The 72089-nt window shown below is 36.6% G+C and overlaps 2 protein-coding genes and 1 pseudogene across 2 annotated transcripts; all 3 read left to right on the plus strand.

The window, feature by feature from the left end:
- The first annotated feature begins 19647 nt into the window (after positions 1–19647).
- Positions 19648–27265, plus strand: LOC126851871 (uncharacterized; annotated as a pseudogene).
- A 7743-nt stretch (positions 27266–35008) lies between these two features.
- LOC126851872 (piggyBac transposable element-derived protein 4-like) lies at positions 35009–36586 on the plus strand. The gene is made up of 2 exons (XM_050596210.1): positions 35009–36083; positions 36480–36586. Exons 1-2 carry the CDS (start codon positions 35009–35011, stop codon positions 36584–36586), a joined length of 1182 nt encoding a protein of 393 aa, XP_050452167.1.
- Positions 36587–62039: 25453 nt separating this feature from the next.
- Positions 62040–66343, plus strand: LOC126852039 (protein FAM136A-like). The gene is made up of 3 exons (XM_050596515.1): positions 62040–62225; positions 63080–63220; positions 63655–66343. The coding sequence occupies exons 1-3, from the start codon at positions 62142–62144 to the stop codon at positions 63853–63855; spliced, it is 426 nt and encodes a 141-aa protein (XP_050452472.1). The 5' UTR covers positions 62040–62141; the 3' UTR covers positions 63856–66343.
- Positions 66344–72089: the final 5746 nt, after the last annotated feature.

Consider the following 72089-nt stretch of genomic DNA (forward strand, 5'->3'; position numbering starts at 1 on the left):
AGTTACGTTTCGTGGATTTTTTTAAATTTCTAAGCGCGAGTCTCGAAAAATTGGTATCTTATCTCGATAAGAGCGAGTTAAAGATCGCGCGGTCGGAATTTCCCGATCTCGACGACGCCGATTTTGAGGTCCTTACGCGAAAAGATGTAATTCCGAATACGTCGACGATATCGATATCGATAAGCGCGAGACTCGTCTGCCGCCGCGCGAGGTGTTCTACAGTATGCTGACCGGCGATACCATATCCGGTAGCGATTAAATCGCCATAAAAGTCTGGGAATAATTTCGCGGCCAGACTCTGGGCGAATATAGCGATCTGTATTTAAAAACCGACTTTCTTCTATTAGTTGATATCTTCGAAAATTTTCGCGACGCGTGTATGAGGAGTTACGGTTTGAATTATTACCCGCGCATTATTACACATTACCCGGATATACGTAGGATGTTAGTTAAAGTATACGGGCGTTCGATTCGAGCTGTTAACCGACATCGATATAGTGATATTCGTGGAACGTGGAATACGCGGTGGACAAAGTTCCAATAGATACGTGCGTGTTAATAACAAGTATGTACAGTCGGTATAATCCCTCGGAACCGTCGTCGTATCTTATATACTTCGACGTAAATAATTTATATGGATGGGCGAAGTGTCAATCGTTGCCTTACGAGGATTTTTGATGAGTCGAGAATGTTTCGAGTATCGATTTAATGTCCGTGATGCCGAATTCGCTTATCGGTTATATTCTAGAAGTCGACCTTGCATATTTGTCCGCCTTCACGACTCTCATGCTGACTTGCCGTTTTGCCCAACGCCCAGTAAACGACAGGACAAACTCCTCACTACGCTGTACGATAAGTGCCGTTATATATCGCACGTAACTTGCAACAATGCGTTAGACACGGATTACGCGTTACGAGGATACATAGAATACTACGATTCGCGCAATCCCCGTGGTTGCGTGGATACGTCGAACTGAACACGCGATTGCGAATTAGCGCAAAAAATGAGTTCGAGAAAAAGCTGTACAAATTAATGATCAACGCTGTGTTCGATAAAACTATAGAAAACGTGCGTAATCTCACACGTTCGGCTAGTGACTCGATGGGACGAGCGATACGACGTGGAAACAATGAGCTAGCCCAACTTTCATAGTAGAAGCGTCTTCGCAGAGGATCTAGTAGCCGTAGAATTGCACAAACTCGAAATTAAATTTCACAAACCGATCTCTAGGCATGTGTATCTTCGATGTATCAAAGATCTGTTTATACGAATTTCACTATGAGTATTATCGTTGTATCGAGACAAGTGCGGAATAATGTACACCGACACCGACAGTCTTATCTATCGCGTTGAGTGCGAGGATATGAAGCGCGATATCGATTCGACACGAGAGATTACGCAACGGACAATACGTATGCCTCTCGTTAACAAGAGAGTATCGAGTATAATGAAGGACGAGAATAATGGCGCGATTATGACGGAATTTATCGGACTTAGAGTAAAAATGTACGTGTTGCGAGTAGGCGCGAGACAAAAAAGATTAAAGGCATGAAGAGCGCCGTTGTCGCAAGAACGATAACCTTCGATTAAGCGCGCTAATTTGCGACGAGAGATCGAGACGTGCGAGCAGTCATGCTTAAGATCTAAGTTACACGAGGTGTACAGGTATCAGAGTCGAAGTGCTTAGTTCATACGTCAAGCGGTACGTCATATCCGGAACAACGGATACTCTACCGTGGGGGCACATATAAAATACCGCTATAATAACTTTATTTTTTAGTCGATAGAATTAAAATTTTATTAAGTTATGTAATAAATATATAACATATAAATACTATTTATTTTATTAATTATGTATTTAAAATAAATACATTTTTATCGTAATACAGCTGTTTTATTTATCTAGGAATTGTGCGTCTCGTCCATTCCTAACGTAAACCTCATCGTCTCTTCGGCGTAGCACTTTCTCCATGAGACACATCGGGATCAGAAACGCGCAGCAACTCGTGTTTGTAGAATCTTCCGACGATCGGCTCGTTTCTCGAATCCTTTAATAGATTTGTCACGGGATTGATTCATTACACCTTGGTTATTCGAAATACCTTCAATTAGGCGTGAAACCTCTCTCGAAGATCGTCTTAAATCTACTTGCTGACGCGTACCGGATCGTCCAGCTTCAATTTCGCGAGAGTGGCTATCTTTGCTAACGTTGCTGTACCGTGTTTAAAAGTTTATCGGCGATCGCGAGGGTCACGTCGATCATGGGCCTCATACTGATAGTGCGATGCTTTCACGCGTTGTACTTGTACATTCCGTTTAGCGTGAAGTATTTCCACATGGAGTTCTTGATCGTGCGATTGAATCTCTCGACGATCGACGCCTTCATTACCGAGTACGTCGAATAATGATTCACCCCGTGCTTCTCCGCGAACTTTCGCACTTCGGTATTGTAGAATTCTTTTCCTTTGTCAGTCTGCAGATTTTTCAGACACTGCTTAGAGTTTCGCGTTATCTTAGATAACGCTCGGGTAACCTCGCTGACGCTTTTGCTTTTGAGCGGTCCACGCGTACTTGCTTAACGCGTCGATAATGGTGAGTATGTAGTTGTGCCTTTGTTGAGTCTCGCGTAAGGACGCATCTCGACCACATCCACAGATCGTTGTACCCGCGCACCGCGACGCGGCGACGCAAGAAGTTTCTTCTCGCGGGCGCGTGCAACTCCTCCACCAGTCTTCGTTTTTCGGCGCTCATCTTTTTTTTATCGAAATAACGTTTTTTTACGATCGCTTTCCTTTCTCATTCGATTTTGATATCGAAAGAGCCGCTATCGAAGCTGACGAGTTCGTCGAGCTCGCTTTATTAGAAGATTGGATCGCGGCTTTTTCTAAACCTTTTATACATTTATTCAACTAGTTAGATTTTTTTGTTAATCGCAATGTTAACTCTTCCAATTTCTTTATCTTCGTTACGGAATTTGCCGCGATCTGTGATTTCTCAGTTAGTCTCTGTATCGTTTTATGAAGTTTTATGCTTTTCGTAAAGATATTTGTCATAAATTGCGATACGAAATTTCTCGCAGCGACGATTTGTTTGCTCAGATTTTCGTTTCGTTTATTCAGATCGTCGGCGCTTGTCTCGATTTTCGAAACGACGCTCTCCGCGGCGTTTACTCAGAGCGCTTTCGAGCTGCGCTAGTCTCACGAACAACAGGACGACGCCTTGCCCCGCTTCGTCCGCGTCCTTTCTCAATTGCGATCTTCTCAGTGTTCTCGCGGTACTCGATCTTATCCTTCTTCACGGTGCCTAACGTGAGATCGACATAGCTCTTGCTTGTCGCGTCGGCGTCCTGCTTCAGCGAGACTAAGCGTCATATCTTGCACTCTCTCGCATCGTTCTTGTCGGCGGAACTCGCGCACAACGCGTTATTGCGCACGTAATTAATCGCAGGGATTCGATAACCGGACGTAGTCTTCCGGCATCATTGCCATGTTTCTTCAGAGATATACCAAATTTGTTCACGGACATCGTGCGTGTCTCGCGCGCGATTGCGACGGTCGCCGACGCGACCAATCGATTTATAGAATCGCGCCCGCTCCGCGAAGCTCTTTGACTATCAATAGAATCTTGTTATCGTAAGCGTTGTTTCCAGGTCGACGCGAAGCGTCTAGTAATCGCAGACGATCCACTAATTCGTTCGGATCGTCCCAATGAACATAATCGACATTTTCCATGACTCGCATAGTCGACGATACGCGATCCGCGTCCATCTTCGCGCTGGCGTATTGTAAAAGCGATAACGTGCTTATACTTGTCCCTTAATTCCTAAAATGGGGTTACTAGCTTTTTTATCGCGCTTGTGAGCGTTCGTCGTTAATAGTATATTCCTATTATTTTACTATTCTCAGTGTATGCGAGATTGTTGGGCATTCTCTTGAAGATCATTCATCAATTTGTACAAACCTGGAGTATCGTATCTGATCCCGTTTAATAGTATAGAATTGTCAACGTCTACGTTGAATCGCTTATCTTCGAACATCGCGCCATCCTCGTCGATATATATACTCCGTAAACGCGATCGATCTCGCTCGATTTTTCTTATTCGAGAAGAGCCCCTACGTACTTTCATCCCAACGGTCCTAGCTGAACGTGCAACATTTTACGACCCTGAGAAATTCGAAGAGTTCATTTAACGGATGTTTCGAGCATTAAGAGCGATTCGAGATCCTCAAACATCTCTTCTTTGCCTAGCGCTAGTGGATCTCTCTTGGGGGCGTCTAACGGAGTAGAACTTGCAAGCGCCGTCTTGGTTGTACCCGTTTCGCTTCAGACTTTTCCCGCGTAGGAGTTAGCAATTTCTTTCTCTTCCATTTTCTCTCGACGTTCGTTGCGGATTCGGCGTCGACTGTCTCGTTTGATCGCATCTCGCTCGTTTCGTTCGGCGTGTACGGCGATGTGGCGTAGCGGCTCGACGATCGGCTTGAAACGGGTCTCCATAGCGACCGCGCTCTCCATCTTGTCGATCTTCAACGTTCTGTGTTTCCTACGAATCGAAGCGCGCGTTTTAGCTATTTCCTTCGTCGTCTTCTCTCGTTCGTCGATATTCTTCGTAGCCATCGCAAATGGATCCTCTCTCACTCGCGCACGTTCGACGTATCCGCGACTACTGATCGCTTTACGGTACGGCGAACCATATCGTCTTAAATTCTCGTCTATATCTGCCGATGCGAAGCGTCGCCATAGATGCGAAACCGAAGAACGGCCCTAGATGCGAAGAGGAGGAAGGGAAAAAGAAGATTAACTGATGCAACTTTTCTGCGCTTTTTGGGTTTCGTCGTTCCGAAAACGGCTTCTCCGTGAGAGCGAAATGAGCATCTTGAGCATCGCCGGAGAACCGGTCTTCAGCGATCGCATCGTCAAGATCAAGACTCACACGTATAACTCTTACGCCAATATCACATTTGGAAATAGCGACGAGATACTAATTCCTATACAACAACAGGATCTGTACACATTAGAGAGTTTCCTCTATGTCGAGGGCAGACTTGAGTCAAAGAAACTATCGGGCGCGGATGGGGAAAGCTCGTCGAGATTGGTAACAATTTCATCTCGTTTATGTTCGAAGAGATTCATTACGAGCTCTATGGGGTGGAGATTGATCGAAGCAGAAATATCCGAATAATGAGCACGATCAAGAATTACGCGTCGCTGACGGTCGAGAGAAGCAATATATTACAAAATGCCGGATGGGACTTTGCGGCGAAGAATCATTCGGTCGATGATTTTAACTTTTGCGTACCTCTCAGCGTGTTGCTAGGTTTTTGCGAGGGTTACAAGCGCGTCGTGATCAACGCGCGACATGAACTCATCTTGATACGAGCGCGCAATTCACAATTGTCACGTATCGCACCTAAAATCATTCTATTGAAGATACAATGGCGAATGCCTCACGTAGTGTTAAACGATGTTAATAAATTAGCGTTATTGCGTACATTGGATAGCGGAAAATATCTGAGCGCTTTTTGTTTGTGGGATCTCTATGAGTTTCCGCTTCTGCAGAGCACGACAAACACTCGTGGGTGATCAAAGCGGCGACGCAACTCGAGAAACCGCGATACGTTATCTTCGCGCTGCAATTCGGAAGGAAAAACGTTCTGCTTCAGGATACTTCCCTGTTCGACGATTGTAAATTGACCAATGTCAAACTGTATCTTAATTCGGATTTTTATCCCTATGACGATATGAATCTGAATTTTGGAAAAAATAAAATCGCTGTATTGTACGCCATGTACTCGAAATTTCGAAAAACGTACTACGGATGCGATAAAGACGAAGCACTCTTTAATCTAGTCAAATTTAAAACGTTCGGTCATTGACTGTTATCGACAGAACGAATCCATCAAGAGCGCCACCGTGGACGTTCATATAGAGTTCGACTGCAAGGAGAACGTTCCCTCTAACACTACAATCTACTGTCCCATTATTTGCGATCGGTGGTAGAGTATAATCTGCTCACCAACGTCGTGCGCAGAATTGTGTAGGATAATCTAGTATAGCGATAAATAAAAAAATATGGAGGGAGAATAAAATGCTTAAAAAGAGGAAATCTAGAGAAGCATTCTAACTTCGACTTGCAACGACAATGGACACATCGATCTTCGCCAACCTCCAGAGTTTTATCGTTAACGAAAAATTTATCGCGAAAGAGATAACCGTATTGAAAAACAGTAGAGAATTAACACATCATATCTTCAGCGCGTCAATGTAGTGGGATTTGTTAACGAAGGTGGAGAAAACGCAAGTTTGTTGGTTAACCACCAATCATCATCAATTGAAGTGGAACGATGGGTACGCCAATTACAAGTCAATAAGAGATTCGTTCGAGATGCCGTTTGTCGTGGAATTAATCCTGATTTCGTGGTGCGTATATACGTCAAAGGCTACGAAAAGAAGAAGTGGCTTACCGAGATTCTAGGAAACGTCAACGAGGATCGCGATCACCGTCGAGACCATCGACGCCGATTTCGAAGACATCGGTCGACTAGAAATCCTGAACGCTTCGTGGGCCCTTCACTGCGGATACCACGCGAAGAATTGTGCGTTGGAGAACGTTTGTAAATGGCGCGACTGGTGGTTGGAGCGATGCGACGGTTTGAATGATATTTGATTTTAATGTATTATATAATCATAAACTGAGCTTCCGTTTCCGTGTCGGAGTGTGTGTGAACGCGTTTCTGTGGCGGTGTGGAAGCGTGTATGAGTAGGTGAGATAGAGCTGAAGCGAGAGAAAAGTGTGGAAAAGAGAAGAGAGTGAGGCAAGGATGTGATAGTGGAGGAGAGTTGGATTAGAGAAGATCTTGGCAGGTGGAAAAGAGCAGAGGTTGTATTGAGGTTAGTTTCTACCTAATGGTAGAAAGGGAGCTCAGATAAGAAAAGAGAGAGGGAGATCGAAGTAAGAGAGATAAACGGTAGGAAGTAGTGTGAAGTTGGGAAAGAAATAGAGAGGGCACTAATGATAGGAGCCAGAGTAAAGCACGGAATAGATAGTGAGAAGATGGAGGACAAATCAGAAAAGTATGTGAAGGAAAAGAAAGAAAGTATGGGAGACATAGAAGAGTTATTAAGAAAGAAAAAGAGGCTGATAGAAGAGGGGAAAAAGAGAGGTTTTCAAAAGAAGACAAGACTTCAAAAGAGAACAGCTAGATCGCCGGTATCGAAATTAAGGGCAGAAAAGGAAGGGACGAACAGGGGGGAGAGGGGAAGCGAGTTGGTGAAGTGGTTATTGGAAATTAGAAATTTAAGAGAAAAGGGCGGGATAGCAAGGGATGAGAAAGGAAATGAGGGAGATCACGGAGGAGCACAAGGAGGTAATGTTAATGGAGATAGAGAAATTGAAAGAGGAGCTGAAGATAAGGGGAAATGGGAAGAAGAGAAACAGGGAATTAAATAAATTAAATGAAATCGAGAAAGAAATAGGAGTTCTAAAGTTAGAAGAAAGGAATGGTCAAGAGAGAGTAGAGAGGGAGGAGAGGGGAGTGGGAATTATGAGTAGAGTAGAGGAGAAAGTAGAGAGGATGAAGAGGAAGTGGGAAATGAGAGATAGCAAAGAAAAGAGAAGAAATGTAATGGTTAACACGTTGAGCGCCACGTCAGCCATCGGTGGCTGACACTGAACTTTCCGTTTAGGCCGCGTCAGCCACTGGTGGCTGACAGCGTATAACATGATATAGAACTATAAAATTTACACTGTTTTAAGGAATTACAGAAAATTTATTTAAAATTTACATGGCGCTCAACGTGTTAAAGGAGTAAAAGAAGGAAAGGAGAGAATAGAAGTAGAAATAAAGGATATATTAAAGGGGATAGGAGCGGAGGAGAGTATAAAAGGGGTATGAATTATAAAGGAAAAAAAGAAAAGAAAGGTATGGCGGTTGCAGAGTTGGCAAGTGAGGAGGAAAAAAGGAGAGTGATGGAAAGCAAGAGAAGGTTGAGAGGGAACATCGAAGAATGGCAAAATAAACATAGAGGGGAAATCTCTTTAGTTACTAAAACATATTGGAGAGAAAGAATGGATTATTCTAAACGGGTAGGGGGGGGGAAGGAGATGAGAGAAGGGACGTATTGGGGAAGGGGAGAGTGATTGACAGTAAGAGAGGAAAGAGGTGGTAAGGATGGAGGTGGGGGAGAATATAGAGTCAGATCACCATCCGTTAGTAATATGGTTGAAAGGAGCAAGTATAAAAAGAGAGTTAAAGAGAAAGGAAATAATTAAGAGAATCAGAGGTAATTGGAAAAAAGAAGGAGAAAGAAGGTTCGAAGAGAGAATAGGAAAGATTAATATAAGGGATAAATAATGAAATAAAGGAATTAGGGAAGAAAATCAGGAGACGGAGGAGCGGAGAAGAAATTTAAGAGAGTAGAGGGAAAAGGGAGAGAGTGGGAGAATACAGGGAGGCAAAAAGAGCGGTAAAGATGGAGCTAAGAGCATGGAAAAGGGGAGAGAATAAGGCGAAGACATACAGACAAAAGAAAAGGGAGTATAACAATTATGTGAGGAGAAGAGGAAGGAGGAGAATGAGATGGAAATAGAGAGATGGAAGGAATGGAGATGGAATAGAGGAAAGGAAGAAGGAGAAGGAATATGGAATGATGGAGGAATGGAAGGATGGCAATGGAGGAAAGGAAGGAGATGAGGAGCCAGACCTGGAAAGAGAGGAAATCAGGAGGGTGATAATGAAGGCAAAGAACGGAAAGGCGATGGGGATTGATGATATCCCAGCGAGGTATGGAAATATGGAGGAGGTGAGATAAGATTGGGTTTGGAGATTTTGCAGCAAAGTGTGGAGGGGAGAAGGATGCCAGAGGATTGGAAAAGGGAGTAATAGTGACGGTGAGGAAAAAAGGGGGAGGAGAGGTAGTAAATGTGTAAAGAGGAATAACGTTGATGTCGACGCTATACAAGATATACGCAGCGGTTTTGACAGAAAGATTGAAAGAGGAGGCTGAAAGTATGGGGTTGCTGTCACCAAGCCAAGGTTTTAGAAGGGAAAGGAGACGGTAGATAGCATATATTTACTGAATTTTTTAGTAAATAAGCAATTGGAGAAAAAAAGGGAAATTGGTGACAGTATTTATAGACCTAAAGACTGTTTTCGATTCAATGAATAGAGAGGTGGTGCTGGAAGAGATGAGAGCAAGAAGAATGAGGGAGAGTTTAGTGAGAGAGATTTTGAGGGAATCGAAATGCAAAGTGATAGTCGGAGAGGAAGTGGGGAGAGGTTTTTGGACAGCAAGAGGAGTGAGGCAAGGGTGTTCCTTAAGCCGTCTGCTGTTTAATTTAGTGTTAGCGGATCTCGTGGAGGAAATGGGAAAAGATGGGGAGGGATGAAACTAGGAGAGGAGAGGATATATATGTTGTCATACGTGAATGATATTTGGAACGATACCAACGCGAGCGTTGATGGCGGAGGATAAGGGCAGATGAAGTAGAATATGTTAGAAGAAGAATATGTTAGAAAGGCAAATTGATAGGAAGGGACTGGAGGTAAATATGGAGAAGACCAAAATAATGAGATTTAGGAAGGGAGGCGATAGATGAAAGAAGGTGAGCTAGAGATGGAAAGGGAAATCGCTAAAGGAGGTGAAAGCTTTTAAATATTTGGGATACACGTTTCAAGCAAATGAGAATCAGGAGGGGCATATTAAAGAGAGGGTAAAGAGAGCAGCGATGGGGCAGGTATGGAGCCTAGGGAAGAGAAAGTTTGAGAAGGATTGGTGTAGAAGGTTATGGTTGTTTGATAGATTGGTGTGGATGATAATATGGGGATATGGGGATATGGGGTAAAGATATGCGGATGAAAAGAGAGACAAGGGGTGCTGAAGGCAGAGAGAAGCTGGAGAAAAGTTATTTAAGATGGGCGCTGGGGATGGATAGTAGGACACCGGGACATATGATAAGGGAAGAGATGCAGAGAGATAAATTGAGATGTAGAGCAGGAAGATTGGCGTAGGGCGGTTTCGAAAGGAGATTAGAGGAAGGGAGAGGAGCGGACCCTGGAATGCTTAGGTGAACTGAAGAGTCGAGCAGAGAACGAAAGGGAGTTATCGGATTGGGAAAGAGAAAGGAAAGAATTTTTTCGAGTGAGAGGGGCAGAAATTAGAGAGTTAGAAGGTAAAGAAGAGGATAAACATGGGAAAAAGTAGAAAGAAAGAAAAGAAGGTATGGAAAGTGAAAAAAAGATAAGGGACTCCATATAATAAATGGTACGTGAGGGTGAAAGCAGAGGAAATACCAAAGTGTTAAAGAAAGGATGGGGGGAGAACAGATGGAGAAGAGAAGATGGATAATGGGAATGAGAGAGGAAAGATGGAGCAGATAAGAAGTGGAGAGAATGTGAGAGAGGAAGAAAGAGGGAGAGATGAGGAAGCTGGAAGAGGAGAGGGAGAAAATGGGTGAGGGGGAGGGGATGGCTTGAGAGTGTGTGAGCGGAATGAGAATGTATGAGAGATAGAGAAGCGAGTGGAGTATGAGTATTCATATCTTGTAAATGGAAGCGGAAGACATTAGGCGGTTAAGACAGAGGAAAGAGAGATAGTATAGGATGGACAGCGATGTATGTTTGGGCGGCGATAAGTTTAAGTTAATTTAACCGTAGGCTAAATATAGGATAAGCAAGCAGCTTGTAAATTTGTGTAAATTAAGTTAAGTGTGTAATAATGGATCTCCCTATTGGGGGCAATAAAGTTCTATATTTATTCATTCATAAACTATATTTTATATTATAAATCACATTCTATATATTATCATGATGTATATCGTATTATAAATCATATTATAATATATCATTATATTAATATATCATATTATAAACCATATAATATATCATTATATTAATATTATATATTATATAATTTGTAATATTTAATAATATATCTTATTTTTAAAAATGTATTTATCATATTTAAATATATATATTAATGACATAACAACGATAATTGCTCGCCACATCTCTCTCTATAACATTTAATATTTTAAATACTTTATATTTTAAATATTTCACATATTTTATATTTTTACGCTTAATAAAAATATACTTTTTAAGAAATAAAAATTTATTTGTACTATTATATGAATCAATCTTCTTTATTTATCGCGACCGTGATAAGAGCGAAGCGAGAGCAGGACAAAGCGAGACGAGCAGCCGCCGCTTTATTTTAAATATTTTATATCTTTTACGCATCGCGTAAAAAATTTTTAAGTAATAAAAATATATTTTTATTACTTAAAAATATATATTTTTATTACTTAAAAATATATATTTTTAAGAAATAAAATTTATTCGTACTATTATACGAATGAATCTTCCTTATTTATCGTAACCGCATATTTTTCCGCGATAAGAACGAAGCGTAGCGCAAGACAACGACGAAGCGAGATAGGATGTTTCGCAAGAAGAATTAGAGAAGGATAGACTATGCGTGGGAAAGGAAGACACGAAGAGAAAATCGAGTTAAATTACATTGTATTAAATTATAAGCGATTTTGTTTTATATCATATTATTTATACAATGTATGTAATTTATAATAATGAATGTATATGCACTGAGAAAAAAAATTTGTTGAAAAACGCAAAATGTGTTTCATCCAACTAAAATATTTAGTCCGATACGTTCAACTAAACATTACTACGATGACACAAAAAATTTTGTTATTATTGTAAATAAAACGCTATTTGAACCAACAAAATTGAGAATTCAGTGAAAACATATACTGTAATGCAATATTTTTTTGATATGCGAACTTATTCATGTTGAGTGTAGATAAATTTTTTTGTTTTTGATAAATCTTAATTTTATTTAACAAAACGACATTTTATTAAAACGAAAAATTACTTGAAATATCAACATATATAGAATACATATATAGTTCGATATATAGAAATTCAGTTCCATTTACTAAAATGCAGTTAAAATTCATATTCACGAAAATATGAAGCAATTAAAATTTTGTTTCTGGAACTAAATACATGAAATCTTTATCAAACGATGAAGTGCAGATAACACAATATGTATTTGACATAAATAAAAGCTTTGTTGAATGACTTCAATACACTGTTCGTATATTTTTATTAATGTAATTTAACTAACAATTTAGCTGATGGTGTATTCGTACGTTTTGTTGTTTGATAGAAAACTTTTGTAGAGCAAATCGAAATTTATTTCGTCGATAAAAATAATTTGTTAAAAAAATCCTACATTGAGTTGAAACAACTGAATTTTCATTAGAGGAACCGAACACATGCAGCGTCCACTAAAACATAAAATAAAAGCAACTAAAGAGTTGTTTATTATAAATAATTATTTTATTAAACAAATAAAATATGCAATCAGCATGTTTATTTATTGGGATTAACAAACAAAATTATAGACTGATTTGAATAAAGTTGTCATTTAATTAACAAAGATTAAATTTATCAAAATGAAGAATTTGTTAAAAGAATGCAATAATTAGATTGAACAATACAATTTTTATTCGAAGAACTAAATAATATATTAAGCAGGTAAGATAATTTTGTTCTTTTCAACAATTCATTTAGCTAATTCAACTGACATTTTACATTCATCATATATGAATCCTTCATATATGGAGGAACCTGCAATTTAGGATAATAAATTAATTTTATTGCAACAATATTAACTATATGCTGGAAGAACTAAAAAGTATAAAGATGTAAACAATATATATAAAAATATTTTTATTCATTAATCTTATTCATTAATTATATAAACTATTGAACAGTTTTAAAGACAAAATATTTGAACACAAATTCGCATAAATTAAAGTGCGTTTTTCTAGATACATCTAGTTATATCTATTCGCAAGAAATATATAAATTACCATCGCTCATCATGTGAACATTTTGCGGAATATAAGAAAATAAATCTTCTAGCCTAATGAATCTCCAAATATGTTTCTTAATTACTTCAAATGCGCAGTAATGTCTGTTAATAGCTTTAGTATGAAATTCTGTACATAAATTTCTGTATATAAATGATATTTGATGAATATTATTAATAGTTACATAATGTATTTCGTTACATAATGTATTTAAAGATAATAGTATTGTCATTCATAGCTATAGCCGCATAGTTATAGCCATATCTTTATGATAAGTAACGCCGTTCATTTTTACACAAGTGTCGAGTACATATTCGCATTGAAAGTTCCATGGGAGTGTGTTTTTGAAATAAAAATAATCAGACAGATCAGTTAATTCTTGACGTAGTGTAGGCCCCAAACTTAATCGATCAAAAAACCCTTTTTCACTAAGAAATCTATGTGACAGAATAAGTTGATGTTTTAATGCCAAAGTGTACGGGCAGTTTCTAGGAGATCTTATAATCTTTGCATTCTCTTTGAATTGCTTGTGCTTTGTTTCGAAACGAAAACAAGATAAATGTTTGAGGTCCTAATCTTCTCAATAATCGGGGGTAATGCACGATGAAGTGATGTTTAGGTTTCAGTGGTTCCGCAAAAATTTCCATATATAGCGAATGGTGTTCTGATATTAAAGTTTCAAGGAGTTGAATTGTTGCAGAAATAAATGATGAATCCATTATGATATTTATACTTTCTCGCAATACGAGGAAAACTTCCCAAACAGTATTATTTACGGGCACTAAATCGCCGATTAGAATACCAAGATATTTGATTAAAAAAACCACTTCTGACGCTGAAATTATTAAATTTTGTGCATTAAGAGCATTGCTAGATATTGAGATTGGTATATTTTTTTCAAAGTTTCAACTACAATCAAAATGCTGCACGCGAGCATTAAAAATTTCAAGAGAAAAAAAATGTTCTCTATTTATCAAAGAGTTCAAGATTTTAGCTATTTCGTATCTGCAGTTTCTTTGAATAAATCATGCATAGGATCAAGACTTGCATTTGTTATGATATGAAAGTTGGGAATTTCATTAAAAACGCATTTAGTTTTCACTCCCGTGGAACAATTTTCACAATCTTTCAGATAATTTTGTTTGGTCCGTAGCATTTGAGCATTATCTTGCACTTGTTTTCGGCTCTCAATTTTGTCCGCTGTACATATTCTACATACATTTTGTGTGTTAAAGCTTGTGGTGAAACCACAAATAGTTTAAAGCTAAATTGTCACCAATAATCGCTAACAGAGAAAAATAAATCGTTCGTTGCTGGCCACCCACATTTACAGTTAATCCATGTTTCCCAAGATCTGTTATTTGATCGATAATATTACGAAATGTTTTCATGTTACCGGCAGTTTTGTGACCTCTTGTATAGTGGAGTTGAGCAAGAAATATATTTTCCAACATACTGCTAAATTCATATGGGATACATCCTAATGAAAAATAGACAGCACCGAGTTTTCGTATATTTCCAACAAACACAGTTTTGTATCAGTTTCGTAATTTTCCCATAATAGTTGTTATATCAAAAATAACAATGATATCACGTGCTCCGTGATTGAAGCAGTAAATGTTTTCAAATTTGTCATCCTTTTAACGAATCGCCATTACAAAAATGTTATGAGGAGTCATAATGTAACTTATACAGCATTGTGGAACTGGAGTGTTCGAACGCGTATATAGTTTGAAGATATTTTATGTAACATTGAAGTCACATATTTACTTAATTGGTATATCACAGTTACAAAAAATGTTATGAAGAATCATCATGTAACTTATACAGCATTGTGATGGAACTGAATCGTTCCACCGCATATATAGCTTACTAATATTTTACGTAATATTGAAGTCACATGGGAGGGACCTGGAGGGGGAATGGTGGAGAAGATTGATTATAAGGGTGCTTGAAGAAAGAGGTTTGGAAGGCAGGTGCAAGAGGAAATGCAAAGACTAGAGAAGAGGAGAAGGAAGTGCAGAGTATGGAGGTTTGAGGAGAATGGAGGGAAGTAAGACGGATAGGAGTTGAGGAAGTTGGAAGGAGCGAAAGATATAGTGGCAGTTGGAGGTTAGGATGGAAAGAATTGATGAGAGAGAGAGAGGAAGGAGGTTGACGAGAGAGAAGACGTCTGGAGCAACACAAACACAGCGGGAAGGGTCAAATAAGGATGAGGTGATGATCGAGAGATGGCGATGGAATTTAGAAAGGGGAGAGGAGTCGGTAAGAGAGAAAAGGAATACAGGGGTAATACAGGACGTAATGACAGAGAAGAACAAGTGTAATGGAAATATGGAGATGTGAGGAGGATGGATTGGGACAAGGAATGGAATAAGGAATGATGGAAGAATGGAAGATATAGTGGAAAGAGGAGTATCAGAAGGAGGAAAGGAGTGGAGGATAGTGGAGGAGAGAGAGGAAGAGTGGAGGAGGAAGAATGGAAGGAGATGGAGGAGGAAGAGAGGAAGAGAGGAGAGGAAGAGAGATGGAAGGAAGAATGGAAGGAATGGAGGAAGGAAGGAGATGGAAGAGATGGAAGGAGAGGAGGAAAGATGGAGGAGGAATGGATGGAGGAGAGAGAGGAGATGGAGGGAATGGAAGAGGAGAGATGGACAGAGGAAGAGGAAGGAAGGAGGAAGGAGGAAGAGGAAGGATGGAGATGGAGGGATCAAGGAAGGAAGGAGAGGAGGAAGGAGGAAGGAGGAAGGAAGGAAGGAAGAGAGATGAAGGAATGGAAGAGAAGAGGGAATGGAAGGAAGATGGAATGGAAGGAATGGAAGAGATGGAGGAAGATGGAAGAGATGGAAGATGGAAGGATGGAAGGAAGAGAAGGAAGGAAGGAAGGATGGAAGGAAGAAGAAAGAGGAAGAAGGAAGAAGAGAGAGGAAGGAAGGAGAAGAGGAAGAAGGAAAGGAAGGAAGGAGGAAGGAAGAAGGAGAGGAGGAAGAGGAAGGAAGAGGAAGGAGAGGAGGGAGGAAGGAAAGGAAGGAGAGGAGGAAGGAGGAATGGAAGGAGGAAGGAGAGGAAGAGAGGGATGGATGGATGGAAGGAATGGAATGGACAGAGGAAGGAAGGAAGGAATGGAAGGAGGAAGGAAGGAAGGAAGGAAGGAAGGAGAGAAGAGAGAGGAAGGAAGGAAGGAAGGAAGGAAGGAAGAGGAAGGAATGGATAGGGGAACAGAAGGAGGAGGAATTTGGTATGGAGGGGTGTGAGAGGAGAGGATACAACGGAAAGAGTGAAGATGGTCAAAGACATGATGGAGGAGTGCTTGGACAGGAAAGTGAAGTTGACAGGGGTAATAGAAAGAGAAGGAGAAGGAGGAAGAAAGGTGCTTTTGATAGGGGTAGAGGAGGAAGAAGACAGAGAAGAGCTTCTGGAGAGGAGAGGAGAGATTAGGAGGAAATGGGGAGTAGGAGTGGACGAGGATTTATCGATGGAAGAAAGGAGATTAAGATGGAGACTGGTGGAGAAGGCAAGGGAGGAAAGAAGGAAAGGAAGAAGTATATTGGTGGATAATAGGAGGCTGTGGATAGATGGGAAGGAATGGAAGTGGGATGAAGAGAGAAAAGTATGGTGGGAGAAGAGATCTAGATAAGAAGGAGGAAGAGAAGAAGGAAGGACAAAGAAGGGGGTAAAGAAAAGGGAAGGTCAAGAGGCGAGAAAGGAAGGGGGGAATTAGATTGTGAGGCTAAGAGCCAGGTCGGGGTGATAAGGAGGGAGCAAGTGTAAATCAGACGTGTAATTGAAACCTTGAGGGGACCAATAAAGATTCATTCTATTCTATTCTATTCTATTCATTGAAGTCACATGCTTATTTAATTCGTATATCACCGTTATGATATATTTGGACAGCATTAATAATTTTTTCAACTCTCATATTTATCAATTAACTCTCATATATATCATTTATTAAAATTCAAATCAAATAACATATTGAGATCAAAGTCATGTATCACAGAAATACATTAGAACAAATCAAGCCATGTATCACAGAACAAATACAATAGAACAAATCAAATAAATATAAATCAAATGAATATAAAAAAACAAGCATTAAAAGGAACTTAATCTGTTCCATCGTCAGCCGTCTTAGAATTTTTCAGGAGCCGCGCGTATTTTTGTGTACCCTGCCGGAACCACTCTTTTCCCTCGTCCTCGAAAAATTTATCAGTGCATGCATGCGATTTTTTACAGCATCTTTCACAGCACCCATAATTGCTAAATTTCCGACTTTAAAATTTCCTCTTTGTCCACACCAGGATGATTGTTTCGCTGCTGCGGGTCCAAATACTGCTCAGAATCCTTGTAATGCACTCCATAGCACTATTTCCTCCTATTTGACTCAGATGCGATATGAATCGGTTTCGTACAATTCGCCAATTAATAGATGTGCTTCAAATTCTTGTACGTGTTCGACAGTCTGCAAAGGCAATCAAATAGCATAGAGTTATCAAATCTGCGTGATCATCTGCACCAGATATAGGCAACTGGTTGCAATTAACGATTCTCTCAATTGTGTCTAAACGCTCGATGATATTCCTCATTTCAAAGGTCAGTCCTCCCAGTTTGTCAGCAATTTTTTGAGACATTTCTGGAAAATATTATATGTCAATATTTGAAATAAATTATACAGATAATGGAATATTGGAATAATTATACAGATAAAAAGTTGTACCATTTATCAATACCGTTAGCCCCTCAAATTGCAACAATATTGACTTTGTATCAATGAAGTAATCACGTATTGAAGTATCAAGTGGGAAAGATATACTGTTTATGTTACCGTCATTACAGACCTCATCCATATTATTATTCGAGTACGAAAGTTTTTCTGAAAAAAAAATATTGACCATATAAATGTATACATAGAATTACATAAATTAGCTAATAAAATTGAACCATAAAGTATTTGGATATCAAAAAATAATGAGATAAACTTTGATTTTGAATGTACTCCACAGTAATTTTTTTAACTGGTAACTTCATCGAAACAGGAATGTTACTTCGAATTTTGATTTCTTTCGCAGAAGTTTGAACAGGCAGAGTTTCTTCAAATAGATCTATGCCACAGACATTATTGGCATTTGAAGCGCAGTCATTCACCTTGAGCAATTGCGATGGACTTGGAATATTTCTGTTTTCATCAACCAATTCTGTAGACTCATCGGAAGTAGAGTAATCTTCTTTTCTTTTTTGTTGAACTTTTGACTTCCTTTTTCTATACTTTACTTTACTTTCTATACTTTACTGTATCATTTTCCTCAATTATGGATGGTAAAATATTTAACTGATTCGACTGCTTAACTTTGTTAAATATTGACTCTCCAGCTTCATCGCTACTAGACATTCCGTCAGCTTTTTGGCGCGCCGTGGAAATATCATCTAAAGCATAACAGGATATAACAATAAATTTATTGTTAGCAAAAATATATATTGATACATGGAAATATAGTATGGTATACTATAAGTCAATGACTTTATAAATATTATGAGATTTTCAGCAATCTTACCGTAAAATCCAATGAATACAACATCGTGCAATTACCACTTATTTGCAAATGTTTTATCCGGCAGAGTTTTTCTTGTAATGAGAGATCCAACATTTTTTGTGTTAGGCCACCAACACTGTTTTAAGTTTGAGGTAAGCCAAGATGATAGGACTTCTGATGCAAATTCGAATTCAACCGAATCATCGTTTATAAATGAAACTACTGCGTATGGTTTCATTATGTTGAGCGAATGTTTGAGCACTTTTTTAAAAATTATTTGTCATGAGTGGACCGCTTGATTCGATGAGCTCACAACTTATAAAAAATATCATGCGGCATTATAGCCTGAGGACACGTTTGCTTTCAAGCGCATCACGTGGTTGAGTTAGAAAATGAGGTTAGAAACATACACTCTAATGAATAAATGATAAAGACGATACATTCATTGCTTGCATTAAATAATAGTATAGTAATAATAACCTTCAGTAAAGAAAATTTTTATCAATCAGAAGTACAGTGATTAACAATAGTTAACAATAATTGAAGAGAACCTCAACACGCACAAGCACACTGCCAACATGCTAACAATAAAAGAAGACTGGCATTCCCTCAAAGGCACCTTACTGCAGGCGGCGGAGTCGACACTTGGGTATAGGCGAGCCGATCCTAGAAATGAGTGGTTCGATGTAAGGTACAGGCAGGCAATAGAGAAATATAGCCAGAAAAGAATATATAGAACGATCGACCAAAAGCAAGAAAACAATATATGGAATCGCAAGAAGAGAAGCCAAACAGACTATCAAGAAAAAGAGAAGAGTATACACTAACTCAATCATGATGAAAGCAGAACAAGACTTCAAGGACAATAACCTGCGGAAGGTATATAAGGGCATCAACCTCTTTAAGAAGGGATATCAATCTAACCACCTTCTGCAAAACGCAAACGGGCAAGCTGATAGTAAAACAAGAAGGAGTCTTGGATAGATGGAGGCAATATTTCCAAGAACTCCTTAATCCCAATCAACAGCTAACGCAACGAGACCCAAGGTTAGAGATAAACGAAGAGGAATGTAATATGGACCCACCTACTGTCGAGGACTCGCATAAAGCAATCCGCAAACTTAAAAACAACAAGGCACCTGGTCCAGACAACATACTTTGGGGAACTATTGAAGCGCGGCGGGGAGCAGCTCCTGACCGGATTGCATGGGACTAAGAATATGGGAAACGGAACAGATGCCAGAGGAGTGGCGCACAAGCATTGTTTGCCCGGTCCACAAAAAAAGCAACAGACTCTTATGTGAAAATTACAGGGGAATATCACTACTCAGCACGGCATGTAAGATAGTTACATCATCAGAAATAAACTGGAAGAGAGCGCTGAGAGCATCATAGGAGAGTACCAATCGTCCTGCGAGTAGCCGCCGCGCGAGCTTTTAGGGAGCATCGGATGCGCCTGATTTTAAGGAATGTTAATTTACATTAACATTCCTTAAAATTATGTTTTTTTTTATAATCTTTGATACAGAAATTTCTCTCGGAAAAATCAATTCAAGTTCTATAAATTTCATTTTGCCTACAAAATGTTTTTTTTAAATTTTTCTACGATTTTTTTGTGAGTTACACGATTAAAAGTTGCAGATGTCAAAATTTAAATTTTTATAGTATTTACTCTGTCATATTGAATTCACCATTTTGAATTTGATAATTTTGATACTGGATTCATATTCAGTGATTTAAAAAACTCTTAAATTTAAATAAATATAACTGAAAACTATTTGGTGAATTGTCAATGACCTAAGTCACAGCTAACTTCTGTAATATACCCCACATTTAATCATGAATATCTTATTAATCATAACTGACAAAAATTTTATTTGAGGGTTGAAAGTCCTAACAACATATTTTATTTTGATTGTAATAAAACTTGTTCAGTACGTCACATATTGTAGCTATAATATAACAAAGTTCGTGAAAATAGCCCTTTTTTGCAACTTTAATTGTATATTCCTCAAAATCCTGATGTGATGGAATTTCAAAACCAGATTCGTGCATTTAAAAACTTATAAAAAACGACTAATCCCGTTTCAATATTTTTTCTTTTTTTTATTGAATTGTGTTGCAGATGTGACATATGAAAATAAAAACAAATATAAAATTAAATAACGTATTATGACGATAATTTTACGATAGAAGGTAATCACATCAAAAAATTATACCATAAATGTTCAATATGCAATCTTTTTAATATAACAATAATAAAGTTTAAATTTATGTAAAACATCACTGGTTATGTTAATATAACACAATAATTATGATAATGTTATATAAGTTCCGTAATAGACTTAGAGTGAATAATAGAAATACTGTAAAAATAACAATGACAAACTGTTATAAATTTAAGAAATATTTACATATAATAATAATAATGTTCAAAGAGTCTAAGTATTACCAATAGATAAAGAATAGATAAATAACGGTCTAATAAGAACTGTGCGCAAGATCATGAACAAAGATAATAAAAAAGAAGTTAAAATAATTAATTAATAAAATTTTAATAGACGTTTTGGTTTCATTTCGGGCCATCTTGGATTGGCCTATTTCAAAAAGAAAAAGTTACACTTAAATATTAGTAATTTGAGAATAAAAAGATTTAATTTAAAAGAATTCGATTATGTATTAACAAAAGCATTCTCCATGCACACATTAAAAAATAATAACAAATCAGTTATTAGCAATTGCTATGATCTTAATACAATGTTCTCATTATATTACTTACAATAATGTTAGAATATAAAATAATTCAATACTATTAGTATCCGAATTAAGAACATGTTTTAACAATTTTTGATAATGGTAAAAAAGGCTTACAAATATATAATTAAAAAATAAAAGTCACAAAAAAAGACAAAAAAAATATAAAAATATATATTTTGAAAAATTTATATTTGATAAGTGAAGATCAAGATCATCATTCTGTCAAACTATCAACATAATGTAACGATAATGTAAAATTAATAATTGATTAAAAATTATAATAGTACTGTTGTTAATCGCTAAATATCTGGCGACCTTTGACGTATGAGAAAATCTTTTTATCGCACATAATAACATTAAAGATTGATCAAAAAGTGAACGATTTATTTGCGCGAGGATTTGTTTTTTAATAAAAATTAATCTTTTCCTCCAGAAAAATCGTGTCTGATGTGTAACTGTTTGAAGATACAATAGCTTGTTGAATTATTGAAAATATATCTTAATTGTGATAACCAAATCGTTTCTGCAACAACTGCCTAATCTTTCTCTTCCATGCAAATATAATAAAAATAAAAAATTGTTGTAAGACGTCTAGCATAAAAAGAGTATCATGAAAGGTACATGACTCTTTAATGCTCAACACATTCATGGGCGATTTTATGCAAAAGATGATAAATAACATTTTAGTTGCCTTCAGGTACAGATAGAACCTGCAAAATAATAAAATAATTGAATGAACTGAAAAGAAAACAAACCTTTTTAAAAGAATATTTTTTAGTGGTTATGATAAGTTTATGATTAAAAACATTTAAAGTTATTTATGTTTAATAAAAATAAATATTTTCAAGAAAACTAAATTATCTCAGTGTCAGATCTTTCTAAATAATAGCATAAATATCTTTAAATCCTTATATTAAAATTAGGAATTCCTCGCTGTATTGTTGTAGCTGTGTTGTTTGTCAGCTGTGAAAGCCGAGATGCGTTGCTTCTCAATGTTTCTGGACAAAAACATGGATATTCATTTTATTTTCCGTTTTGGCTCTTAACTAACGCGAACCAAGTTATCCGCGCGTGTCTACATAACGATCTCAGCTGTGAAATCCTAGATGCGTAGATTCTCAATGTTTTTGAACAAAAACATGAATTTTCAATTTATTTTGTGTTTTGGACGTAACTAACATATACAGAGCTATCCGAGCGTGTCTGCATAATGATCTCAGCTGTGCAATCCCAGATGCGTTGATTCTCAATATTTTTGGACAAAAACATGAATTTTTAATTAATTTTGCGATTTGGACGTAATTAACATATACCGAGATATCCGATCGTGTATGCATAACGATCTCAGCTGTGCAATCCTAGATGCGTTGATTCTCAATGTTTTTGGACAAAAACATGAATTTTTAATTAATTTTGCGATTTGGACGTAACTAAAATATACCGAGATATCCGAGCGTGTCTGCATAACGATCTCAGCTGTGAAATCTTAGATTCGTTGATTTTCAATGTTTTTGGACTAAAACATGAATTTTCAATTTATTTTGCGTTTTGGAACGTAACTAACACCGAGAGATCGGCTATTGTCTACATAACGATCTCAGCTGTGAAATCCTAGATGCGTTGATTTTCAATGTTTTTGACCAAAACCTGAATTTTCAATTTATTTTGCGTTTTGGAACGTAACTAACACATACCGAGAGATCGGCTAGTGTCTACATAACGATCTCAGCTGTGAAATCCTAGATGCATTGATTTTCAATGTTTTTGAACTAAAACATGAATTTTCAATTTATTTTGCGTTTTGGACGTAACTAACATATACCGAGCTATTCGAGCGTGTCTGCATAACGATCTCAGCTGTGAAAGCCGAGAAACATTGCTTTTCAATGTTTTTGAACTAAAACATGAATTTCCAATTTATTTTGCGTTTTGGAACGTAGCTAACTCTTACGGAGCTATCCGAGCGTGTCTGCATAACGATCTCAGCTGTGAAATCCTAGATGCATTAATTTTCAATGTTTTTGAGCTAAAACATGAATTTTCAATTTATTTTGCGTTTTGGAACGTAGCTAACACATACGGAGTATTTTGCGATTTATTGAAATATTTTATACTCAGAAAAAAATCTAAGGAGAGATCCTCCCGAGACGAGCACCGGTCGCTACGGGCCTGGCACCCTCTACGGGGAAGTGGCCCCATTCAAGATGGACTTGGACGCGGCGCGACACCTCGGGATAAGCGGATCCTCCCAAACACCACATTTCCCTGCGGCGAAACCGCGAGATTCGGTGCTGGGCTCTTTCCTGTTCGCTCGCCGCTACTAAGGAAATCCTAGTTAGTTTCTTTTTCTCCGCTTAATAATATGCTTAAATTCAGCGGGTAATCTCGCCTGCTTTGAGGTCGTCAAATTAGTTTTAGCTTCTCGACAAACGTCGTACGGCCGTCTCCTCCACCATCGGGAGAGCAGCAGCGCGGCGCGACGGCTTCGCATTGTATCTGAGGAGAGTCTGAGTGAGAGTGAGTGTGAGTGTGAGTGTGTGAGGCAGAGGCACGAGGAGACGCGCGAAAACGTACCGTCGTCGCTCGGGCACAAAAATCCTCATTCACCCAAAAACTTCGACTCGCTCTTTCTTATACTACTAACTACTACTACTACTCTAACTACTATTATTATTATTAGTAGTAGTAGGTAGTAGTAGTAGGTGATAAATATAATAAGGAGAGAAAGACAACGTTATATTTCATTTAAAGCCGATCGGAATCTCGTTCAAGATTTCTATAATATAAGAGATTCGATAAAGATCGGCAAGCGCGGACGCGTCATATTCGATAGCACCGGGGACGCGAGACGGAGCGCGCGAGGCATGTTTATTATTTCGACTACTCTTTTCTCGAGCGAAACGGATTCGACGAGTACACAAAACCGTAATAGACCTCCTAAATTCATACGAGTAGTATAGGGGCCACTATGGGGCGTCACAATAAATCCCCACCATGCGTCCGCTGTGACGTCAGAGAGAACTACTATAGAGCTGTCAAAACAAACCGCCACTACGCATCTTTGTGTTGTCATAGAGGGCCACTATGGGACTGTCAACAATGGCGTCGTAGACGTGCACGAGGCGTTCTAGACGATGACATCATAGAGGGCCACTATGGGAACTGTCAACAATGTTGTGCACATGCACGTGCTATTATAATGGTCCTCTATGACGTCATGATTGTAGTCGACAGGAAAAAAGCAAGCCTGATTGAACAGGTGGAGGGAACGAAAGAGTTGGTGATCAGACAGCTATGAGGAAATTAATTATTATATATTTATTTATTTTTTCCTGTTGTGTGACAATATTCGATCTTGATCCGGGATCCTCTGCGTTTTCAATCATGGTCCTAGTATAATGAGCTAAACGAGATCTTAATAAAATAAAGTTGGACGAGGTATTTATGACGAGTGCCCGCCATGTTGGAGTCCACCACGTGGATATCTATAGATCGGAAAATAATTATTATTATTTTTTCCTGCTGTGACAATATTCGGTCTCGATCCGGGGTCCTCTGCATTTCCAATCATGGTCCTAGTATGGAGAGCTAAATGGAATCTTAATAGAGCAATGTTAAATGAGATATTTACGAGTGCCCGTCGTTGCCATGTTAGAATCCGTTGCGTAAATATTTATAGATTGGAAAATTATTATATATTTATTTATTTTTTTTTCTACTGAGTGCCAATAGTCGGTCGCGAACCTGGGTCCTCTGCGTTCCAGGGCAAGATCCTAATATGGTTGGTTATCTGAATCTTATTATAATAAGAAAATGTGACGAGTGTCCGCCGCCGCCATGTTAAGTCCTGAGTACACCACGTGGACGATTTATAGGTTGGAAAATTATTTCTACATTTTGTCTCTGAGACGTGGGTCTTGGCGCACATATTGTGTCGCGTAGAGGAAAACGGTCCATGACTCATCGAGAGAAAATGACATTATCACTAGTATGACTTATGGAGAAAGTGGTTATTGTTGAAAGAGAATAGAGTCGGTGTATCATATATTTTAAAATTATATATTTTATACAATGTTTAATATTTATACATTTTAATACATTATTTTAATAGTAAATTTGAGTCTCTGTTTTACATAGTACAAAACGGATGCAACGCACATATCGGTCACATATCAACCGCCGCCTAGGGTGACCAGTACATTTGATCATCGGAGAGTTATATTTCTCAATCGATCAATAGAGCGTCTGACTGGGGCGCTATTTGTTTGTTATTACTAAAGATCCTCTAATCAGAGACTGGTCACAAGATTTCGTCAAATTCCTGCGAGTGAGAGAGAAATATAGGCTATCTCGCTCTTCCGCGAATGTGTGCGTGTGTATATGTTCTTACCGCAATGCAACGTGATCAAGTGTATAATATTCTGCAAAAATGGGAGGCTGTTCTGCAGAACTTTGCAATAATTCATCATCAAAGGGCTATATTATGAAAGTATTTCCTAGAAATCGTAAACGTCCTGCGATATGGGCGAAAAATGTTGCCGTAAAGATTGCCTACGAATAATTCACATCTTTGTGAGGTTAAGTATCATGTTCATAATAAAATTACGAATATACTATTATTTAAGTGGTTATGAACCTTGTCTTTTATTAATTTAATTTGAATACTGATATTTATTTTTCTTACTTCTACTGTATATAACCTATATATAGTATGTCCTCCAATCTCCTCTTTTATATTTTACTTTTATCGCAATTTGCAAATTTCAAAAACTAAAAATTACTGTAATAATTTTGATTTTTAATGTTGTATATTTTTTCTAAAAATAATTGTATATCAATTATGATTAAATATTCATTTTTCTTTTTTATACAGATACATTTTGCTCCTGATATGTGGCAACAAAGATTTGATGAAAAAGAAAATTAAAAAAAGATGCAGTTCCCACTATATTCGGTTTCTTTCTTAAAAAGAAAAACGTGGTGAATAATAATCTATCGATTAAGAATAATAAAAGTCAAGATGTGGAATGTGAAGTAAGTCTGAAAACAATTAATGCCACAACGGAAAATGTTAATGTATTTCTATGACGTTAATTTTTTTCAGATAATTATGAATACTTCAGAGTCTTCATTGTTGGCAGAAAATAATGACGCTAATGATGACGTGCCAGATAATATTTCTAATAATCAATTGATTAATAATAAAAGTCAAGATGTAGGATGTGAAGTAAATATTAAGTATTAAAACAGTAACACTATGACATACAAAAAATTTTAACATATTTATATGACATACAATTCTTTTCAGATAATTACTTCTGAGTCTTCATGTACGACTTGTATGAATTTAAGAAAAAATAGCCAATGTAAAGGAACAGCAGAAATTATAAACAAACAATTTCTACAAGTTATCAATATGAGAAGGAAAATAAAAGCTCAGAGAAAAACAATAGAAACATTAGAAACAAAAATTAAAAACCATAAGTACAAAAGAGCTTTAACATCAATTTTTAACGAAGATCAAATCCAGACTTTAAGATGAAAAGACGAAGTCGAAATTGGTCCCATAAAACTATTCAACGTGCTCTACAATTTAAATTTGTTTGTGGACGTAGCGGCTATGATCATTTAATTCAACCAAGATATCCATTTCCAAGTTTACGATCGCTACGATGAAAATTAGAAGATTTCAAAATTCAGCCAGGAATTTCAAACAAAATGTTTGAATTTTTATCACATAAGAAACATTATTTTGAAAAAGAAGCTGATTTGGAATGTGGCTTGGTATTTGACGAAATGGCAATTACACCCAAAAAATGTTACAACTCATCAACAGGATCAATAGTAGGAAACATCACGTTTCCCAACGAAAAAGGTAGAGCAACTAAAGCTCTCGTGTTTATGCTTGTCGGTGTAAATAATAAGTGGAAGCATGTGATTGGACACCATTTTATTGGTGACAGTTTCTATAGTAAAACTTTGAGACATATTATTTTTCAGATTATTACCAAAGCAGAACAAATAGGTTTCCATGTTAACTTTCTCACATCGGACATGGGTTCTGGAAATGTCGGATTATGAAGACTATTGGGTATAAGTTTAGATAGACTTAGTAAAATAATTAATTCTATTACACATCCATTTGATGCAAATCGATTATTATATGTTATTGGCGACCCACCGCATATTCTGAAAAACCTGAAACAAGCGTTAGTTAGTAATGGAACGATAATTGTTTCTAATGATGTAATAAAATATAATTTACCTTACGATCAAATTAAATTAAAACATTTTGATGAACTGATAAATATTCAAAATAATTCGGAACATTTTTTAACACCTAGATTAAAACCAGATGATATTAGATGTATAACGATGCATCCCCCCATCGTTCCCGACACGTCACCCGTCGGAAGTCTGCCGCCCGGCGAACATCAGCCGGGCAGGGGCAGAGGCGCTTAGCGCCCTATTTTTAAAGCAATGACAAACACCAACGGTGTTTGTCATAAACAACCGATCATCGAGCAGCGCCAAGCATTGCCGCCGAACGCCGAACGCTCAACGCTAGAGGCCCCGCGTCGTTTCCCCCACCACGAGGGGGATGTAAACGGCGCGGGTGTCGCGACCGCTCCGAAAGGGTATAAAAAGCCCGACCGACCACCAGACCGGCAACTGAATCCGCTCGAGACAATACCAGAAACCGCTCCAAACCGTCGAAAGACAGTGAACCGGAGGTTGACGTGTTTGCAGCCTCCGTCGAGAATTCTCGACTATCTATTCTCGAGACGAATCCCGTCATAACACCTCCATAAAGGACCGAGAGTGGACGAGTTCGCAGCTTTCCTCGAGCTTTCTCGAGCCCTTACGATCCGTACACCTGATCATCCGAATTCCGCGCAACGACGCATCCCACGACCATTATCTGGGAACACGCGCCGCGTCACCGACACCGACGCATAATACCAACTGCAGGCCGCTACCCTGCAGTTCGCGCAGAACACCCGGCCACATACTGTACGCGCCTTACCGCGCATATCTATCATAATATCACCGCGAGATATCGATAGTACTCTGATAGTACGTTGTCAACACGCGCCCACCTTATCGCGCGCACCTCATGCCTACAGTTACGCACCGACAACACGCGCCCGTCTCACCGCACGCGCCCCGCGCCACGAGCCGGGCCCTTTAACTAGACGCGCAAAACACTGTCTAGACCGGCGTCACAACAGTGCGCTATTATTGTATCGACTCGTATAAAGATTGTAACAGCTGACCATTGCCATCGAGTGGCAAATAAACAACGTACTTTTCAACTCACGTCCTACCATTATGTTTCAAACCCTTCACGAATCCTAATCCCGATTGCGCTGTCCGCGCACGCGAAACCGCTCGTGAAGCGGTCCGTTACAGATGTAATAATTTTAACAAAATGAAAGTCAATAAAGCTAAACATATTTTTTCTAATGACGTTAGTAGCTCTTTTCCTTATTAGCAGATGAAAATAATAAGCTTGAATATATTACTATCGCTTGGTTTGTTAAAATTATATCTAAATGGTTTTCTCTTATAACGTCCAGATATTGCATATTAGCTCTTGATACAAAACATGAAAACGAAAATACTGATTTTTTAAATGAAATTATTGATATTTTTACCAAATTAAAAATAAGTATTGCAGGAGATTTCAAACCGGTACAAAGAGGTATTATTATTATTACTAAATCAATAATAGATTTCGCAATATCTTATTACTCACCAAAATTTTAAATTCGTTTTAACGTCGCGATTCACTCAGGATTATATGGAGAATCTCTTTTCGCAAATTCGACAAAAAAATGTACTAAATCCGTTACAATTTACAAATGATTTAAAATTAATCTCTACTGCGATGTATATGAAACATATAAACAATAGCAATTATGAGAATGATGACAAGGATATCTTTCAGGATTTCTTGAATATTTACCAGGAAAACGACAAAACAATGAATTTGTGGCGGATTCTAATAATAATAATATTAATATTGATACAATTCTCCCTTTTAAAAATAATTCGATACAAAGATTAACAAACATTGATTTAAATTCATTGTATAATATTGCGGGATATATTGTAAGATCGATTATGAAAATATGCAAAACATGTAAAAACTGTATAAATTCTGTAAAATTACACACTCCATTACAATATTCCTTCACAAAATTCGTTCAATTTAAATGTTACAAAAAGAATTCGTTACTTTTTGTAAACATTAAGACATTCAAAGTATTTATAATATTAAAAAAGATGTTTCAACATTACTCGAAATACTTTGATATTGAAAATATTGATTGGAAAAATTTTTTAATTTATAAATTTGGTATGATTCCCGCAGACCACATTATGAACTGTCACTAATTATTTTTTAAAATAATTAAAAGGTTTGCAGTATTTAGACTAAGAATAATGCGTAAAAAATATATTAATAATAATGGTAGTAATAAGCGTTACGATAGTAAGTCTATGGCTGTACATACTTTTTATAAATAAATTTTGTAAATTTAAAAGTGCTTTTGACTTCAATAATTATTTTTTATTCTTTTTGTTTAATTTTACGTAAGACAAATTCTCTTTTAATTCAAGTAGAAACGGACTCACAATTGTGCGGCTCACAATTAGTATACTAAAACGCAGAGATGGTTAAGTTAATATTCTTGGATAAGTTAATATTCTTTTTTAAATCGCCCTATATTGTTTTAAAATGTTGTACATAAAAAGAACATTAATATTTAGTTCCTTTTAAATGTTTATTTTTATTTGTATTTCTGAATAATGTTAATGGTAAGGTTAGTGTGTTTCAAATATGAGCGGGAGTTGACAAAAATTCTAGACTAATCAAAAGTGGCTCCCTTATGGTCAGTCTCTGATTAGAGGGTCTCTAGTTATTACTATAAAATAAATAAGGTAAAATTATCATTCCAATACATATCCGTATGGTAACGAAAAACGGCTGTCGATAAATCTACATTTTAGTAATACAGGAGCGCATACTTTAGTTTCGTCACGTGTTATAATTTCATGAAACGCGGTATGACGAATTGCTCTAAAGCATAGGTTTATCGATGTTTCATTCGTTACTTCTTCGTTATCTTCGTTTCCCCACGTTCTTTCTTTAGTTATTAATAAATTTTTAATACTATTGAAATTGACTAGCTGAGAATTTTCATAATTTAGTTATGCCCTTAATTTTACAACATTTATGCGTTCAATTGTCGGGCGTGCGAACAACGTAAGCGTAAGATTTCGGACCGCTGGATACAAATGCCTCGATATAACTACCGCGGCTGTACTTTTCGAGCTCGTCTGTCATGTTGCCTAAAAAGTTACCCATACTCGGCTCATATTAGTGAAAATCACCACTGCTCTCATAAATACACGAATCCATATCGTAATATAAAATACGACGATCTAAGTGTTCTAAATAAGAATATAATTTTAAACGTGCTTGTGTCATATACACAGCTATCACGACATTAGTTAACGGAGAAGGAACGACAGCTTTTTGTCGCAATCGCCACGAAACATACTACTTCGTCATTTACGGGTAATATGTCGGTTATCTCGTGTTCGGCGCTCGTCAGCAATGTCATAAAACGTTGAGGTGTTCTCACGACCTCTGTATTAGGCAAATTAGATCGCTGATCGAATTTTCCCCAAAAAGAATTTAAGCACAGTTTCGCGACTAAGCGGGATTTCGCGCGACGTTACGTCTATCAAGAACAACACCCTCGGTTTATTCATATAAATATTGTTTTTTAGCGTCATCATCGTTTTTTCCCCGCATTTGTTCGGTCAACTGCTGGCTTTTTGTTTGAGTTGTAAAAAGCTATTTATATATTCGGCGAACAACCCGTCCTGCCTCGTAGCGCGATTAAATTGGCTAACATTATATTGCCAAATCTCGCTTACAGCCGTCACGAGATAACCTTTTTCGAGTTCCTTACGTAATTCACAAGAAGACACCCACGTGCCCTCAAATTCACGCTCGCTAGCGTTTTTATGTGTGCAGCTCGTCTGTGAAAATGTTTCGCAGCAACTGCAACATAATGCAAAAAGTAATTTTCCCTTCACGCGATATGGGAGTACGGGATGAAATAGATTACGCGGAGCGAGTACTCTATAACGTATGAGTTCCTCCAATGTATTAAAATTATAATTCGGTGCCTTCCCGATTAATGTAGAACATTCATCGCCGACATAAATATCGGAATGACCGATTGGAAAAGCGCCCGTCTTCAATACATACCGATACAAAGAACACACGTCTACATAACGTATTTTCTCCGTATCCGTAACCTCATATCATGTCACGATATTTCCAGTGCGACGATGCCAAAAAATGCCAAGGTCACGAGGTATCCGCGCTGTCGAAATCGTGATCGCGAGAGTTCGTTCGTAACGCGAGTAAATCGTATCCTTACAATCAGATGTCGAAAGTAGCCTATCACGATTCGTAGAGAAGCAAGTTGGACACCCATGTCAAAAACAACCGTGAAATTGAAGTATGTTGCATTGTGTCGTCCCGCCATTAGATGTTTCGTAATATCCATCGACCGTCCACCGTGCGATATTCGCGAGCGCGCCCTGCGTGGTTTATAGAATGTCCGAGCTCCATCAATACCAACCACTGCAAAGCTTTACGTAAATAATTACATTTTTCTATATCCGCCAGCAGGAATGACACCAATCGTATTCGGATGTAAAAAGTTTTTTCGAAAAACAGTCATACACGTTGAAGCGATAGCCGTGCATTTCTCGAATGGACATACATTACCGCGATCTATACAAATTTTTCTTTAAACCATGCATGCTCGTCGAAGAATATTAATGACAGTACGACAGTAACGAACGATCTCGCGCTGAAAATCGAACACGGCGTTTTTTTGTCGCATGTCGGTGTGTTAAGTGAGAAACCATTCGCGCTCTTCCGATTTCATAGTTTTCGGCGAGTAATAATGTGCATCGGGTAGGAGGCCGATATACGATTGATTTTCGACCGTGTTAAATAGATGTGGAAAGATACCATTATCCGACGTATCCTGTAAGCCGAAAGCCTTTGGTAATTCGGATAAACGCATTAATTAACGGCATATAATTAACGCTGTCGATAAATTTCGTCTTATCGTTAACACGATGATCTTTATTCCGTTTAAAATTACTTTAGGCTCTAAATTATTGAGGTTTTCAATGATATGCTTGAGAATAAATTGTGCGTCAAACGCTTTTGCATTATGCGCTATGCATATGATTTGCTTGAAATATTTTGTCGTTCGTGTTGAAAAATCGAAAATTGTTTTATCGGATCGTGTCGGAATATGAATTCTCGTACCAACGACAACGCACGGACATGTCGTTCTCTTCGCGCACTTTTCGCAAATCTGTTGCGCGACGCAAAGCGTAGGAATACATGTTTTTTTTACGTCGTCGATGTACTTCTGACTGTCTCGTCTTGTCGCGTTTCAAAATCGTAAAAAACGTACGCTACGCGTTCTTTCTTGTATGCTCGTTTACCATCAAATTTTATACTCTCCTCCGCGCTATATGTTAGCGTCGTCGTCGTCATCGTTGTCGATGAAGATGATGCTAGTTCAACAGAGGAGTTATTATCGCGACGGAGAGGTTGCATATAGCATAAATGATTTTCGGATTTCGGCGAATGGCATAGTTTACAATAAGAAACGCAGTATTCGTGGCTCGCGTCTAACTTTAACGACGCGACCACACTTGTCGCAAAAGCGCACTACCTTGCAAATACTTTTTGATTTGCCGTCGTACGATTTTTCACTACGATGACGCTCGGAGCACTCTGCGCCGAAAAATGCTCGATTACAGACGGTGCATTTTATGATTTCCGCGTCGGCCTGTTTACACGACGGTAAAGCGAAACATCGCGGACATTTATTCGGGCAGCGGTGACGGGTTTTATCGTTCCTATAGCCTATATTATACGGCACGCAATAATTTCTACATCCCGCAGCGGCGTTTAAATTTATGATAGGATTATAATGCCGCGAACGCTCATAATATATAATATTCAACCGTAGCGCTCACGTTCGAGAAAAGCAAGTAATGCGATTCTATCGTACAGGGGCTTTTTATCGCGACCAAAAGTAAAATTATAAACTATAATAACTATATTATCAACGGCGAGATATCGTTGAAAGCGCTCAATTTTCCGAAGTCCGCATTCTTCTTCCGATATCGTAACATGGGCATTTTTCGTTAACTGTAACGCGAGCTCTCGTTGAAGCACAGATCGCGAGTATCTTACGGCATTCCATTTCTCATGTAATTCTCCCGTACGCAAGCTACCGCGTTCACAGTAAATTCGCGCTAGTACTAGAGAGCGGGGAAAACATAAATTGTCAGAATTATTGATCGTTATTATCGATCGCTTCGCAACGTCTTCGTTAGTTAATTCAGGACGTCCGCGACCCGTAGGAACTGCGACATTAAAAACGCGTATATTGAACTGTTGCGCGATATCGTGTCCACTCGCACTCTGTGCTACAGAGCTCACGAGCCTCCAAATGTCTTCGTGTGTCAAGTCGCGAGCCGGACGAAACGATAAGCCCACGGGTCCTTGCCTTAACCCTTTCGTTACGAGCGCCGGATATAGCCGGCATCCACTCGATGACTTCTGTGTACGAGCGCCGGATATAGCCGGCATCCACTCGATGACTTCTGTATACGAGCGCCGGATATAGCCGGCATCCATTCGATGACCTGTGTGTACGAGCGCCGGCTGTAGCCGGCGCCAGCGTGATACCGCTCACCCAACGGACCCGCGAACTTTTATTTCTTTCGTTCGTATGCACGTAGCACATCGATAGCACTTGTCATTCTTTAGTTCGTTTTCATTTGTTTTACTCTAAAAATAAGACATGCACTGGGTTCGAAGCAATCGGGACAAACATCACGCTCCACTCTTCTTCAAACTAACAGTGTTCGCGAAACTTCAAAGCGCGAAACAGTCCGTCTTTTGATGCCGGCTGAGGTGTAATTCCATTGATCTATATTGAGTTAATCTCACTAAAAGTATATTTCAAACGCACATAATATCTTCTGTACGTACAAACAAATTTCTTCCGTGTGTTCTATTCGGTAGTGAAGTATTTGGTCCAAATTATATTATAATATAAAAAGAAATCTTCCTTGAAGCATTACAAGAAACTGGATAACAGCTATTAATTTTTCAAGGTTCGTAATATTTATTTAAAAATTTTATTTGGAGCTTTGTTTAGTTTATTTTATAAAATCTTTTTGCACCCCCTTGTCAGAATGTCACGACGAAAAATTCTATTCCGAGACCGATCTACTGATTCAGAAAACGATTCAGATAATCAAAATCAAAATAATGTTACACTACAGAGAAAGAGAAAAAAAAGAACTATATGTAGTACTTCCGACTCAGAATCAGAGAAGATTGAAGCAAACGACAGTTGCTGTGATATATGGACGTCAAAAAGATTTGTCCCTAAAATACATAAGTTTTCGTCAAAAGATTCAGGAATTAAAGAAAACATCAGTAGATCAGCCAAAATCTTAGATTACTTCCAGCTTTTTGTCTCCGAAGAGCTCGTAGAACTGATTGCGAGAGAAACAAATGAATATTGGTCACAAAAGAATAATAATAATATAAACAATTCAGAAGGAACAGGGCTAGCTGAACTATACCGTTTCTTTGCTGTGTCATTTTTAATGACACGCAACAAAAAATTATCATTATTAGAGTACTGGAGTAAAGATAAACTTCTTCGTAGTGAGATTTTTGGAGAAATAATGACCAGAGACCGCTACCTCAAATTATTACAGATGTTACACTTCACCCATACGGTCGATCCTACGAACGATCGTTTACACAAAATACGGAACGTCATTGATATATTACGAACAAAATTTAGTCAAGCATTTCAACCTTATGAACGTCTGTGCATTGACGAAAGCTTGCTTTTATATAAAGGAAGGCTGTCTTTTAAACAGTACATCCCGTCCAAAAGAAATAGGTTCGGTGTAAAATCCTTTATTCTCAGCGATTGTCAGACAGGATTTGTACTAGATTTACTTGTTTATGCTGGATCATCTACAATGGTACATAGTGAAAATCAGGATATTGGAATATCTGGCGCAATAGTTGAAACACTCATGAAACCGTATCTTGGAATGGGCCATACACTTTATGTGGACAATTGGTATTCAAGTCCTGCTTTATTCAATTTTCTACATAATAATTGCACGAATGCGTGCGGAACGGTTAGAAAACGGAGGAAGGGAATGCCGAAAATTGACGAACGGTTAAAAAGAGGAGAGGCAACATTTCGATCATGCACTAATTTATTAGTCACAAAGTGGATGGATAAAAAAGAAGTATATATGCTGTCTACCATGCATACGTCAGAATTTGGAACAATAATCAAGCACGGAGGAAAGAAAGTTTTACTAAAACCTGTATGCGTATTGGATTATAATAACTCTATGGGCGCAGTAGATAAAGCAGACATGGTCATCAGCACGGTAAATTCCACACGCAAAACCTTAAAATGGTACCGCAAATTTTTCTTCCACTTGTTGGACATTTGCGTGTGGAATGCCTATTGCCTTTACAAAGACAAAATGAAAGAACCGATATCCATGGCAAAATTCCAATTACAGTTAATCAGGGAAATACTGGGAAAATATCACCAAGCTACAAAGCGTCAACATTTAACAGGCAATAATCATCCGGGAAGATTAACGGAAAGACATTTTCCTTCCGTTTACAAATCGGCAGGGAAAAATCGAAGTAGACGGTGCGTCGTTTGCAGTGCAAACGACAAAAGACATGAATCTAAGTATGAGTGCAAAGACTGTAATGTGGGTTTGTGTGTAGATCCTTGTTTTAAAATTTATCATTGTGAAATAAATTACTAAGAATTTAATTTGATATATCATTTACCCTAAATTGTATTTTCTTTTATAATTGTTGACAAGATTATAAAATATATAAACATTTATTTAGCAAAATGACGTCTTTTAAGCTTTTTAACGTCTTCAAGTAACCAATCGCAAGCTTTAATATGATATATAAGATAACAGGTGAGATTGCAAACTATTGTTAGAGGGTCAACCAATTAGATTTGCTGATTAAGATAACCCTGGACAATAATAATTGCAAGACCTATAAACATGTCACTATGTAACACGTAAAGAAGAGTATGATCTGGAAAAAGACAAGGTAACGTTGAAAGACGTAAGTCCGAACACCAATTTCCAGACTCACAATATGCACAGTTTGCGGAGAAGCTCTCCGTTCAGTGGCGCTACTCCGACGGCGCGGTGCCCCGTTTGGTGGCGTTATTCCAGCGGAGCGGAATGCCGTAACGAAAGGGTTAAATTCGGAGAATGAAATGATAAGCCTACATAATTAGTAGGTTTGCATAAATTTAGCGCATACGCGTGAATTTCACGAAACGCGTTTTATAAAGCGTGATAAAGATTTAAGCCTTCTTGCAGCGGGCGTATAGCAAAACTTGCTTTTCTCCCGATTACACCGAATCTTCGAAATCGTCGCGTATTTTCAGTTAATAATTTTACATGATTAAAATTAATATCTCCAACCTGTTGTTGTCGTCAATGTTGCTGCTCTTCCTCCATCTCCTTTTCCTCCTCCTCCTCTTCATCCGTTTCCGCATCCGATGTAGGATTTCGCCGATCGGTAACGGCTTCCTCTTCATTAACCTCTTCTTGCAAGCATGGACTCGACGCTTCTTCGTCGGCAATTCGTCCCGTGCCTGTTTACACTGTTGAAAAAAAATAAATTATAAATAAAATTTATAAGTTTAAAATTTACATGCTCGCACAAGTTTATAATTCTTAAAATTGTATCTCACCTGGCGACTCTGTACTATCCGCAGTTGATTCCCTATTTGTATCTTCATCGTTCTCAATTCGCATTTTTCCTAAAAATTTAATAATATTGATAAAATTTTTATAAAAATTAATATATTTTACTTTTTTTTACAAACTTACGTGCACATCCCAGTTTTTCTTCTTCTTCTTCTGCAAGACGTTTTCGACTCTGAATGGAAGTCTCTCGTGTGACATTTCCGGTGATGATAGTGGTGATGCTGGGATCTACAAATTATTATTATTAATGAAAATTCAGATTATTTTCTCGTATATTCCATTATTTTATAAACTCTATTGGTCAATATAAAAGATAAAACATTTTCTTACCAGTTAATCGGTTTCCATTTTGATAATTTGAGAGCATAAAGGCTATATGCCCTCCCACGTCCTCTTCCTCGTGGCCAAATGCTTCGCGCATTTCTATTATTTCAACGGCGATATGAAGTCAGAACTCGTCATAACCGTCGAAATGTCCTAATTTATACAACATCGCGAGTAAAGTATCCGAACTGGCGCACGCAAAAGCTCGGAAAACTTGATAATTAATTTCTTCCGATTTGTCAGACAACGCGGACAAATATCGACCTCTATAGTTGTTGAAACGATCCAATGACATCGACAAATTTAAACTTATCACTATACACTTTGATAGTACCGCTTTAAGTTCAGCTATTTTACGATAATGATTTTATACAAAATATAAGATACATGTACTTGCACGCTATGGACGCGGTGTTAGCTCGGACGACGATAAACTCAAAAATACTTTTTTTCTATCTCGCTGCAAAGCATTTATTTAAATCTGTATCCCCACTTTACACAGCAATTAATGTTCATTAGTTAACCGATTTTCCTCGATGACTTCATAATAGAAAACTTATTTACTAATGCTCTCCTTCATCCTTCTCTTCCTCTTTCTCCTCTTTCTCCTCCTCGTTATGTCTAAATGTCTAGTGTTTTCTACCATAATAAGAGTCTACCATAATATTTAATAATTTGTTACAGTTGTTAAAATGACGAAATTTATATAACTCAACGAATAGAATGGCCAAACTATTGCACGCAAAAAATATGAGAAAAACAGCGTAATTAATTTCCTACGATTCGACCGACAACGCTGACAAATATTGTGGTCGATATTTAACGTTTTCTCGAATCTATCTTCGAATCTGTACATCTCGATATTATTGCTACGAGTTCTTTCTCGTCTTTTGATATAAAATACAAAATATACATACTTTTACTTGTGGAGCGTGTTTCTGTGCAAGATGATAAATTCGAAAATACTATAAATTTTTTAATTATTTATCAATCATTTAGTTATTCATCGATGTTAATCCTTTTTCTTAGACAACGTTGTAAGGAAACGAGAAAATTAGAATGAATATTGCCCGTGCAACGCACGGTGACTAATTAAATTACTAACTAACTAATTAAAATAAATAACCATTGACAAGTTCGAAAGTTTTAAATTTCTGCGCTTATTTAATTAAACGCGTACAAATTGTATTTTTATTATTCATCGTTAATGGTTTACCTCGATGTCATTGTAGAAAGCGATGAAATTAGAAAACATATTATTTGTCGACGATTAATTAAATATCTCAGCAGCGAATAATCAAAATTATTAACCGCTGACAGCGCGGATAAGAATTTTTAATTTCACTTTATTTAGAAATATACACGATTATTTAGAAATACATACAAATTCCTTTTCTCCCTCCTGCTCATTTTAGATTTCAAGGTGATATTTCCCACGAAAAATCGGGAATCCGTGTTCATTCGAGTTCAATCGTTCGAAGGCTTACTTTCGTGTAAGTCGGAAAAGTTCCTTGTTGTCGTATACTACCTCGTTGTCATTGTCATGATTATTTTTCAACAAGTGTTAACAATGGCTGCCCCGAAGGAAATATTTAGTTTTGTGAATTCTTTGTGATACTGACAAATCGTCGAACGTCGAGAGTGACATCAACGACAGAAGAAACGAGCAGCTTTATTTATTGCTGACAACAACGTATGGATTGAATTCGTCCTACACCAAGAAGTTACATATAGGATTGGAGGCGATAAACGAAACTGTTTCGGGCCAATTGTAAAATTAAAGGGAAATTAGGTCGACGGAATTTGTCTCGACACGTGGGAGCAATTCCAAGCCTATATGGAACATATGTGCTTATATTTGAAAAAGAGTCTAAAAATCAAACCAAGTCCAATTGTGATTAATAACATTCCCATCGTCTTCACCACCGCTTATGGTGGACGCGGTTTATAATAGTGACGTACAAGGAGAACGTCGAACAGGCCACGGATAGCGGCAAGACGGAGGAGCAGGCGCAGCTACCGACGAAGAAGCGAAAAACCTACGGTGTTTCCATCATGATGCAGAAAATTACTTTCCAAGGACTGGAAAACATTGTAAAATACGTGAACGCGAATTTGTCTCGACTAACTTGTGTCGTCGATAGCGTCAATGAGTGTGCTAAATATTTAATCGCCGAAATTGAACTGAAACTTCCCGCATCGATTGTCAAATTATAAAACTTACTGCCGATTAACTGCCGAGAAATTGAACGTAACGTATAGACGAAAATAAATAATTTAACATTTCTGAATGCTCGATATACTTTAATATTGTTTTTGAAGAGTTACTTTTGCTTCGATTTAACGAAATTGTCCGTGTAATTTTGTTAAAACGCAATTCTTAATTTTACGAATAACAAAAGTTGTTGTGAATAAACAAAAATTTATTTTTCAATAAAAACAAAATATTTTTTCTGTCTTTAAAAAAAAGAAAAAGCAACGCTATACTTTACCTTATCTCCCTTTTTCCCATTATGTTCTTACAATGTGTTAAAAAAAAATGTATTACGAAATAAATTATTATCATTTGATGTTCAATTGTCGACAAAACTATTTTATTTCCAGAATAAATGCCCACGTAGAGCGCCGCGTATAAGTCTCCATCCAACGACGAATATTTAATATTCTATTATTATTATTATTATTATTATTATTATTATTATTATTATTATTATTACTTTGGACATTAGTCATTGATTAGACCTTTAGTTAATCATCATAACATTTTCAGCTGTATATTTTAATATTGTAATTGTGAAATTATTTTCCTTTAATTCGATGAAACCGATTATATATAATTTAGCTAAAAAAAAACACAAATCTTAATTGTGTGAAAAATAAAATTGTTATCAATAAACATGTAATTTTTTCCGTTTTTTTAAAAAAAAAAGCGGCAGATTATTTTTTTTTCCTTACATTACCTTAATTTATTTCCTTCATTCCTTTATAGCGAGAACTCCTCTAAGAATGCTGCGACATGATTTAATAGTAGCGAAGCGTAAATTAAAACGATAGCCAGAGCGTTCGAACAATAATCTTATTTCAAGCGACTCAGCGGAGCACCGCCTATAAGCTCGTAAGCAGCGATGCTCGAAAAACGCTCAGCGCAAGCTCAGCCCCGCGGATACGCTTACTCGCATCGCACTCATGGCTTATCAGTTAATAGGTCGCGGTGCTTTCCGCTCATGCGCGCGCAGAAAACGCTAGCGCGAGCATGCGGCCGCCGCGATGGGCCCCTGGAGCGCGGATAAGCTTACTATTCTTACCCACTCCAACCATCATACCGACGGTGGGTTAATGTTAAAAAATATTAGACACTCGTTCGTATTCTTACTTACGTCAATGTTATTAAATATTCCTTAGACTAACTTTTTTTATGAAAGCGCATAACAAATGACAAATGGTTCACAAATGCTTCGCAAAATGGATGTACGTTGGAAACATCTTTGGACGTCGATCGTCTGCGGGCCTACGAGATGCGGAAAAACAATTTTCGTGAAAACTTTTCTTCGACACTTATCCATCATATCGGACGTTCAATTCGAGAGAATTTTATTTTATTACGCCGAGTGGCAGGATGCGTATCAGCGCTTACAAGGCGTCACGAGTGAAGAAGCAGAAGGAGACAAAAAAGGAAAAAAGAACGAATACGTTAATAATACTGTGATAAAATCGAAAAAGAATATAATCGAATTTCACGAGAGCTTATCGCATCCGGAAGATTATTCCAACGATCCGCTCTCCCCGAAATTGGTGATAATCGACGATCTTATGAGGGAATCATCGACGTGCGACGCTATCGTGGATCTATTTACTAAAGGAAGATTATCATAAGAACCTCGGCGTTATACTCATCTCACAAAATCTCTTTTATCAAGGACGCGAACAGCGCGACATATCTCTCAATGCGAATTATATAATAATTTTCAAAAATCCTCACGATCGCGCTTAAATTCGTCATCTAGCGCGTCAAGTATATCCCGACAATTCGAAATTTATGGAAAAAGCGTACTACGACACTACCTCGAGACCTCACGGGTATTTATTGCTTGATTTAAAGCAATCGACTCCAGATGAATATCGATTTCGGACGTGCATTTTTTCCGAAATACGCAGCATTACGCCTACCGCACAGCTTGAGCAATAGAAGCGAGATTGTATAAAAAGATAATATCGTGCTCGCAATTCGTCAGTCGCGCGATTATGGCGTAATGGTGAGAAAAGAAGTAGAGACTAATAAAAAGTCGATGTCGTCGTCGACGGCAGGTTATAGAGCGATAAAGAACGCTAGACGATCGATCGATGAGAGAAACGCGTGCCTTTTAAAAACTTTGTGCTATTTGAAAAAAATCGAAGGACATCGTTCTTACGAACAGCCGACGATAAACTCGTAAAGTGTATTCAAGAGTGTATTTTCAATACACTCAAGGGCAATGTACCGCTCCGCTGTAACGATAAAAAGTGCTTAGCCAAACATAAAACGATCCTACGTCGTGGCAAAACACGGTAATTGGAAGCCTAAAAGAAAGCTTTTGATACAACGAGGCGGATTCTTGCTTTATCTTATTGCTCCTATACTAGGTGCTGTGTTATCGCGAATTATCAGAGAATGAAATGAAAAAGATACAATCTCTATTTGTACATTCTCCATATATATGGGAAAATTATAACAACCGCAATAATAATAATAATAGAAAAATTTTAAATTAAAAATTAACTGCAGCACCACCGCATTAATATAATAATGGAGAGAGCTAAAAAAATGGTTTTTATTTCTACGGAAAATCTCGAGAGAATGCAACGTTTGCAACAACAACAACAGCCGGTAATATCGTCTATCACACCGGTCGATAACTCAACGAGGAAAAATTCGGAAATATTCATTCAAATGAGGAAAATGTTAATGGTAATAATAATAATAATAATAATACAGTACTATAACACAGTATTATATACAGTATTATAATCCCGCGCACTATGCAGGCAACGGAAAATTTATCGCGAGCTGCTAAACCAAATTTCACGCGTAATGAAGTCGTCGACTGACTTAAATCGCAAGACGCGTACACGCTGCATCGGCCGATTCGATAAAAATTTCCACGATTACACTATAACATGACAAATCGATAATTTATGGGAGACTGATTTGATCGATCTTCGTAATCTCAAGAACTAACGAATATTCGTATCTACTGATAGTTATTGATGTGCTTAGTAAATTCGTATGGGTAAAACCTTTACGCGATAAAATCAACACTTGTGTAGTAAAAGCCTTTCAGCATATATTCTCGAGAAACAATAATCGCCTTCCTGTATACCTACAGACCGACAAGGGAAAAGAATTTATTGCTCGTCGTGTACAAAATTTCTTAAAAAAAAAAACATTCGTTTTGGCGTAACTCGTAATTCCGATATTAAAGCAGCTATAGTGGAGCGATTTAATAGAATACTCAAGGAACGGATGTGGCGTATTTTACGCATAAGAATACGTGTCGCTACATCGATGATTTGCAGGATATCGTTCACCCTTACAATCATACTAGGCATTCCACCATCAAAATGCAGCCTGCAGTCGTTACGTTGGAAAATGCACGTATCGCGCGTAAAATTATGAATCGCCGTTGGGGCGGCTACGGCGATGCTGATAATGTTCGGAAAAAAATCGATAATGACGTGGAAAAAAAGCTAAATATAGTGTAGGCGATTTCGTGCAAGTCAGTAGGACAAAAGTAACCTTTGAGAAAGAATACGAGGCAAAGTGGAGCGAAGAAATATTTCAAATTTGTCGTGTTCTCGAGTGGAGAAAATCACGTGTTTACGAACTAAGCGATTTAGCGGGCGAAGTTATAGACGGGATTTTTTAAGAACAAGAATTAACAGCGGTTATTAAAGATTTACAGAGAGAATTTATCTTCGATCATGTGATAAAAAACAGGGATCGTGGAAATAATAAACAATTATTAATTAGCTGGCAAGGATATCCTTCAAAATTCGATTCTTGGATACCCGCTGCGAGCTTAAAGTCTTTGGATAAAAATGACGGAGAATGAATTTTATATGATTCTTCCAAGCAATAGCAGTATGCGCTACTTTTCGGAGAATAAAAACACCTGTTTCACCACCGAATTACCTCAGCGTGTAGACTTGCGCGGACGCTGGGAAGTAGCGCTCACGGATATTCAATTTCCGTGTAGTTTTTTACATATACGGCCCGGAGAATTAATGATATTCATCGATATTACAGAGCGCGATAAGACAATTAACGCTATGAAAGCGCAAGTACCTTCGGGTATTTACTCGACTGCGAGATATTATAGAAGCTGTGAATTATATAGCCGAATCAGTGGCCTCGCATATCGTTTGGCAATTTGAGGTTGTCATTGGTGGTAAAATTGTTATGAAACTTTCCTGTGAAGAAGAGAAATGTGATATAACTCATTATGTAAATTTCTCCGACAAACTTCAACGAATACTCGATTTTGACACGCATATTAAGCATAGAAATCTGATTCAGCTCGATAGCGATCCTATTCCATAAATATTTCCAACATGGTTTAACAACGAAATCAGCATCGAATATACACGAAAATACGAAGAAACTCATTAAACTAGAAAGTAGTTCCGTTCTATCTGACGTTTTACCCGCATGGGTTTACGATGAAGTTTATTATTTGCTATTTTTTGTACTCCCGCACAGTCGCATGATAATAGCCAACGAACCGGCTAATTTGTTGCGCGGTATTCCCGATAAACTTTTTGTTTATTGCAATATTTGTGAACCTTATATTACGGGCGATGTACAATCTCCTCTTCTGCGAATAGTCATATACGATGCTCGAAACGATTAAGCGATTTGCATCCGCAAATAAAGCATTTCTCACGCGCAATACAGAGCCCTGTGCCAAAGGTGCTTTCGTACAATCGAAATAGATATAAAGACCAGCTGAGGCAGAGTATACCATTCGATTTCGGAACATTAACGGTGACATTATACTTTAGACGTATCGACTAGATATTACAAAAAATTTTATATCCACAATAACGGAAAAAATATTTCGAACATTAATGGATTATTATTATTTGATGTATCATGACGAATTACAAAATAGTGGTAGTCGGGGTGGTGGAATTCCGCGAGTTTTTGTTGGATCACCCTATCAACGCGGTCACGGTATCGGCAGTTTTCTCGGGGGATTGTTCAGACGTGTACTATCTTATTTAAGTAGAGGCGTATGGGCTATGGGAAAAAAAGCTTTAAGTGCCGGAGTTAATATAATCGATGATGTTGAAAATAATATGCCGTTTAAGGTGACGAGTAAACATCGATTTGAAGAATCGCGCGATAATCTTAAGAGAAAAGCTAAAGAAAAAATAAGCAGTCTAATGAAAGGTTCGGGATATAAGACGGATGCGAAAATGCATGTAGCTCAGTTTCCTTTCGTCGGGCTCGACACGCTCATCGCTAAATCTGCGGGAACACGTAAACGTCGTGGGGCGTATAAGAAAAATTCGTCGAAGATCAAGACTCGAGGAAAGAAAAAAACCAATACACGGTCGGCGGGCAATAAGAGGAGGGGGAGGAAAAAAGCAGTGAAAAGGCTTAAGACATCCGTTAAACGCCGTAAAATCAGTAAGAAGCGCACCGTATTCGACATATTTCCTTAAACGATCGTATAAATACCTTTGAAAGCGAGAATTACAGCGACGACAAAGTAAAAATTTGCGATGATTAAAAAACATGTTCTTTCTTCACACGCATTCGAGCGAGTGTTTAAAGAGTGAACTTGATCTCTTTTCCTTACCGCCCACGCAAACTAGTATCGAGAGTTCACAATGGATTCATTACAATCCCGTGACTTCGCTCTCGGACTCGCCAATAGAATTCGTCATTCCCGGCCACGGAGAAGAATATTTAGATCTCATGCACACCATGCTGAGTCTTCGCGTACGCGTAGAAACGTCAGGCGGTTGCACGGAACACGTTGTGAGGGCGGGTGGCAGCGCATGATCGGACAATGTAGGTCCCATAAATCATTTACTTTATTCCACAATCAGATCGACGTGTATTTCAATCAGAAGCTCGTATCGCTGCCAAACAACGCTTACGCGTACCGCGCCTACATCGAGGCGTTGTTAAATTATTCTTCACCAGTAAAAATTTCCCATCTAACTTCGTGTCTATGGCATGCGGATACTACCAGACGAATGGACGAACCGGTGGAATCAAAAACGGCAAATTTCGCTCTCGTGAGACGCGCTCATTATATTCGAGGAGGGCGCTAGATCTCATAGGATATCTCCATTGCGACGTTTTCAATCCAGATAAATTTTTAATTAACGGCGTAAAGGTATATCTAAGACTCGTCAGTTCAAAAGATTTGTTCTGTCTCATGGAGAGTAACAGCTCGTCATCGAAAATTCATATACTGGACGCAAACTTTCTTGTGAGAAGAGCGAAGATAAGCGCCGGGCTATTGCTAGCACATGCTAGAATGTTGAGCAGAGATACAGCCAAGTATCCTCTCACGAGGGTCGAGGTTAAAACGTTCACGATACATAGCAGTGTTGTGGGCGAATCGTTAGATAATGTAATACTAGGTCAATTTCCGAAAAGAATAATAGTCGGCTTTGTCAATAATAAAGCGTTTAACGGTGATAGAAAATTAAATCCCTTTAATTTTCAAAATTACTGAATAAATTTCTTCTCTCTGTACATCGATGGTATGCAAATTCCCAGTAGACCGCTACAGCCGGTTTTCACGTCGGAGGAACCGCTTTACGACGAAGCTTATCAAATGCTCTTCACTGGAACAGGTATCCATTTTTTGAACGAGAGAAATTCTATAAGTAGAGACGATTATTTCAAAAGTTACACGCTATTCGCTTTTGATCTCACGCCTGATCTGTCGGCTAATGCTGGACACTGGAATCTTGTGAGACACGGCAGTTTGCGCTTAGAAGTGCGATTCTAGAAGGTTCTCAGCGAGACCGTTAACTGTATTATTTACGTCGAATTTGACAATGTTATAGAAATTGATTCGTCACATCAAGTCATCGTCGATTTTGACGGTTAAATTTCTATCGCGCACTCGTATATATTTGCTCGTTACAGTATAATACACGGTTAGAAAATTTCGCCTATTTTTCTCTTTTCACGCTCGATCAAAATCGATGGCGACGGCATTGACTAAAAGATCAAAAAATGTACAAAGTAACAAAAAAGAATTCAGTTTGATTCGAGAAATGAACATCGGCGCTTCGCGAAGAATTTAAACCACGAAAGCGCTTTAGTTTCCGTGATAATATAGATATAGTCGTTGACAAGGTTTTCGTAATGCCGAGGAGAAGTTTGTTCCTAAAGAAGTCGCCGTTGTCGTGATTGACGCTCTCCATTCGTCGGCCATTGGATTATGTTGCCGCCGCATCCGTTTGGCGAATTACCGGAAAAAGCGAGACGAGAGAACAATTGGCACGCGTCATTATCACGAATACCGAGTAGTTCGACGGTGAAGCTAATCCAAAATATTTTACAACGCATCTACGTGAAATTACAAGATGTGCGGGCTATATTTACGTCAGAGATAGCGAAAAAGCAAGTTACTTACGGAATCTACTCTTCAAAGATACATATAATTTGGAAAGTATTTCCCCTGCATTCAAAGATCTGACAACAGGAGAAGAGCACGGACGATATTGCGGCTATCATGAATTTCGAAAATTCGGAATCTTTCACTGCGTATTACACAACGCGTACAAATTAAAATATTGGCTGGTCGAGCAAAATTATATTGTTAACAGCGATACAAACAGGCTACTCTGGCTACTTACGGCTCTCCTGATAATTGGGAAATAAGCAACGACGATAATGAGCGAAGAAATCGGTAGCGGGAACGAAGTTTTCCGGCTCATAAATGAAAATATTGAAACACAGACGAATAACGAGATAGATATAAGCAAGTACAAAGTATATACTATTTTCACCCGAGAAGTCATTGAAAACTTGACGTTACAAGACGACATGGGCATAAACGGAATATTAAAGGAGATAAAAACTGAATTTATTAAATATAAAATTCCGCTTGTTCGTCCATCTTTTAATCAAAATAATGAACTCGCGCGAAATTCTGCAAGCACTGCGCCACCTCAATGCCAAACATGTGGGAGTTTATCCTTCCGATAGAGTTCCGAGGGTATGGACGATGTCGACAGCTATCGTTGCTAATACCGACAATCACAACCGCCCTGTACATACAGCTGTGTATTTTTATATTATATGAATAGCGGTTACGATCTTGATTGATTTCTTATTCTTTTTACCAAAGACTGTAAACATAACGATCATTTAATAGTACAATTATATCGTAAAATTTTTTTTTTAAATATGAGAAACATCGCACAACCTATATATAAGTTTATGTATTAAGATGTATTATGTATTAATTATTTGTAATCGACATATCATTGTATAAAAAAATTAAAGTCAATAAACAAAGAATTTTTTTCTTAAATCGTCTAATTTTTTTTCTTTCCTTTCTTTGTACACCGCCGCATATCTCTATTCTCTCTCAACAATAACAATTACTTTCATCATAAGTCAAACTAGCGTTAATGTCATTTTCTCTCGATGAGTCATGGACCGTTTTCCTCTACGCGACACAATATGTCCGCCAAGACTCACGTCTCAGAGACAACATGTAGAAATAATTTTCCAACCTATAAATCGTCCACGTGGTGTACTCAGGACTTAACATGGCGGCGGCTGACACTCGTCACTTTCTCTTATTATAATAAGATTCAGATAACCAACAATACTAGGATCTTGACCGGGAACGCAGAGCACCCAGGTTCGAGACCAACTATTGGCACTCAGTAGAAAAAATAAATAAATAAATATATAATTATTATTTTCCAATCTATAACTATCCACGCGACGGACTCCAACATGACAGCGATGGCCACTCATAAATACCTCATTTAACTTTGCTCTATCAAGATTCCATTTAGCTCTCCATACTAAGATCATGATTGGAAATGCAGAGGACCCCGGATCGAGACCGAATATTATCACAGCAGGAAAAAATAAATAAATAATTATTATTTTCCGATCTATAGCTATCCACGTGGTGGACTCCAACATGGCGGACACTCGTCATAAATACTTTATCCAATCTGACTTTATTAAGATTTCGTTTAGCTCACCATACTAAGACCACGAGTGGAAACGCAGAGGACTCTGGATCGAGACCGAATCCAACAGCAAAAAATAAATAAATAAATAATAATTAATTTCCTCATAGCTATCTGCGTCACCGACTCTTACGGCCCCCTCCAACTGTTCAATCAAGCTTGCTTTTTTCCTGCCGACTACAATCACGATCATAGAGGACCACTATAATAGCTTGTGCACGTGGAAGACAACATTGTTGACAGTTCCCATGGTGGCCCTCTATGACGTCATCGTCTAGAACGCCTCGTGCACGTCTATGACAACATTGTTGACAATTCCTATAGTGGCCCTCTATGACGTTATCGTCTAGAACGCCTCATGCACGTCTACGACGCCATTGTTGACAGTCCCATAATGGCCTTTTATCACAACACAAAGACGCGTAGTGGCGGTTTGTTTTCATAGTCCGTTCTTACTCAGTAAACACAGAATATGACTATTATATAACTTAGAAATAACACTCAATATAACAAGTTATACGTTATTAATATTGACGTTATATAATGTTCTTTTGTAACTACAATATAATTGTGTTTTAAAACTGTTATATTTCTTTGTTATTTACTGATTATAATAATATAACAACAATATAACCGAAATATTACACGTTATATAACAAATGTTACATTACTTTAATGTTATATAACATATTTATGAAATATTTTTCCGGGAAAAAAAACCCATATATAAATATACATGAAATATGCCTTTTTATATATATATATGAAATAGGCTTTTTTTCCTGGGTTACATATATATAAAATGCTTGTATAACAATAAAAATAATTATATATATTTAATTTTAAAAAATAGAAACCAATAAATTAATAGAGAAGAAATTATTAACTTTTGAATATTGTAATTTTTAAATAATTATCATTTAACATTTTAAATTATACATACGTATGTATAATTGCATATAATTTTATACAATTATATTCGAATTATAATTCATCGTCGCTTACCTCTATGCGGCGCGCTCCTCATTATATATACCCGTATTTTTGTCATGAGCATATATGAAGTCTGCAAAATACGGCTAATAACATATATTATTATTTCTATCAGTTCAATTTCTTATACAATTCCCATAGAGGGAATTCAGATATTGAACTAATTTTTGGAAAATCGGACAGATAAATGTCTGATTTCACTTATTCAGACAATTTCTGTATATATTATACAAAATTATGTGTGATATATGATCATATATATAATAAGTTATATATAATCATATATATTTGTATATAGGCATATATTTCATATATATTTATATATATTGCCTTATTTATATTTATATATCGGTTTTTTTTCCCGAGTATATTTATAGTAATAAAGATATATAATTTTATAACTCCATTCTATATTTAATAACAAAGATATATAAGTTTTGTAACTCAATTCTATAAATTTTATATTACTATTATATGTATAACTTTTTATTAATTTTTTATACATGTTATATAAATATTCGATAATTTTTTTTAAAAGTTATATAAATTACAATTACATAACATTAATGTATTATGTTACTTACCTCTTACATTAATGTTATATAACTGTAATTTATATGAGTAGGAAATTACTACTAACCTATATATAATGTGTAAACCTGTGTATATAACCTGATACACTCATGTTATATTGCGTGTTACATTTTGTTTCATTATGACAGTATAACAGTTATATGTTCGTGTTTGTTGGGTATATTTAAGATTTTCTCAAGTATGGTCTTAAGATGCTGTCATTTCATTGGTTGAATGGAGTTTTAAATCGATCCAAGACCAGACTTAAGACAATCTTAAATATAAGAATGGACTATGAATATGGGCCTAGAACCAATCTTCTTACCCCTTTGTTTTCAACCCCACAGCGAAAGGCTCCATCCAGATATTTCCTTCATCCAACGTAACGCACGGCAATGATTCGTATGATGTTAGCCGACGACTAATACTTTTTTTAAATAATTATGTGTGTAATCAATTGTATTTCGTTTGTAAATGATTGTAGTGCATTTATTTTTGTTTGTTAGTTCATAATTAATTTTTAATTTGTAACGATGCATCCCCCATCGTTCCCGACACGTCGCCCGTCGGAAGTCTGCCGCCCGGCGAACACCAGCCGGGCAGGGGCAGAGGCGCTTAGCGCCCATTTTTAAATGCGAAAGCAATGTTTATGACAAACACCGCCGTTGGTGTTTGTCATAAACAAACCGAGCGCCGAACGGCACCGAACGTTTCCGGCGAATGCCGATCGCCGAACGCGCGCTGCCGGAGGCCCGCGTCGTCTCCCCCACCCCGAGGGGGATGCGAACGGCGCGGGTGTCGCGATCGCTCCGGTAGGGTATAAAAAGCCCTACCGAACTCCAGACCGTACCAGACCGGCACCTGAGATCCGCTCGAGCAGTACGCTCCGAGACGATTCCAGAAACCGATCCTCAACGTTCATAGACAGTGGCCCGGAGGTTGACGAGTTCGCAGCCTCCGTCGAGCATTCTCGACCATCTGCTCTAGAGACGACTCCCGTCTTAAAACCTTTCGTACAGAACAGAGAGTGGACGAGTTCGCCGCTTTCCTCGAATATTCTCGAGACCTTACGATCCGACCATCCGACCGTCCGGACTCCGCGTCCCACGATTCTCTCTGGGAACACGCGCCGCGTCACCGACGCCGACGCATACACCCGACTGTAGGCCTGACACCCTGCAGTCCGCGCCGAACACCCAACCGCATGTAATACGCGCCGTAACACGCGTATCTCACACGATATCACTTTGCGAGATATTGAAAGACTGTCAACACGCGCCCGCCTTACCGCGCGCACCTCGCACCTACGGGTTCGCACCGACAACACGCGCCCGTCTCACCGCACGCGCCCCGCGCCACGAGCCGGGCCTTTAACCAGACGCGCAAAACATTGTCTAGACCCGCGTCACAACATTACACTCGTATTCTTATAGTAACGCGATTTATTGTATTAACTCGTATCATTGTAAAAGCTGACCATTGCCACCGAGTGGCAAATAAACCACGTACACACCAACTAACGTACAATAGTGCTTCAACCCCTTCACGAATCCTGATCCCGATTGCGCTGTCCGCGCACGCGAACCGCACGTGAAGCGGTTACAAATTAATTATTTAATTGTAGACCATAACACTAGCCGACATGTCGGCTATTTACGATATCTAAATTTCTCAATAAGGTTAGTAAAATTTCTAGATTATGGCACAAATTAACTAATTTTAATTAGGGCTAATTTCACCACCTTCGGTTAAATTAACCGACGGCAGGGTGGCAACTGAAATGATAAGAATGCTTGGTTTTCATTCACTCTATTGCCAGCCTGCTGATTTTAACGTCGGTTAACTTAATCGAAGGTGGTCAAATTGGCCCTTAATATAATTTTACTAGGAATTAATGATTTCTTACAGAATATCTATTAAAGTGAACTGAATGAATAATTCATATTTAGAAGAATATTACCTATGTTCAAAATATTTTCTATTTTTATTCATACATTCTGTTTTTTAAATAATAACTTTTTAATCAGTTTACCTTAGTTAAATTTTATTATCAACTTAATTCTTTATTATACAAATAGAGATGATTATGCACTAAAAAATGAATAAAGCATCTCCATCTGTTTTATTTTGACTCATCTTCATTTCATTTTAATTCTCATTTTGAGAATCATAATAATTTTGATATTGCGGATTGATCAATCAGAATAAAGCAACTTGCCGATTGATTGGTCAATTCACAATTGTCAACTCGAACGGAATTAAGTCCGCAACTCATAGTGTAATACGGCCTTTAATCTGGTTTAATATATTAGTTGTGAAATTAACCAATCGTGAATAGTTATTCCTTTGAATGAATGACTGTGATTGGCCAGCCTTAGAATTACAGATATAGTTTTAGGGTTACGTCAGAGAGAAGCCTGAGAGTCGCCACGCCGCCGTTTCGGCCTTTCATGACAGAGAGCAGTAATGCAACAAAACTAATAAGCATTCACTTTTTGCAAATTTTATATTTGCATGTATACATATGTGAATATATACATATGTTTAAATTATAATTAAAATTATACAATGCAATTAAATGTTGTATAATGATCAATAATAATAGTAAAATAATAGGTAACAGAATAAACAAATACAAAATATATAAGACACGGATGCTTGTTAGACTTGATGATTTGTTGTTTTGTGACTATCGATACTTTATGTATCATATTAACGGAATAGAGAAATAGCACAAAAGTTATCTGGTTGTCATTTTTGTAGAAACTTTATTCTGAAAATATAACAAATTTTAAAAATAATCATATTTGTAACGATGCGTACATCGTTACCCGGCCGTCCGCCCGCCGGACGCCGCGGCCCGACGACCACCGGTCGGGCCAACACGCGTGAGACCGCCATCCCACGCCCACCAGTCACGGGACCGTTAGAGCGAAGGGGCTATGCGCCCTATTATATTTTAAACCGGTGAGCGAACATAAATATTTTGTAAATATTTATAGTTGTTTACATTTATACCACCGGGTCGGCACACCGTACCGGAGCACGAGTCGCGCGCTCGGGAAACCGCTCCGACCGTTTCCGAAACTTCCCCGAGCCGCGAATGGGCTCAACCGAATTATTAAAGAAACAATTATCGCGCCGACGCGATACCGCCGACGCCGGGTATAAATAAGCGCTCCACCTGCTAAAAAGATCAGAATCTTCTCCGCCGCTCTGAAGTCGGCAAGACGCTCAGAGCAACTCCAAAGAAACCTACACGCTTTACGAGCAAGATACAGGTTGGGAGTACTCCGCCTCTGCTGGGCTTTCCCAGCATCTCGCCATACAAGCGTTACTACCATAACACCGGCAATAATTCAAGCGGTGGGAAATTACTCGCCACCGACGGATATTCTCGTCTGCCGGACGCTCCCATTCCGCCGCAAACCATTCCTGCAAATCCGGAAAAACTATCGCGAGGTATCTCGCGCGCCATCATAATCCGAACAAGACTCGCCATCTTTACGGCGACAGAATCCGCGCGTCTAGGACCGTGAGACCGCCCAACGCACCGAATTTGGTAATACGTGATTCGCCCAGACGCGAGGCCCCCGCCCCTCGCGTAGGCATCACCGCGCGCCATCACGATTACCTAGCCGACAGGTGCTACCACCCATCGACGCCAGGTATCGATTATCGACATTTCGATTCACCGCATACGATCGCGCCGTTTGCGAGTGCCCTCCACGCGTGCACTCGAGCGCATCTCGCACCGAATCGCACCACCGCCGTGCTTCCGCATTTCCGCCTGACATACAGACACGCATTCGCGCGTCCCTCGCATTCATACGTTATCTACACGCACACTCATACGTTATACATTATATACACGCATCCGACATACATTGTATACACGCGCATTCCTACATTATATACACGTACACTCATACGTTCTATACACGCCTATTCAAACTTCTTCAATCACGCACGTTTATACACCCATACGCATTTGTAACCCCGCAGTCTGACATAAATAAATACATTATTTATTCTATACACGTCTTCCGATACTTGCTATACCTTTCCGATCCCTGATTCCGACCGAGCTATCCCGAAACAGCGCTCGGGAAAATCCGACCGTTACATATTTTTCAAATGCATATGAACACACGATAAATTTAAATAAAAAAAAAATTCTTGCTAAACTCGGGAGATTCGAACTCTGATCTACGGCGTGAGAAATCGAACGCTTCCCATTTAGCTTTGTATTGTTGGAAGTAAGATCAATTTAATTATTACTTATCTTACATACTTGTATTCCTCTTACGTTCATAGTACTTTTACTTCAAAAATAATAAAAAGAAGAAAATAATTTTTAATAGAAATATATGTTATTCATTACGTAAAAAGAAAAATATATTTTATTGTACGTAACACTTTATGAAAATAACATAAATATTAAATAAAAATAAATTATTTTATCTTATGAAACTATTTTTTTCTAATCTCTTGTTTCATCAAGATTTACTTTAATAATACACTTAATTATATGAGGGATATATTAATGATCCACAATACTTATATATATCTGTATTTAGAAGATCTGTACAATTGAAAAAAGATAATATAATTGTTAGTTTATGAAATTGCGATTACAATTGTTAAATTGTAATCACAATTGTCAAACAAGAATTGACAACCGTGTTATTTCTCTATCTCGTTGATATGATATATAAAGTATCGATAATCACAAAACAATAAATCATCAAGTCTAATAAGCACCCGTGTCTACATATTTTGCATTTGTTTATTCTGTTACCTATTATTCTACTATTATTATTGATCATCATACAACATTTAATTGTATTATATAATTTTAATTATAAATACAAGTATAAAATTACAAGTAAAAAAACAAGTTTAATTACAAGTATAAAATTTGCAAAAAGTGTATGCTTATTAGCCTTGTTACATTACTGCTCTCTGCCACGAAAGGTCAAAAAGCATTTTCAGCCCGTATCTCGACCCTAAAAGCGATACCCTAGAAAAACAAGGACAGGATGCGATTGTCGTTCCTTGTCTAATGTTATCTCATCCCAACAATCGCATACGTGTGCTTACATATCGGTCATGTATCTTTATGGACGTTACACACATACGCGATGAGAGAGACACGAAGACGGCGCAATCATCTTTCTTTGCCTAGCGATCAGTGTACTACCACTATCGACAATATCAAAAGTGGATGTAGCACAGATATGAACCAATCGACTGTTTTATCATAGCTCCGGAAAGTGGATGTAACAATTTAGTTCCAGGCGGCGTAAAATGAATGTACGTGACGCTAGTGTACGACCTAGAAAAAGCGTCGTACAAAAAACGGCGGCGTGGCGACTCTCAAGCGGGGAACACATACTTTTGCATAAGCGCATAACCATAAGCATAAAGAAATTGATTGGTCCACAAATGTATGCATAAGAAAATGAACCAATCAATTTCCTTATGCTTATTGTTATGCGCTTATGCAAAAGTGTGTGCTCCCCGCTTCAGGCTTCTCTCTGGTAACGTGTAAACATAGGGTGCGTTCGGGGAGACACTATTCGCGGCATTGGCGCTATAGACGATCTCCGTATATACTAAGACAAATTTAATATTTCTTATTTTTAATTATTACAATTGTTTGAGAATCGTTTGGGCAAATTTAGAAATATATTCTCATAGTTTAGGAAATAATAATTTAATTATAATAAATGAAAATTAATTGAGCGTATAGTTAGCAGACATAATTTTAAAAAAAATTTTTTTTATTTTAATCAACAGTAAAATCATTTGGGAAACACGTGTATAATTTTTTAACGTTTAGGAAATAATAGTTTATAATAATTAAATTACAATAATATATAATATATTATAATAATTAATTTTCTATCAGATAATAATCTGGAACCGAATACGTAAGGCCAAATATGCTAAATGGACGGAATCTGATATAGTCCACATTGCTAATTGGCCAATTGCTGCACTAGAACTCTGATTAGTCATTTGTATTAGATTGGTCCATTTTCTTAATGCATACTTATATGGACTAATTAATTTTCTTGCATGTTTATCTACGCTTATTTTGTCTGAATATACCTTTACGGTTACGACTAAAAATTTTTCATGCGACAGGCGTAGTCTACAATAGAGTTGTAATTCGTAAGAAATTGAGCAATCGCAGATTATGTTTACACGTCACCCTTAAGGCCAAAAATGGAATGACTGTAATTGGCCAGCTTTAGAACTACTAAGTTATTAAATCCGATTAAAGGACATTGTTAAAAAATTTTAGTCGTAATCATAAGGCCGTAAGAAAATTGACCAATCACAATCAAACATTCTAAAACATAATAAGAATGTTTGAAGTGTAATTGGTTGATTTACTTACGGCTTTACGATTACGAGTAAAATTTTTTAACGTGCAATGTCCTTTAATCGGATTTAATAACTTAGTAGTTCTAAAGCTGGCCAATCACAGTCATTCCATTCTTCAGAAGAATGACCATGCCATGATTGGCCAGTTTTACAACAACGCATTATTAAATTTATTAAGATTAAGGGTGACATATAAACGTAATCACTATAGTGTAGACTATGATTGCGTTCCATTTCATGCATAGAGCACATAGATCATTTGGAAATCTATAATATATGTTACATGAATTATGGATTTTCAGGCGATCTATGCGCTCAATGCGTGAAATGGAACGCATCGTATATATAGTCTACATTGCTAATTAGACTGTTGCACTAGAACTCTCAGATTGGTAATTTAATACTCAAATGTACTAGATTGATTGATAGGAGGAAATCGACTGTAATTGCTAATTTTTTTACAAATTACTCTATTGTAGACCACGCCTGCAGCATGAAAAAATTTTATTTAATATTCGTAACCGTAAAGGTATATTCAGATAAAAATAGCGCAGAGAAATATGCAAGAAAATTAATTAGTCCATATAAGTATGCATTAAGAATGCAAATTCATGAGACGCTCGTTTCAGCGTTGAATGTGGTCACGTGACTTCGATTGCGTTTTGTTTCATGCATAGAGCGCATAGATCATTTGGAAATTTATAATATATGTTACGTGTACTATAGATTTTCAGGCGATTTATACACTCAATGCGTAAAATGGAACGCATCCTTTGACTCGATGCTAGCTGCGCTAGCGTCAAAAAAAAAAGAAGTTGGATTTTCTCAACGACAAGCGTCAAGACGTACTATTGGCTAGTATTGACGCTATAAATTGATTCTTTTCATGGGTTTTTCACAACATAGCATCAATTTTAATGATATGACTATTTTGACGCTAAAATGAGCGTCGAGCATCAGCGGGAAAAGATACCTTAAGAAAACGGACCAATCTAATACGATTGACCAATCAAAGTCTTGCAACAACTGGCCAATTAGCAATGTGAACTATATCGAGTCCATCTATTTAGCATATTTGACCTTATGTATCTGGTTCCGGATTATTAGCTGATATAAAATTAATTATTATAAAATAAAAACTATTATTTTCTAAACGTTAGAAACATTACAGTTTCCCAAATGATTTCACGTTGATTAAAATAAAAAAAGATTTTTTTTTAAATTATGTCTACTAACTATACGCTCAATTAATTTTCATTTATTATAAACAAATTATTATTTTCTAAACTACTGAGAATATATTCCTAAAGTACCCCACACAAAACCTATGGAAATGGGTTCTCGGCGAATTTGTCTGGAACTTTGGGAAAATGTTCATGTCATCCTGATCAAAAATTCTCATGGCAACAACTCTCTTTAAAGCAGTTCCGCGAGCAGCCAATAGCGTTAAATAGTGCGAATAGTGTCTGCCCGAACGCACCCGTAATCTGTGAGTTTATCCATCAGGGTGCGAACCCATGTAGCGGAATAGCATAACGCGGAACGAGAGCGGAATCACGAGCGTTCCGCACTTTCGTTCCGTTTTCAGTACTTCTTAGCGGAGGATCTTCGCAGATCGTGTAACGTCATATACACATCTCTATATATACATCTATATCTATATACATACCCGTATATAAAAGCTAACCTCGAGTGGCAATATGAACAACATGAACAACATGAGCAATATTAACTTTATTAACTTTTAAGCGGGGAGCACACACTTTTGCATAAGCGCATAACCATAAACATAAAGAAATTGATTGGTCCACAAATGTATGCATAAGAAAATGAACCAATCAATTTCCTTATGCTTATTGTTATGCGCTTATGCAAAAGTGTGTGCTCCCCGCTTTATGCACTGACTACGGTGGTCTACGGCGTCTACGCCTACGCTGTCATAAATTTAATAAAGTATATGTGTATATACATACTCAGTTCCGTCCTATTTGTTACGTGGATTTCAAATCCTTATATTCCCATGGAGCGGAATGAGCGCAAGCAGAACGAACAAAACATCTTTAAAATGACTTTTAAATATTGATTTTATCAATCATTTTTTATCATCATGTACATAAATATTGAAATAAATGCGTTCTTATTGAAAATATTGATTAAAAATGTTAAATAAATTAAATAAGTTTTAATGCAGTTTTAGCCCTTTTGAAATAATGACTTGTGATTGGTTGCGAATTGATCCGCGATGCGCTCGTTACGCTTCATGGAGATGTAGGGATTTAGAATCCACGTAGCAAAAATTGCGGAATGCTCGTGATTGGTTCCGCTTTCGTTCCGCGTTAAGCGGGGAACACACACTTTTGCATAAGCGCATAACCATAAGTATAAGGAAATTGATTGGTCCACAAACATATGTCTAACGAAATGAACCAATCAATTTCCTTATACTTACGGTTATGCGCTTATGGAAAAGTGTGTGTTCCCCGCTTTATGCTATTCCGCTGCATGGATTCACACCCTCACTCCTACTAATCCTTAAGCGGGGAGCACACACTTTTGCATAAGCGCATAACCATAAGTATAAGGAAATTTATTGGTTCATTTCGTTAGGCATATATTTGTGGACCAATCAATTTCTTTATGTTTATGGTTATGCGCTTATCTAGAAGTATACTCCGCTTTAAACGAGCACCACACACTATTGGGACACACTATATGGACGCAACTAGGTATACGTAATTCGAAGGTTAATCAGATTTAAAGAATAGACTTTTAATATTATAATAAAAGAAAGATATCGATTATGGTTGCGTTTTAGCGGCAAGTCCGCTTGTATTGCGGGTTCACCATATGCAAGGGGCTTGTTACTTAAGATATATATATATATATTAATTAGAAACCGTAAGAGTTAGAGAATTAAGATTTGAAAAGGAACATTATGATAGAAATTAAGGATAGTTAACAAATTGTGGACACTAAATAATAGAGAGTTAGTTAGATCGAATTAATTTATTATGAGAATTGCCTAAAGGATAAGGTCTTTTATTTAATATCAATACTTGATTATATTATGACTCTAAATTTCTGATAGAAAGGGAAGGTTTAGAAAAGAGGTCGAATGTCGCCAGGGCACCGTAATAGCGCTCGGCAACTAGGTTCAAGGATTGGGTTGTGTTCAGAAAATTAGATAATAAATTTGATTTTAATTTAATCTCCTGTTGTCATTTCTTGTGGGAGATTTTTAAATTGATAGGAAACGTCGCCAGGGCACCTCGATCAGCGCTCGGCAACTAGGTTTAAGGGTTATATAAAGAATTCAAGAAGAAAGGAGGAAGTCGCCAGGGCACCATAAGCGCTCGGCAACGAGGTCAAAATTTAGGAAAAAGGGAGTCGCCAGGGGCACCATAAGCGCTCGGCAACGAGGTTTAAGGATTATATTCAGAATTTAGGAAGAAAGGAGGGAGTCGCCAGGGGCACCATAAGCGCTCGGCAACGATGGATTTTCGGGAAAAAGAGCAAGGTGTTGCAAGATTAAGTCTAGTTCAAATGACAACAGTAGTATATATTTTGCATGGAATTTATAAATCTTACTTAGTATTGATATTAAGGGTGTGTTTTAAATAATAGTAGGATAATAGATTAAAGTTGATTGACTGGAAACTGTCAGCCACATGCTAATGCTTGACAGAGGATTTCTTATTATTTAGAGGATGAAAAGATAATTAATTGATATTAGGGGTTATCAGTTAATTCAAATAAAGTTTCTAATATTTATGGAAAGATGGGATTTATAGTAATTGTAAGTACTTACCGTGATGTGGCAGAAAAATCTTTCCTTCTGTTCAAGTTCTGGTCGTACTTTGTTAAGCCCTTCTCTCGTCCTTTAAGACCTCGGTCGTGGATGAAGTAGGCCGGATAAAAGTACACAGATGTATGCACAAAGTTTTTTATTATTTCTTTAGTTTTACACAGCTTAACACTGAATCGACAGTTATATTAATCGAAATGGAATAATGAATAGTACGCGAACAATGAACGAATAATACGGAGCGGAATACTTATACGAAATAGTAAGGAATTAATAATGAATAATGTTAGCTAAGAATAAATGATTCGAATGCTTGAAGAGCTTTGAATTGACTGCAATGAACGTAATGCTGAATGATCTGAAAGTAATGCCCCGAACTGAATGCCCTGAAGGTTCGAAATCGCCGGCTTATATACTGTCGAAACAAAGGGTCTTCGGGCCGTGCGCAGCACACGCGTCGCGCTCTGGAAGATTCTTAGAATGATTCAGTGAAGGACTTCTGAGAAGAAAGATTTTTAACAACAATTCTTCTGAGAATTGTCGATCGATATGTTTATTTGACTATTGAGTTTCGGCGCTCGTGGTCGTAGCCGTCGCATGTCCGTTCGACTTATCGCTCGCAGTATCAGGTTTCACTAACATGAGGCCTCTTATGCGCATTCTCTTCTTAAGCTTAGTTAATATTTTATAATATAAAATCCTTAATAATATGGTTAATATTTATGCTTATTAATTTATGGAATCATTTGTTCTATTTATTTCAGTTCTGATAATAAGTTGGCAATTTAATTAAAGTTATGGCATTCTATAGTTTAAAAATATAGATATTTTAGATAATTTATTTGTATTATATGCAATGTATATAATTTATGATTCCATAGAATATAAGCCTCTTAAATTTATATTTATGGTCGCTTGATCGATACTACAATAAAGCATATTAATTTTATTAAAATCATTTCTTTATGGAAGCATTCGCGCATTATATAATAACCTGTTTTAATTAATATGATTTTAATTATTTATAAGGTATAATTGTATTGGATATGGTATTGAAAGTTTTATATGTGATGTTTTGGATAAAATAATTATAAATATTCAACAAATTGTAGTCAACAAATTATTATTATATACGTTTTATGATTCCATAAAGTACGGCGCATTTACTCCTCAATTTAAGAGTGAGTAATTATTATATATATATTTGTCTGTATGATTAAATATTAAAATCTTAAAAGTTAGATATTAGTATCGATATTATCGAGTATGAAACTCGCTCGCAAGTTCGTTCTTAAAGTAATCAGCAGGTTAGTTCTAGAAAGTCACTGCTGTACAACTAGCTAGTTCTAAATAATGCTTCCTGATTCGTCAATCCAAGGAATTCTCAATTCCTTGCGCCATCGTTTATTATTATTAAAAGGTTTAAAATATATTCAAGTTTTAGGCTAAATAACCATATGGAACTAAAATAATAAGCGGTTAATGAAATTAGTTAACAATTAAAATAAAAGCAAATGGATTACATAATTATTCTATAGGTATTTTGTAGGGATAAAAGCGGTACTTGATTACTAGCTAAAATATAGTTTTTAAAATTGGCAGGACGTTACACCCGCTTTAAAATTGGCAACTCTGAGTTATATTATTTTACACGTGCTTTGCATATTTCATATTTTACATTACACAAATAATTTTATAATAAACGAAACAAAAATGGAAGAACAAAAAAAACGAGTAGAAGATCATATGACGAAAATGGTCGAGGAAATTGATAAGACCTATTTACGAAAAATGCAGGTATTTTTATCAATCGTAGTGATAAAAAAGAATGTTTTTATGTAGAAAAAAAATATTAAATAATACATTAATTATATATAGAGAGAGAATTATATACAAAATTATACGGAAATATATATAGAATTATATACAGAATTATATACAAAATAATATATAGAAAGCAAACTTTTTTTACCAACTTTAATAAAATTTTATTAATAAGAAAAGTGTTTTAACATATAGAATAAAAATTAACGCTGGCTATTATATAAAAAAAATAATAAATTGTTAAAAATATTTTTCAAGATTAAGGAATTTGTTATATTAATCAAATGAATATGTTTCAATTCGTAATAGTTACTTTATTCATAATTTATTTAATCAAATAATTTATAATATTTGGACGAATTTATTGTATGAGGAATCTTATATTCATGTTGAGAAATTTTATATTCACATATATATTATAAACTTCAAGGTCATAAAAGTTCTTTTCTCTTTGCGAAAATATAAAAAAATCTGCATTATTTAGAATTAAAAAAATTTTTACCTTATCGTACAATGTGATGGGTTTAAAATATACTCAAATTGTAAACAGAGGCAATTATATAACTTATTCTTTATGATTTATTGATGATTTATTCTTTTTTGATAGTAGCAATTTCAATTATTATTTATGGCAATTTCAGTTATCATTTTCATATTTTATTTATTCATAAGTATGCAATAATAGCATATGTCTTCAAAATTTAAAATAAGATTTATATTTTTTCCATGTTTATTTAATATTGAAAAATAAATAATTAATTAATAATTCTTATCTTTTTAGCTTGTGTATTATTGTATATATAAACATAAATCACATTTAATTTCAGAGAGATATGCACAGATGCGCTGCACAATGTTGTGATAATGAAACATATAGTATACAAAAGATTCATAATTGTGTAGAGAATTGTAATTCTTCTTTAAATAAAGCACAACAATATGTTCAAGGAGAGTTTGAACGAGTACAGGTAATAAAGCTCAACTTATTTAATTGCCAGAATTGATGATATAAGAGAAATATTTGATGATTTAAGAGATTTCATAGCACATAAATTTGCTATAGCTCTCTATAATTTACTGTAATGTAATTTGTATGGATTTAGAAATATAGGCAAGTAATATACAGATTTTGATATATCTTCATAAGTATTGACAAATCGAATGAGTCAATGATGCGATTCATTGTTAAACTTTTTGATTCGATGTTAGTTCAGCGAGTTTTTAAGCATCATCAAATTTTATATTGTTTATTAGCTATATTAAGTGTATATGTATATATATATATATATATATATATATATATATATATGTATGTATGTATATATGTATGTATGTATATATGTATATATACACATACACACACATACACATGTATATATATATATTTTTTAATATTTTCCAGAATCGTTTACAAAGATGCATAATGGAATGTAATGATAATATAAAAGACAAAATGGGACCAAATCCGACACAGATTGAAGTGGATAAGTATAGCGAAGAGTTTGAAAAATGTGCCATTACATGTGTAGACTCTTATTGCGCGTTATTACCCTCTTTAGAAAAGACTATGAAGAAGGTCCTCAGTAAAAACGAATTTGCATAGTTTGTAATTAGAAGATAAATTTTAAACATCTCATTTCATTCTTCATATTTTTGTCTAACATCATAAAGAACACTTGTTTTTTTTTAGGCCCAATGTATATGTATGTGCAATGATTTTTAAATGTATTATTCTCACACACACATAAAAAAAATTGCAAATATGTATATAATTTATTTAATAATGAAGTGAGAAGATGAGAAAAAGAGAAATTTATCTCACAAAAAAGTATAATTAATTAGGCTACCTGATTTCTTTTTCCTTTTTTTATTTTTTTCGCATTTATCTTTTTTTTTCTTCGCATTTATTTTTTTTTATTTTTTTATTATTAATTTTGCTTATGTTTTTATATAGTCGATGAAGAACTAGTTTTGATTAAATAAAATACAGAGATAATATAATTATATATTAATAATGTTGGAAAATTATTTTTTTCAGAAATTCTGGTTTATTAAATATACTTCATGTTATATATGGGTTAGTAGTTTTTGTTGATAAGTATGTAATAAAGATGTTACAGAAAACTTAATATATATTGTGTGTTTGTAAATTAATGCATTAAAGTCTGATAAGTAGTTAATGGATAATAAATAATGTACATGTAAGAGCAAGAATGTTCTCTGTTTAGTGTATATGTATGACAATTAAAAGCGGCATGCATACACATGAAATGTGCACATGTAGACATAATAAATCTAGACCGAGTGTTGAGGAGTGAGGGTAAAAAAGGCACTTAGAAAGAGACAAATTCTTTTTTGTGCCTCTTGCGTTCTCTCTCGCTCGTGTATAGTATAGCGAAAAAGAGTGCTACTACGTGCGAGAGAACACAAGGAACACAAAAAAAGTTATCCTTTTTTACAGGATCTTTTACAGGACCCCTACTCCTTGAACAAAGGTAAACGTTCTGTCTAAATATACTATGTCTATGTATGTATCATTTGAATTATAGCGGGGAACACACACTTTTGCATAAGCGCATAGTCATAAGCATGAGGAAATTGATTGGTTCATTTCTTCATACATATGTTTTTGTGGATCAATCAATTTCTTTATGTTTATGGTTATGCGCTTATGCAAAAGTGTGTGCTCCCCGCTTTATGTATGTATCACTTGAAGGGCCAATTTTACCACCTTCGGTTAAGTTAACCAACGGTTAAAATCAGCAGGGTGGCAACAGAAAATAGAGGTGAAATGAAAACCAAGCATTCTTATCATTTCAATTGCTACCCTGCCGTTGGTTAAACGGGGAGCACACACTTTTGCATAAGCGCATAATTATAAGCATAAGGAAATTGATTGGTTCATTTCCTTATGCATATATTTGTGGACTAATCAATTTCTTTATGTTTATGGTTATGCGCTTATGCAAAAGTGTGTGCTCCCCGCTTTAATCTAACCGAAGGTGGTGAAATTGGCCCGAAGTGTAAAATCAAGCAGCAAAGAAAAAAGTAGTAGTAGGAGACATTCCGATATTGTATCCTTAATGCAAGTCATATAATTGAAAGAGAAAGTAATGCAAGACGCATATCCAGCGAGCGTTTATCTTTATTTAAGGAGTGGGAGTAAAGGTGGATATAAAAAAGAATTCATTTTGTTTCATGCTCTTTGTGTTCTCTCTCGTTCGCATGTAGCATAGAATTCTTTTTTGCTATGCTACGCGCGAGCGAGAGAGAACCCAAGGAGCATGGAACAGAGTTTATCTTTTTTTACATGCATCTTTATCGCCTTACTTCTTAACACTTGGTCTAGATATATTATGTATATGAGAGATAGAGATGCCAATTAATTATCCTATATTTGTCTCACTTACTTCAATTGAATATAAGGAGTGCGAGTAAGACAGTTATAGGACATCGCTTTCAGTTGTCATACATGTATATATCTAACTGCCAAGGGACACCTTTTTTATCATATATGTAATATTATTATATTGCTAGTCACGTATCTTCCCAATAAGCAGCGTTAGCGAAAACATTACGGTGTATATCAGCCTCTCGCTTCCAAAATTTGTGTATTTGACGCAATGCGCATGCACAAATTTTGTTGAGCCAATAGTATTACATATATGGCACTACGTACCAGCGCATGCGCATTGCGTCAAGTACGCAATTGTAAAAGCGAGAGGTTGATATACGTCTGCACCGTAATGTTTTCGTCCGCGTTGAACTTTGTCTAACAATATAATAGTATTACATATATGATTCTTACCCTTGAATGTACACAAAATAATGGTACAGTAAGAGATTTATTTGGACACAATGCGATTGGACAGAACTCATATGTGCTTAAGGTAACACGATTGATCAATGAAAGAGTCTCTCATTTTTAACTGGTTAATTACATTTCAGCCAATTGATATATACAGCGCGGAGCACACACTTTTGCATAAGCGCATAACCATAAACATAAAGAAATTGATTGGTCCACAAATGTATGCATAAGAAAATGAACCAATCAATTTCCTTATGTTTATTGTTATGCGCTTATGCAAAAGTGTGCTCCCCGCTTACCCCAGTAAATAATGGTATACAAAAGCGGGGAGCACTCACTTTTGCATAAGCGCATAACCATAAACATAAAGAAATTGATTGGTCCACAAATGTATGCATAAGAAAATGAACCAATCAATTTCCTTATGCTTATAGTTATGCGCTTATGCAAAAGTGTGTGCTCCCCGCTAAACCATAGACTTCTATATAATACTAGACTGCTAACTCTACGAAATACATGACCCCAAAAAGTATGTACAGACACATGAGCACACAGCACACACGCACACACACATACGTTTCGTCTGTATACGTCGGTCATATTACATATTCAGCTCCTATCTTTTTCTTTTCTATTGATTCCTACCACGATTCCTATTTATGTCACGCATGCGCAGATACTTACTAACTTCTCATATGTAAACATACTTTATGGGGTTAATAATTTCACATATAATTATTTAAAAAAAGTGTTAGTCGTCGGCTAACATCATAAGAATGCGAGAAATGATACATTGAGAATTCTTGCGTGCCATTTCTAAATAAAAGCATGTTTTAACAAAATAAAACTACACATCGTTTTAGTACATTTGTGAAATTGTCTGAAAACTAAGCTTTTCTTTTGACAGTTAATAAATAGCCGTAAAAGAAGTTTTAAAATAAGCCTAATCATATGGAAAAACATGTGGTTTGATAATTGTTCAAAGAAGTGGAAAATGTTCCTTCTACATAATACTTTCCTCGCTAAGCTTAGTTTTCGGACAATTTTATAGGTTTCACAAGTACGTTACACATTACAGCACTAGCATAGAGCGAATAATTATAAAATAGCAAGCAAAAATAATTTAGGTTGTCAAATGTTATTTTTCACGCTTCATAGTTCATCGATTTGCTACGTGAGGTGCTGCATAAAGGCCATTGCACGTTAAAAAATTTTAGTCATAATCGTAAAGCCGTAAGTAAAGCGGGGAGCACACACTTTTGCATAAGCGCATAACCATAAACATAGAGAAATTGATTGGTCCACAAATGTATGCATAAGAAAATGAACCAATCAATTTCCTTATGCTTATTGTTATGCACTTATGCAAAAGTGTGTGCTCCCCGCTTAAATCAACCAATCACAGTTCAAACATTCTTATTATGTTTAGAATGTTTGATTGTGATTGGTCAATTTTCTTACGGCCTTATGATTACGACTAAAATTTTTTAACGTGCAATGGCTTTAAGAATGTCTGACATGTGGGTAACTTGTGGGTAACATGTAACATCCCAATACTTAAGGCCATTGCACGCGAAAAAAATTTAGCCGTAATCATAAGACTGTAAGCAAATCGACCAATTACAATCAAGCATTCTAACAAACGTAATTAGAATATTTAACTGTGATTGGTTGATTTGCGTACGGTCTTACGATTACGACTAAAATTTTTTCACGGCCTTTACTAACACAAACGTAGCTACGTCATCGCATGTACGTGTAGCCTAAGTTCGTGTGTAGAGGCAACGAACAGTACTGAGCGATTACGAAAACGCTCGTCGCTCGCATGTTCGGCTGTTGAATTTTTCTATTCGCTTGCAATATATGCATTTCTACGCAATATAATAGAATAAATGCAAATAGTAGAATATATATAATTAGAATAAAAATATTTATATTATATACAAGAAAATAAATAAAATTTAACTTTTATTTTTTATATTTAGAGCAATAACTTAATAATAAAATAAGAAAATATTAAGAAAAGTTTAATAATAATTATATAATTATATAATAATCATGTTTTAAATAAAAAACGGGGATCATAACTTTTATTATTTAAATATATTTATTACGCATTATTATTGACATGTTAGATTCAATAATTACTCAGTTTTTAAGGAATATACAGGATGTCTCGGATTAATGGGGACAAAACTCGTGTGATAGAGCAGACCAAACTGAGTCGAAAAGTCTTTATCATTTTTTTGTATAACGTTTAATAAAAGAATTATTATTGAGTAAAGTCTGATTAATTATCGTCGAACTTTAGCCGGGCGCACGTCGATAAGCCGCGTGTAACAGCTGAGCGCTCACGCACTATCAGGTGCGCGGCTCAATAATAATTTTTTTATTAAGAGTATAAAAAAATGGTAAAGGACTTTTCGACTCGGTTTGGTCAGCTCTATCTGCACACAAGTTTTGTCGCCATTAATCTGGGATACCCTGTATAATTAATGGTACAATAAATTTGGATAAACAAAGTTTATAGCTAAATAAAAAAATTATATTAAAAAATGAGACAAAAAAAGTTTAAAGGAGAAAATTGCGGATGTGCATGCATTATTTAAATTATAATACAAATCTAAAAAGTTCTTAAAACTAGAAAGTAATAAAAAAATTTCGAGAAATTCTTAAATTCTAAATATTAAATTCTTCGGCCTGGACTCTCTCAGTAAGAACAAATTAAAAGAAAGAGAAAAGATTCTTCTTAAGATTATTATTGAAACGCATTTTAACAGCCAGCGTAAATTAAAAATAAAGATAAAAACTCTTATATATTAACCATCGATTGATGTGGTAATATTATATATTAATATTATTTTTGCATCTCTTCTTCATTATTGTCTGAATGTATTAGTATAGGATAGCTGCTTTTTCGCTAAGGCAGTGATTTTTGTCATCATAAGAGTTAGAAGTTTACATGTCACTGTCATAATATAAGCAGTTATTAATTAATTCTCACTCGTATTTTATAACGCAAATTGAATTTAATGTCTCAATAGATGTATATTACTTTTCTTTTTTCGTTTTCGCATTTAAAATTATTGAAAATGTTATGTCAGATGTGAATTTTTACAAATGATTCATGAATGAAAATCTTTATATAAAGTTATTAAATCTTTATATAAAATACGATCTATCTACAGATCAAAATTTTGATTCTTCAAAATTGTCCTTCGATAGTATATAGATGTAAATCGGTTTATATTCTACAGATGGCAAAAAAAATTTTCTTCCAAATTTGAGATTATTTTTAAAAGTTGTAAAAATTTTTCAAACGCTGAAACTGAACATGCATTTTTAATAATTTTAAATGCGAAAACAAAAAAAAATAATATATCCATTAAGATATTAAATTCAATTTATGTTATAAAATTCGCTTTGGGAGTTAATGATAAAATTGCTCGCACTAAAGCAATGACATGTGAATTTCTAACTTTCATGACGATAGAATATAAAAAATCATTACTTGAGCGAAAAAACAATTTAACATTGCATTCACACGACAATGAAGAAGAAATGCAACAATAATATTATCACAATAATATATCATATAAAATTATCACATCAATTGATGACTAATATATTTTTTTATCTTTATTTATTTACGCTGACAGTTAAAATACGTTTCAACAATAATCTTAACAAGAACCTTTTCTTTTTCTTTTAATTTTTTATTGAAGACAGTCTAGACCGAAACATTTAATGTTAAGAATTTCTCGAAATTTGTTTATTATTTTTTTTATTGTAATCTTAAAAATTTTTGAGATTTGTATTATAATTTAAATATATGCATGTAAATCTGCAATTCGCTCCTTAAACCTTTTTGTATCAATTTTTAATAATTTTTTTATTTAGCCATAAACTGTGTTTGTCTGAATTTATTGTTTTATTAATTTATATATTCTTTAGAAGCTAAATAATTATTGTTTAACATGTCAGTCATATACGGAGAGTATCAGAACAAATATACATGGAGCACACCATCAAATGCAAGATGTGGCGGCCTGCGGCCAACCACAACTGCCATACTTAGTGGCAGTCAAACGCGCCCACGCAACCCGCGTAGCACAAAACCGCATACGCGCCAACGCGTAACGTGTAGTTCCGGGCGCCGCTGCTAGGGGCGAAGATCAAGTCGAGCTAACCCGTGATTAGAAAACCGCCAGCGGGCACTTATATAAGACGGGCACCCCGCTGAGAAGAGAACAAAAAGAATTCTTGGCGCCTATCACCTGAAGACTTCCTAGCGCCAATCGCAATTAACAAACGTTGACCACACGGCGCTCGTCGCCGCTAATATCCAAGACGCCACGCATCAGGAGGAGTATTATCACCCTGCTTACCAAGGCAGAGATAACCTTACGGCGAAGAATTCGCCCGACGTCGCTCCACTGAGCGACCAAGAGGAAGAAAGTGAAGAGCGACTAGCCAGCCACCAGCTTCCGGCGCTCATCGACGTCCACCGGTGCTCGCTCACCGACGTCTCCCGGCGCTCGCCCGCCGATGACCACCGGCACTCGGCCGCCGACGACCACCGGCGCTAGGCTGCCTACGACCACCGGCGCTCGGCCGCCGACATCTCCTGGTGCCTGCTCACCATCAATCGGCTACTATTCACCGATCTACATCAGTGACAACTCACCATCTCCTATCAGCACCATCAATCGGCTACTGTTCACCGATCTACATCAGTGACAGCTCACCATTTCCTATCAGCACCAATTCCCCGGTGGCTTCCGGAAGCTGTCAGCCTCCGTTCAGTGTCCAAACCAGCGATCGGACACCTAGGGTTCTCCTTAGAGGGCTAGGGGCAAATCAAGTAGAACTTAGCATCGCCCACGATAAGGTGAGGTCCCACCACCACTTATCTCACCCAATAAGATCTCGCCGGTCAAGAGATCACCACGGGCCAGGTCGTGTGCAACGTAGACCAACCCAGTGCAGATCACTAGTCCCTACAAGACCACGAAGAACATCGCAACCCAGGCCAAATAGCGCGGAGGCAAATATAGGCCCATATTGAACAATAACGTTCCGTATGCGTATAATCGCAATCGTAGGCATTAAGTTCATGTATATATATAACGAATAAACTTGTAAATATGTACAACGGCCTCCTCAGTTATTCTACCTTTAAATAGTGGGTAACAATTCGGCGGTACTGTAAGAACTTACTGTAAGAAATCTTAATTCAAGTTCCCATCTAACCCACACAAGGCAATAATCCAAATCGAAAAGTCTTGAACTATTTTTTACTCTCACAATCAGTTTTCTTTTCGTCGTTATACGATGTTAAAGTTAACTAACCAGCGCCTATATACAGCAGAAAACTGTCTTGATATTTCGACACTCCCCATATTTTCCTTGTATTCTGCTGTAGAGACTGATTAGTTATTAATTTTAGCATCAACAAAAAACATAACAACTAAAAAGAAAACTCAGATTAAAAAATAGTTTAGAACTTTTCGATTTGGATTGTTGTTTTGTACCTGATGTGCTCTCTACATGTTCAATTATATCCTGTATAATGCGTATTAAATATATCTAAATAATAAAAATTATGATCTCCGTTTTTTTATTTAAAATTATAATTATAGTTAAATTTTATATTTTTCTTATTTTATTATTAATAAGTTATTTCTTTAACATAAAAAATGAAAAATAAATAAATTTTTTTTATTTTATTGTGTATAATATAAATATTTTATTCTAATTTGTTTTATTATTTGGATTTATTGCGCAAAAATACATATATTGTAAGCGAATAGGAAAATTCGACGACCGAACGTTTGCGAGTGGCGAGTGTTTCCGTGATCGCTCAGTGTCTATCTCTATTTCCTATCCCCACGCACAAATTTTGACTATACATACACGCGATGACGTAGCGTTATGTCTATGTTAGTAAGCTCCTAACACACTTCGCTTATATGATAAGTCGTTGGACAGAGTTCTTATTCCTATCGCAGCATTCTTATTCTTAT

The sequence above is a fragment of the Cataglyphis hispanica genome, chromosome 9, assembly GCF_021464435.1.
Source record: "Cataglyphis hispanica isolate Lineage 1 chromosome 9, ULB_Chis1_1.0, whole genome shotgun sequence".
In the NCBI taxonomy this organism is placed as follows: domain Eukaryota; kingdom Metazoa; phylum Arthropoda; class Insecta; order Hymenoptera; family Formicidae; genus Cataglyphis; species Cataglyphis hispanica.

What these genes read in the sequence shown, in the direction of transcription:
- LOC126851872 (XM_050596210.1), top strand. Translation starts at nt 35,009, where the DNA reads ATGACCAGAGACCGCTACCTCAAATTATTACAGATGTTACACTTCACC. An exon ending in GTGCAAAGACTGTAATGTGG is followed by an intron (nt 36,084 to 36,479) that starts GTTTGTGTGTAG and finishes ACCAATTTCCAG; the next exon opens with ACTCACAATATGCACAGTTT.
- LOC126852039 (XM_050596515.1), top strand. Translation starts at nt 62,142, where the DNA reads ATGGAAGAACAAAAAAAACGAGTAGAAGATCATATGACGAAAATGGTC. An exon ending in CCTATTTACGAAAAATGCAG is followed by an intron (nt 62,226 to 63,079) that starts GTATTTTTATCA and finishes ATTTAATTTCAG; the next exon opens with AGAGATATGCACAGATGCGC. An exon ending in GAGAGTTTGAACGAGTACAG is followed by an intron (nt 63,221 to 63,654) that starts GTAATAAAGCTC and finishes AATATTTTCCAG; the next exon opens with AATCGTTTACAAAGATGCAT.